Source organism: Dipodomys merriami, unplaced genomic scaffold (genome assembly GCF_024711535.1).
Source record: "Dipodomys merriami isolate MVZ:Mamm:240054 unplaced genomic scaffold, mDipMer1.0.p SCAF_6, whole genome shotgun sequence".
NCBI classification, from domain to species: Eukaryota; Metazoa; Chordata; class Mammalia; order Rodentia; family Heteromyidae; genus Dipodomys; species Dipodomys merriami.
The window spans coordinates 10,401,160-10,462,107 of NW_027206179.1; the positions used below are offsets into that span (position 1 = coordinate 10,401,160).

A 60,948-nucleotide genomic window follows, 5' to 3' on the forward strand; every position below is an offset into this window, starting at 1 on the left:
GCGGGGAAGTCACTGAGGGCGGGCGCCCCAGGAATCCTTTGTTGGGTGATCAACCCCGCCGGGAGGCTTGGGTCAGCGACTCGCCAGCCTGGAAAACACCCCATCCCGGACTCGGGACCCCCGCGCCCCCGCCCCACCGCCGGGCCCCCGAGTTCCGCGGCTGTTTTCACCTCCAAAGAAACTTTCCCGGACCTTTCGACTGCGGCGACGCTCCAACCAACCGCCCCGCGCCCGCCCCTGCCTGTCTGTCGCCCCGCCCAGCTCCGCCCCCCGGCATGCTAATAAAAGCCCTACCCGATGCACCGATTGGCTGTCTCTCTCCCCTGGGCCGTGACCATGCAGATGAGGGTCGGCGCGCCCGTCTGTGATTGGCTGGAAAAGCATCTGAGCCGCGTGGGAGGTGGGTAGGGAAAGCTGCGGGTGGTGCGTCAAGTTCGGCTGCGCTCGGACCCGCTCGGGACCAATCTGAAGCGCGTGTGGGCGGAGCTCCTTAAGCGCCAGTAGGCGCGACGCGGGCTGCTCCTCCTCCCGGGCCCAAAAGCGAGACTCCCCGCCCCGGCCAGATCCGGGCAACTGTGGATCCGGGGCGGGCCCCGCCCCTGTTGCTATGGGGACGGCCTTTGGTTACCATGGAAGGAGTGAAGCTCCTAAGCGGTTGTATCCCGCGGTAGGGCAAGACGGACCAGTTCTTATCATCCTGCAAAAAGCAAAAGCTGTGTGTGTGTGAGACCTCATTTATTCCCTCGGAACCTCTGCTCTCGGTCCACCCTTGACTTTTCTGCCTGTTCAATGGATCCATTATAAAACTGATGTTCAGGTCCCAGAAGCTGGGATGCTGCGACGCATGTGGGCCAGGCTGGAGCAGGAATCAGGAGCTGGGAAGCTGGCGATGCATTTGGAAAAGGACATTGGGAAATTAAAAAGTCTGCATGGACTTGGTAGACATCGGGGACACGAGGCCCTGCGGCCCTGTACCTGAATACGGCCTGGACGCCTTTCTGTCCACAGCTGCTCCCTGCGGTCTCCCCAGGCTGAAGACTCCACTTGCCTCTCAATGAATTACCTTCTCCTTCCTTGGTGCTTCTGGGCCTTTGCTGCTGCTTCCACCTGGAATATTCTTTCCTGTCTTTGGCCACGGTTGGGTATCAGCTCAATGTCTCCTGCATCCTGGGCACCTGGCTGAGGGACAGAACTCGTCACCATAAAGCAAGCTCCGGAGTCAGCCTAGGTGCCTGTGCATGGAAAAGTGAGCAAGACACTGTGGTGTATCTGCATACGGAGAATTATTCAGAATTAAAAGAGAAAATAATCAGGTCCTTTGCAGGGAAATGGATGGAAAGGGATCGTCGTGTTCAGTGAAATAATCCAGACTGGAAAAAAGACAAGTAAAAGGTCTGGGAATGTGGCTCGGTGGTAGAGTGCTTGCCTGACATGCATGAGGCCCTGGGTTCGATTCCTCAGCACCACATACACAGAAAAAGCAGGAAGTGGCGCTGTGGCTCAAATGGTAGAGTGCTAACCTTGAGCAAAAGCAGCTCAGGGACAGTGCACAGACCCTGAAGTTCAAGCGCGGGGGGGGGGGGGGGGGGGGGGGGGGGGGGGGGGGGAAGAAAAGAAGAAATATCTATCCATGGTTTAATCTCAGTGACGTACTTCCTCCAACACTGACCCTTTTCAACTTGCCAGCACTTCCTTCTGTGCCATCTACCCACTACTTGGGGATGGAGTTCCATCAAGCCTCCAGCATAAGAACCTTCTCCTCCCTTCCCACCCAGCCCTGCACTCTCACTTTGCTTTTTTTCTGCTCAAGGCTGGTGCTCTACCACTTGAGCCACAGCTCTACTTATGGATTTTTTTTTTCAAGTTAATTGGAGATAAGAGTCTCACGATCGGGCTGGGAAGGTGGCTCAGTGGTAGAGCGCTTGCCTTGCATGCATGAGGCCCTGGGTTCGATTCCTCAGCACCACATAAGCAGAAAAAAAAGCCGGAAGTGGTGCTATGACTCAAGTGGTAGAGTGCTAGCCTTGAGCTGAAGAGCTGAGGGACAGCGCCCAGGCCCAGAGTTCAGGCCCCACAACTGGACCCCCCCCCAAAAAAAAAAAACAACTTGGGGCTGGGAAGGTGGCTCAGTGGTAGAGTACATGAGGCCCTGGGTTTGATTCCTCAGCACCACATACACAGAAAAAGCTGGAAGTGGGTGCTGTGGCTCAAGTGGTAGAGTGCTAGCCTTGAGCTGAAGAGCTCAGAACAGTGCCCAGGCCCAGAGTTCAAGCTCCACAACCAGCAAAAGAAAAAAAAAAAAAAAAAGAGTCTCATGGACTTTCCTGCCCAGGCTGGCTTTGAACCATATCTTCAGATCTCAGCTGCCTGAGTAGCTAGGATTACTGGTGTGAGCCACTGGTGCCCTGCTTCTGGATAGCTATGTCTTGTCCCCAACCCTTTTCTTTTCCTTCTCTGTTATCTGCTCACCACCAGGCAGGCAGCCTCTGACACATGCTGCAGCCATTTAGCAGGTGTTGAAAAGGTGCTTTGGCTGGCTTCATGAATAAATTAGAACCAGGAGCAAAGCTTCGCATTGCTGCCTCCATAGTGTTCGTCTCCCCGCTTGGTGAGCCATTTTCTCTGCAGTCACTTTGCTATCACCTTGGAATCCTAGGAGGGCAAGGCAGATGACAACACTTGGGTTTTCTTTTAAATACTTGTAGAAAGGGATTTTCATTCAACACATCAGATTATGAGGACAATGCACCTGTATACAGACACATCTTTATGATAAAGAGACAAAAAGCTTCTTCTGGGGGGTGAACAACAGTTCTGAGGCCTGACCACCTCCCAGGCACATGACATTTCTACAGACCAGGGAGGACAATGATTTGGGCTTCTCCCAAATCCTTCTCCAAATAAAGATTGACCTGTGACCTACCAGCCAAGCTTTGAGCGGGTCTATTTAATAATTATGCATTTCTCCTCCTTCCTGTCCCCAGCTCTTTGTTTTTTATCACTTATTAATTTATTTTTGGTCCATTGTGGGGCTTGAATTCCTGGCCGGGGCGCTGTCCCTCAGCTTTCTCACTCAAGGCGAGCGCTCTACCACTTTAAGCCACAGTGCCACTTCTGGTATTCTGGTGGTTCATTGGAGGTAAGAGTCCTATGGACTCTGGCTGGCTTTCAACCAGGATTCTGAGATCTCAGCCTCCTGAGTAGCTAGGATTATAGGTGTGAGCCACCAGTACCCGGATGTCTGTCTACCGAAACATACAGCTCATGTTTGTACCCTGAAGTTAAATTGCAGGTCCAACTGCCCCTGGCTCCACTATGTAATCAATCTTTCTCTGCCCTTCATGCTCTGTGTGTGTGTGTGTGTGTGTGTGTGTGTGTGTGTGTGTGTGTGTGTGTGTGTGTGTGTGGTGTGTGTGTGGTGTGTGGTGTGTGTGTGTGTGTGTGTGTGCGCGCGCGCGCGCATATGTACTGAGGCTTGAACTCAGGGCCTGGGCACTGTCCCTAAGCTTCTTTTGCCCAAGGCTAGTGTTTACCACTTGAGCTGCAGCGCCACTTCTGGCCTTTTCTTTTCTTTTTTTCTTGCCTTCTTTCTTTCTTTCTTTCTTTTTTTTTTTTTTTTTTTTTTTTTTTTTTTGTCGGTCCTGGGTCCTGATCTCTGGGCCTAGGCGGTGTCCCTCAGCTAGTCAGCTCAAGGCGAGCGCTCTACCGCTTGAGCCACAGCACCATTTCCAGTTTTCTAGTGGCTTATTGGAGATAAGAGTCTCATGGACTTTTCTGCCCGGGCTGGCTTTGAACCGTGATCCTCAGATCTCAGCCTCCTGAGTAGCTAGGATGAAAGGCGTGAGCCACTGGTGCCCGGCACTTCTGGTCTTTTCTGATTATGTGGTACTGAGGAATTGAACCCAGAGCTTCATGCATGCTAGGCAAGCACTCTACCACTGAGCCACCTTCCCAGGCCAAAGCTGCTTTTTTTAAAAACCTTTTTTTTCCTCTCAGGGCTAGCACTCTACCACTTGCTCCAGAGCTCTACTTCTGGCTTTTTGGTGGTTAATTAGCAATAAGAGTCTCACAGAGTTGTGTTCCCATCCTAGCTTTGAACTGCAATCTCCAGATATCAGCATCTAGTAGCTAGGATTACAGATATGAGCCACTGGTGCCGGCTTTATTTGGTATAGAGGGGCAGTGGCCAGATCTGCTATATGGAGCTCATCAAGTTTAGGCCTGGAGTCTTAAAGTCCAGATTCATTGTGAGTCACTGTGTGCACATTCATTAAATAATCTCCTGAGTCAACAGTAAATTCCTCTACACTGCTTCCACTGTCCAGACATCTGCTTTGCAGAGGTGTGCAAATTCCTGAAAGGAGCAAATAAAGACAGGAGTTAATGATGGACCATTCAATGCTTCCCTTCTAGGAACAGACCCAGGAGCTCTGGAAGTCAACAGAGTGTGATCTGAAATACTCAGAACATCAAAAATAACAAATAAATGATCTAATAGTGAACGGATCCATGAAATGGACTATGTTTGTACAAGAAAATATTAGTCAGCCAGGAACAAGATGAGGCTGTACCCCATGCTATGTCACCAAGTACCCTGGAGGCCAGCTGTGCTCAGTGAGGGACGCAGAAACAAAAGGTCCCATCGTGTGTGGCACCATTAACAGGAAGCGTCTAGAATAATGGGATCCAGTGACAGGAAGTGGGTTTTTTGGGTGATGGAATGTTCTGGAACTTATTATGGCAATGGCTGCATGACTTGTAAATTGTACCCACTCAATTGTAAACTCTGGATGCATTGTACAGCATGTGACACAATCTCAGCCTGTTTCCCAAGATGCCGCCCAGGGTTGAGAAACAGGACTTTACCCTGGAATCGGCACACGCCCAGATTCCAGACCTTTCTCTGTTGTTCCACAGACAGTGATCGCCCACGTGTCCCAAACCTCTCACCACCCAGTTCAAAACCAGCAAGGTGAATACTTGGGGAGGCTGAGGCTGAAGGGTTCCAGGCCAGCCTGGGTTAGATGGGGAGACGTCATCTCAAAAGACAAATGAGGGGCTGGGAAGGTGTCTCAGTGGTAGAGTGCTTGCCTCGCATGCATGAGGCCCTGGGTTCCATTCCTCAGCACCACATAAGCAGAAAAAGCTGGGCTCAAGTGGTAGAGCGCTAGCCTTGAGCTGAAGAGCTGAGGGACCGCGCCCAAGCCCAGAGTTCAGGCCCCACAACCACCACCAACGACAAAAAAGACAAGTGAGCAAACAACAAAAATACCAAGCTAGAAGCCTGGAGCCAGTGACTCAGGAGCCTGAGATCAGTGGATTGTTTCAAAGTCAACCATGGATGGGAAAGTCCTTGAGATTCTCATCTCTAATTAACCACCCAAAAGCTGGAAGTGGCGCTGTGGCTCAACGTGGTAGAGCGTTATTCCTGAGCAAAAGAGCTCAGAGTCAGTGCCTAGGCCCTGAGTTCAAGCCCCATGATGGACTAAACAGAAAATAACAATAACAACAAAAACCCTTTCGGGCCCCAGGACTGGCACCAAAGAAAAAAGAAACAACCTTCCTAATTTTTTCTGCTCCCCAGGCCTGTTAGAGCAAACCCCAAAGGCTGGGACGTCTGTGGGGTCCGGGGGAGGTGCAGGCGTGGGCCTGTCCCCAGCGGTTGCCGGTGGCTCCTGCTGTCCGCCTCGGTTAGCGCCCCACCACAGCCCTGCATCCAAATTTCCCCTTTTCCTAAGGACACGTGTCCCAGTGGGCCAGGCCCAGGCCTGATGAGGTCATCTTAGCCAGTTCTATCTTCAACCGCCCTGTTGCCAAATAAGGTCACTTTCTGAGGTCTCTCCTGGGAGCTGGGACAGGAGACTCAGCCTTGGGGATCACAGAGCCCCCCAGAACCAATGCAAGTACAATACACAGTGTTCCTTGGGATAGGACTATATCTCCAGAAAAAGAAAATGTCTTCCTCTTTGTGTGTGTGTTTGTGTGTGTGCATGCACGCGCTTGTACTAGTCCTGGGGCTTGAACTCAGGGCCTGGGCACTGTCCCTGAGCTTTTGCTCAAAGCTAGCACTCTACCACTTGAGCCATAGCGCCACTTCTGGCTTTTTCTGTGTATGTGGTGCTGAGGAATCGAACACAGGGCTTCATGTATGCTAGGCAAGCACTCTACCACCGAGCCACATGTCTAGCCCCAGTGACTTTCAATTCTATTCTACAAAGAGGGAAACTGAGGCCCGGGCCCTGTTGGAGATGACTTCCCCCCCCCTCTGTGGAGCCTCAGGACCCCTCCACCTCCATGCCTGGACCTGTGCCCAAGAGAACAAAGTCAGCTCCCATCCCTGAGGCTGGACAGAAGCCACGGGACATCGGATCCCTGGCCAGGGGAGGGGAGACGCGGGCCGGGCGCGACTTAGGACGCGCTGGAGACTTCTGAAGTTTCCAGGATCTTTGCTGCTGACCCCTGGACCTGTCTGGGCAGCCCAAGGGCGGGCAGGCACGCCTCCTTCCTGGCTCTCTCAGATCTTCACCCCCTAAATCCATCTCTTCTCTGATCTTCACCCCCTAACTCTGCTCCATCCCCGCCCCCCGGCCTTGCTGGGCATGTGGTCCTTTGCAGTGGTTTCTATGAATGTAGAATAGATCATTTCCACCATCCCCCCCATTGAACTTTTATCTGCCTGTCTCCTCAGGGCCGGAGATGGGAGGTCCTGCCCGAGCTCCATCCTGCCTTGGGGGTGAGCGAGGTGGTGGTGTCAGATGCAGAGGCTTGCTTTGATCCTGTGTGACCCAGGCCCAGGATGATGGGATGTGGGAGTGCATGCAGAGTCCTGGCATAACTCCCCAGTAATCTCGGGGTGACAGTTCTGCTCCTCCCACTGCCCTCCCCTCCACACTGTTTCTCTGGCTGACTTCCAATCCAGGGAGGCTGCATGGAGGAGGTGACCCTGGATACAAGTGGACTCTTCCTGCTTTCCCCACGACCTGAACTCTAAAACCCCAGAAGCACACAGGCTAGCAACTCATGCCTGTAATCCCAGCCAATCAGGAGACTGGTTTGAAGTAGTTTCAGGCAGGTAAAGTCTGTAAGACTCTTATCTCCCATTAGTGGGGGGGGGAGCACCAGTCGCTCACGCCTATATTCCTAGCTCCTCAGGAGGCTGAGATCTGAGGATCCCAGTTCAAAGCCAGCCAGCAGGAGAGTTGGTGAGACTCTTATCTCCAATGAACCACCAGAAAACTGGAAGTGGTGCTGTGGCTCAAGTGGTAGAGCGCTAGCCTTGAGCGGAAAAAGCTCACAGTCAGTGCCTAGGTCCTGAGTTCAAGCCCCAGGACCAGTACACACACACACACACACACACACACACGCACACACACACACACAGATACACACACGCACACACAGACACACACACACACACCACCACCCCACACACACAGACACACACACACAGACAGACACACAGACACAGACACACACCACACAGATACACACACAGATACACACACACACTCACACACAGACACACACAGACACACACAGACACACACACACACACAGATACACACACACACACACAGACACACACAGACACACACACTCACACACAGACACACACACACTCACACACAGACACACACAGACACACACACTCACACACACAGATACACACACACAGATACACACACACCACACACACAGATACACACACACAGATACACACACACAGATACACACACACAGATACACACACACAGATACACACACACACACCACACACACACAGATACACACAGATACACACACACACAAAATACTACAACCCCACTGGACAGCAGTCTGGAGGTTCCTCAAAAAACTAAACCTATGGGGCTGGGAAGGTGGCTCAGTGGTAGAGCGCTTGCCTTGCATGCATGAGGCCCTGGGTTCGATTCCTCAGCACCACATACAAAGAAAAAGACAGAAGTGGCGCTCTGGCTCAAGTGGTAGAGTGCTAGCCTTGAGCTGAAGAGCTGAGGGACCAGAGTTCAGGCCCCATGACTGGCAAAAAAAAAAAAAAAAAAGACAAAAAAACTAAACCCAGACCTTCCCACAAGCCAGCTATTCCACTCCTGGGCGTCTGCCCTCATAGGCCAGGACATGATAAAGACACCTGCACATCCATGTTCATTGCCACACTATTCACAATAACCAAGATACAGAAACAGCCCAGATGCCCCACAATAGATGAGCGGATCCAAAATAGGTGGTTCCTATATCCAATGAACCCTTACACAGCCATTAGAAAAACAAAATAATGTTATTTGCAGGGAAATGGATGGAACTAGAACAAATAGTGTTAAGTAAGGTAAGCCTTACTCAGAGATGAGCGGCACATGTTCTCTCTGATATGCAGAAGTTTGATCTAAAATACACTGGGATATGACAAATTACACAGGATTCTAGATAAACACAGTGAGACCCAAAGAGCATAGTCTTAGGAGAGAATCACAAATGCACAATGCCTAAGAGCCTCTCCATATTTACTTATTTCTACTGGTAATAATTAGCTAGAGTACACGCTATAAAATAATATAGACACTTCATTCCACTTTTCCACATTCTTATTTCCTAGTTTAGATTACCTTTGCATGTGACTGTCTGACATAACTGTTGTTCCCAGGACATATGTTTTATCTCCCATTTCCCATTTTTCTATACATGTTACACTTTTATATCCCCAACGATTGCACGCATCAACACGGAATCTAACAGGAGTTTCTGTTCAATGGGAATAGATATTCTTTATTTTTAGAATATCTGTGTTGGAAGAGAGTTCTCATGATGTTGACATCACTTGTAATGAGGTCTTAATCTGCTTTTTCCATTTTTAAATTTTTTTTCCATATTTAAAGCGAATGTACTCCGTTTCAGAAATGCCAGTAAAAATCTCTCCATATTTATACAAAATAATATGCATGCTGAAGCCAACTTCAAGATATAGAACCAACAGAGCTGGGAATGTGGCTTTTAGTGGTAGAGTGCTTGCCTACCTCGCATGCATGAGGCCCTGGGTTCGATGCCTTAGTACCACATACATAGAAAAGGCTGGAAGTGGTGCTGGGGCTCAAGTACTAGCTTTGAGCAAAAGAAGCTCAGGGACAGTGCCCAGGCCCTGAGTTCAAGCCCCACAACCGACAAGGAAAAAAAATAATTGAAATCAAAGGACCACAATACCCAAAACCACCCTTCCTGGTGAATCTTCTGGGTTTGCGCCTAGATCAGCTGAGGAGATAGATAGAGAGCTGCAGAGATAACCCAGCAAGTCACCCCGCAGGGGCCCTGCCTTCTCCCACGAGTAAGCAGCTAGCTCCTAAAGAGCCAAGGTCAACCCTCAGTGTGCCCAGGTCAGCTAGAGGCCTGTGCCCTTGCCTCCAGCTGTGGAACACACATCTGGGGACAAGCTCGGTGGGCTCGGGAGAGAATACAAAGCTTTGGCTAAGCGCAAAGCTGCCTCAAGGGGAGGAAGGAAGGAACAGGTTTCTAATTGTCTCTTATCCCTTTATCTCCCCACAGAGATCAACCTCATCTCCAGTCCTTTTTTTTTTTTTTTTTTTGTCGGTCGTGGGGCTTGAACTCTGGGCCTGGGCGCTGCCCCTCAGCTCTTCAGCTCAAGGCCAGCGCTCTACCACTTGAGCCCCAGCGCCACTTCCCATTTTCTAGTGGTTCATTGAAGAGTCTCACAGACTTTCCTGTCCCTGCCGGCTTTGAACTGTGATCCTCCTCAGATCTCAGCCTCCTGAATAGGTTGGATTACCGGTGTGAGCCACCAGTGCCCAGCTGGCGGGCCTCTTTTTTTTTTTTTTGGGGGTCCGGTTGTGGGGCCTGAACTCTGGGCCTGGGCGCTGTCCCTCAGCTCTTCAGCTCAAGGCTAGTGCTCTACCACTTGAGCCAGAGTGCCACTTCCGGCTTTTTTCTTTTTGCTTATGTGGTGCTGAGGAATCGAACCCAGGGCCTCATGCATGCAAGGCAAGCGCTCTACCACTGAGCCACCTTCCCAGCCCACGGGCCTCTTATCTCCAATAAACTACTCTAAAAAAGCCAGAACTGCCAGGCGCTTGTGGCTCACGCCTGTCATCCTAGCTACTCAGGAGGCTGAGATCTGAGGATCGCGGTTCAAAGCCAGCCCGGGCAGGAAAGACCGTGAGACTCCTATCTCCAATAAACCACCAGAAAACCGGAAGTGGCGCTGTAGCTCAAGTGGTAGAGCGCTCGCCTTGAGCTGAAGAGCTGAGGGACAGCGCCCAGGCCCAGAGTTCAGGCCCCACGACCGACAAAAAAAAAAAAAAAGAGCCAGAACTGGCTCAGGTGGTAGAGTGCTAGCCTTGAGCACAAAGAGGCTTAGGGACAGCGCCCGGGCCCTAAGTTCAAGCCCCAGGGTGGGGTGGGGGGTGTCTCCTAGACTTCCCAGGCCGGCTTTGAACTCTGATCGTCAGATCTCAGCCTCCAGGGTGCAGTTCTGTAGAGTCATACCCACTGCTACCCAGTGTGCGGAAGACAGAGGCTCCAGTACAATCAGCAGACGGGGCTGGGCCAGGTGCTGGTGGCTCAAACCTGTCATCCCAGCTACAGCTGAGCTCTGAGGAAAGTGGCTGGAAGCCAGCCTGGGGCAGAAAAGTCTTCCAGAGAGTGTTAAAAACCGGATGTGGAGCTGTGGCTCAACTTGGTGAAAGGGCAAGAGAGTTCAGGGACAGCACCCAGGTCCTGAGTCCCAGCCCCTGACCACCACCACCACCACCAGGCGTGTGCGGGGCTGAGTTCGGGGATTCCGCGGCCGCCCCGCAGGAGGCCGGGCCGGGCGGGGCTGCCTGTAACCCCAGCACTGCGGAAGAGGCAGCCGAGGCGGGACGATCGTGCGGGCGCGGAGCGCGTGAGCCCCGGGCCGGCCGGGCCGCCCCAGCCCGCTCCCCGGCCCCGGCCCACGCCCCGGGCCGGGCCAGCAACTGGCCTCCGCCACGTGGGGCGCCTGGCCCCGTCGGCGCTCGTTAAACGCCGGCTGGTGTTGCCCCGCCGGGCCCCATCATTATCCTAATTACTAATTAATTAGCGCTCGTGCATCCGCCCCGACCCCAGCGGGACCCACGCGGGGGGGCGCGGGCTGGCGTGTCGGCCGGCCCGGCGGCGGCAGGCACCGTGACCGCGTCTCTCCGGGACGTCCCGTCAACCAACCTTCCGGCGGGGGGGGGTCCCCGCGCACCCCCGGCGTACCGAGCGGGCGCTAGGGCCGCGCGGACGCCCCGTGTGTGGGGGAGGCCGGGCTAACCCTCGAGTCCCCGCCCTCCTCTTTGATGATTGGCTGCCTGGCCCCGGCGCGCTGATCTGATTGGTGGAGCCGACCGCCGCTCCCGGGGATTGCCCCGCCCGGCCAGCCAACCTCCCCGCCCGCGGGTCCGGCGGCCGCAGAGGTGATCGCGGGCCGCGGCGGGGACGGCGGCGGGGACGGCGGGGTCCGCGCGGGGCTCGGCGGCGCGGCGCGAGCTCCGGGAGGGCCCGGCGGGCGCGGCTGCGGGCCCGGCGTCGGCGCGCCGCCCGTGCCGCCCGCTGCCATGGGCCCCGGGCCGCCGGCGGGGCCGCGGGGCGCCGCGGGGCCGCCGCTGTCGGCGGTGGCGCGGCTGAGCTTCGCCGTGGGCCACTTCCTGAACGACCTGAGCGCCGCCATGTGGTTCGCGTACCTGCTGCTCTACCTGCACGCCGTGCGCGCCTACAGCTCGCGCGGCGCCGGCGCGCTGCTGCTGCTGGGCCAGGCCGCCGACGGGCTCTGCACGCCGCTCGTGGGCTGCGAGGCCGCGCGCATGCGCGCGCGCTGCGCCCGCTACGGCCCGCGCCGCGCCTGGCACCTGGCGGGTGAGTGCGGGGGGGGGACCGCGTCTGGCACCTGGCGGGTGAGTGCGGGGGGGCGCCGCGCCTGGCACCTGGCGGGTGAGTGCGGGGGGGGGACCGCGTCTGGCACCTGGCGGGTGAGTGCGGGGGGGGGTCGTGCCTGGCGGGTGAGTGCGGGGGGGGGGGCCTGGCACCTGGCGGGTGAGTGCGGGGGGGGGACCGCGCCTGGCACCTGGCGGGTGAGTGCGGGGGGGGGGGTCGCGCCTGGCACCTGGCGGGTGAGTGCGGGGGGGGGCGCCGCGCCTGGCACCTGGCGGGTGAGTGCGGGGGGGGGGGCCTGGCACCTGGCGGGTGAGTGCGGGGGGGGCGCCGCGCCTGGCACCTGGCGGGTGAGTGCGGGGGGGGGGGCCTGGCACCTGGCGGGTGAGTGCGGGGGGGGGGGACCGCGTCTGGCACCTGGCGGGTGAGTGCGGGGGGGGGCGCCGCGCCTGGCGGGTGAGTGCGGGGGGGGGCGCCGCGCCTGGCACCTGGCGGGTGAGTGCGGGGGGGGGTCGTGCCTGGCACCTGGCGGGTGAGTGCGGGGGGGGGGGCCGCGCCTGGCACCTGGCGGGTGAGTGCGGGGGGGGGGGCCGCGCCTGGCACCTGGCGGGTGAGTGCGGGGGGGGGGACCGCGCCTGGCACCTGGCGGGTGAGTGCGGGGGGGGTCGTGCCTGGCGGGTGAGTGCGGGGGGGGGGCCTGGCACCTGGCGGGTGAGTGCGGGGGGCGGCGCAACCCCGACGCGGGCTGCGCTCCTCACCGTGGGACGGCCCCCTTGGTGGGGTCTGACCGACATTCACACCCAGGCCCCGTGCGGGTCTCCTCCCCCGTCCGCCCGTCCGTCCGTCCGTCCCTCTGCAGCGCCCTCCTGACCCCGTCCCACCGCCATCGGAGCCCCGGGCGGCCTCAGGGCCGACACCTCCTCCCCGGCCGGGGTCCCCTGCCTGCCCCCCTCCCCGCCGGCCGCGCCCCAGTCCGTCTGTCTGTCCCACAGCCGGCCTCCCCCGTCGGGCTGGGCCCTCTTCCTCGGTGACAGCCCGGGGTGCCGGCTTCATCCGCCTGTCCAGCGCCTCCTGTCTGTCTGTCTGTCCACCCGTTGACCGTCCCAGGCAGTGCTGCGGGGGGGGGGGTGCCTCGAGACTTATCTGCTGTCCCTCCCCGGGGTGGAGTCCTGGAGGGGTGCGGGCTGGCCCCTCTGATAAGCCCGGGAGAGGAGCCGGCCCTGGGGGACGGGGCGTGCTCTGACCCACGCCTGAGTGGTACTTTCTGCAAGATTGTAGTGAACCTTGAGACCTGTGGGTGACCGTGGTGGACTGCCTGGAGGCCCCGGGGCTGGACCCGGGTCACCTCACTATGGCAGCCCTGTGGGAGGAGGAAACAGAGGTGGCCAAGCTGCCCTTCCTCTGAACTGATGCCCGGGTGAAGGGCAGAGCCCCGTGTAGGCTGGAGAGTCCCAACGCACCAGGGAATTCCTGCGCAGGGTGGAGGAGAGCCGCAGGGGATCCCCCTTCCCCCCACCTTCCTTCCCCTCCTCAGCCAGCCAGGAGAAGGGATCCCTGGCCAAGGACACTGCATGTGCAAAGGCCCTGAGGTCTGGCATGTGACCAGTGCAGAGCCCCCTGGCTCCTGTCATGAGGGGGAGGTCTGAAGTCTGGGGAGGCTCCCACTGACCCCAGAGGCGGCAGCTGGGGCACCAGAAGAAGTGGAGGCCACAGGGGTGCAGGCCTGTGTTTGTATAAAACCCCTGGTAAATGGCTCTAAGGCCCAGCCTATACCCCTTCCCAGCTCTCAGTTGAGAAAGGGAGACAGGGAAGTATCTCCTAATAGTTGATAAGGACATGAGTAACAGTCGCCCTGGCACTGGTGCCCACTTCTCTATTTCACTCCTGAGTCTGGGTGGGTGGAGATGGGTGGGGGGGAGTGGGGGGCATTGGGGGACAGGGACATTAGCTTTGGGGTTTTGACAGGTGAGTAGGAGTGTGTAGGCGGGAGGGGCAGCAGAGAGAGGGTATGTAACGGCTGAGTCAGGAAGTGGCCCAGAGTTGAGGAGGGCTCCCGCCAGCCTTGAAGGTCAGTCCTCCTCCTGCCAATCCCGGGAGGCAGGAGGCCAAGTCGCTTGCCCCAGGACCCCAAGCCAGACCTTCTGATGCCAGCCTGGGGGAGCCAGCCCAGTTTTCCTCCCTGGAGTTCACAGTCTAGTGCCCCCCCCCCCCCCCCCCGCCTCTGGGAACTGACCGTTTCCGCTTCCATTTGGCTCAGAGGAGGACGGGCTGTAGGCTGACTCCATTTCCATGCCTGAGGAAGGAGGCACTGGCCGTGGGCTCAGAGCTCTGCGCTTGGCCTCCATCTCCTCATCTGGTGCACCGTGGTCACAGCACCACTTTGAGCTCTGAGTTGAGGCTCCGTGTTTATTATTCAACCCATCCTCCGGAGTCTGGATGGGTCCGGGGATCCCTGGGGTGCAGAGGGGACTTGAGAGAACCCGTGCCCACCTGTGGAGTTGAGCTCTGGTGGGGAAGATGGGGAGAGGCCGGAGGGGCCACTTTGCTGTGATGGGAGGGAGGAGCCATCCAGGCGGAGGACACAGCACGTGTAAAGGTCCTGAGGTACACTGGAGGAGGGGAGGGGGCGGGGGCTGCGGTTCCTGGGGAGGCTTGGTCACCTCAGTTCCCTGGGAGGCGCCATTTTATGAGCGAAGGACGGATGGATTGGCCAGGGCCACCTGGACCCTTGCTGCCTGGCTGTCCCCACAGGGTGACTGTCCTCCCCCCCACACCCTCATGGATGTCACCAGAACACGGGTGGGGCGTGGTTAAGGTCCCCATGCGGGAGCAGCTGGGCCTTGTGCTCATTACAGTATGGGGCCTGGGGCGGGGAGGGGGGCAATACCTGCTGCGCCCCACGTGTGTGTGTGTGGGAGCCCTGGGCTGGCGCGGGGAGGCCGGGATGTGACGCAGCGTGGCGTGGCCCCATCCCCCCCCCCCCCCCCGCCCCCACAGGCACCATCTGCGTCCTGCTGTCCTTCCCGTTCATCTTCAGCCCGTGCCTGGGCTGCGGGGAGCGCACGCCCGAGTGGGTGGCCCTGCTCTACTACGCGCCCTTCATCGTGGTCTTCCAGTTCGGCTGGGCCGCCACGCAGGTCGCCCACCTGAGCCTCATCCCCGTGCTGGCCACCAGCGACCACGAGAAGGTGGAGCTCACCGCCCTCAGGTACCCCAGGGCCCCCAGCCGGAGCAGGGAGGGAAGGGTGCATCTGTCAGCTACTGCTGCGTAACATGTCACACACACACGGGTGTGAACAGCCTCTGTCCTCGAGCGGCCGTCCGTCATGACTGGGCTGAGTCTCGTGGAAACACCTCCCCCCCCCAGCCTCCCCCCTTCCTTTTTCTTTCTGTGATCCTCCTGCCTCAAGCCTCCAGAGTGGAGGGATGACAGATGGGCCGAGGGAGTTGAGGGAGTTGAGGCTCGTGTGGAAAGTCACCTGATTAGGCCCGGCCTGCCCAGGATGACGGCTCCGCCCCACCCTGTGGCATTGCAGATCCCTTTCTTGTCCCGGAGGTGACGTGCGGGCTGTGTGGCTCTCCGCGGAGGGCAGAGTTCGGTTTTAATGGGGGGGTGCTGACGCTGGCTGTGCCCCCCACTTCCTCATTCCAGAAGAGGAACTGGCTTGCAGCTTGATTTGTGGCGCAGGGGACGCGGCCCAGGGCTTCCCTGCACCGTGAACGCCCTGCCACAGAGCCCGAAAGCCAGGCTTGGGCACAACTCAGTGCCGCGGGCCCCGCGCCTCCTCCCAGCCCTGCCTTTCGGCTCCCTGTGAGCCTCCCCGGCTCACCACCGCCATTGCCCAGGGTGCTTCTCTTCTGCAGGAGAGAGGCCTAGACGGTTCTAGACCCTGGATTCCTGGGCTGGTGGGAGCTCAGGCATCTGGGAACAGAATCCCAGAGTCGGGGCCCTTCCAGCAAGCGCTTGGTTCACGTGTGGGGGGACTCAGTGACTAGGTCTGCACTTGGCCCTAGGCAGGTGAACAGGTTCTGTGGGGGTGAGCCCTGTGTCGGCCTGGGCCACCGGTGGCCGCACTTGTCGACAGCTAGGGGTCCTGACTTCCATGGTGGGGGGCAGGGGGGAGGGGTCCCTGCACCTGCTGAGACCCGACCCACCCTCTCCCAGGTACGCCTTCACCGTGGTGGCCAACATCGCCGTCTTTGGCGCTGCCTGGCTGCTCCTCCACCTGCAGGCCCCTGCCCGGGACGTGGATGTGGGTGACCAGCTGGGGGCCCAGGATGTGCCCGTGTTCCGGGTGAGCTGGGGGTAACCTAGGCAGGCCGCGCGGGAGACCCTGAGCCCGTGGCACTGCCTCGGACCCCTGACCCCTCTCCTGCCGTCCCCCAGAACCTGGCCCTGCTGGTGGTGGGCGTGGGCGCCGCCTTCTCACTGCTCTTCCACCTGGGCACCAGGGAGGGGCGCCCGCGGAGGGCGGAGGAGCCCGACGAGCGCAGCCCTCTGCTGGCCCCCACAGCCCGGCCCTTGCTGCTCTGGAAGCACTGGCTGCAGGAGCCAGCTTTCTACCAGGTAGGATGTGGGGATGGAGGGGGGGCTGGGGGGGCCACCCCCCTTCCCGCCAGGCCTACTCCTCAGCCAATCAGTGGCACACACAACCCATGTGACCTTGCTACCCCCAGGGCAGACATTAGCAATCCATCTTCCATCCCACACCCATGGGAGACATCACCAGTTGATCAAGTCCCTCATTCCTATTGGTCCCTGCTGTGCAGTCACAGCTAAGGAGATGGGGTCTCTGGGAGTTCTCATGGGGCCCCAGTGCCCCCTGCTGGTGGGTTGCAGAGAGGCCTCTGCTGACCCTTCCTTAGCTGTCCCTCTGCTGATCTACCCACAGGTGGGCGTGCTGTACATGAGCACCAGGCTCATCGTGAACCTGTCTCAGACCTACGTGGCCATGTACCTCACCTACTCCCTGCACCTGCCCAAGGTGAGCTGGCCGGGGCCCCCGGGTTGGTGGGATGGCGGGTTGGGCCCCGGCATGGCCACCCCATGGGCCCCGTGTGGATCGCTGGTGCTGTGGCCCCTACAGAAGTTCATCGCCACCATTCCCCTGGTGATGTACCTCAGCGGCTTCTGCTCCTCCTTCCTCATGAAGCCAATCAACAAGTACATGGGGCGGAACGTGAGTGGACAAACACCCGGGACTTGGTGTGTGTGGGGGGACCCCAAAGGCGCAGATGGGGGGCTCTGGGGTCTCCGCCTCCCACCCTCCATGCCCCATGCCTATTAAAGCTTGGCAGTGTGACAAGTCCTTTATCTCGCTCCGTGGCTGTCCAACTCCAGTCCCTCCGGGGCGGGCTGATGGCGGGCGCAGTGACTGACCACCAGAGGGGGCTAGTGCCAGGACCGGCGTGGGCCTGACTCCTCCACTTCCTTCCCCTGCAGCTGACTTACTTCGCCGGCCTCCTGGTGATCCTGGCCTTCGCCGCCTGGGTGGCGCTGGTGGACGCGCTGGGCGTGGCCGTGTACGCGGCGGCGGTGCTGCTGGGCGCCGGCTCTGCCACCATCCTCGTCACCTCGCTGGCCATGACAGCCGACCTCATCGGCCCCCATACGGTAGGACTGCTGACAGGCCTCCCGGAGGCCAGGGAACCCGACCCACGGGCTGGGCACTGACCCGCCCCCCTGACCTTCGTCCCCCAGGACAGTGGAGCCTTTGTGTATGGTGCCATGAGCTTCTCAGACAAGGTGGCCAACGGGCTGGCGGTCATGGCTGTGCAGAGCCTGCATCCCTGTCCGTGAGTCCTTCACTCACCCCTTCTTCCTTTCCCTGCAGGCCTGTGTCCTGCAGGCCTGTGGGGGGAGGAGGGGAGGGGGAGGGATAAAGGGCAGTTCACACATTCACACTGGATGTGGTTTGGGCCCGGGTTGTCAAGGCGGTCACCACGGGTGCGTGGGTCAGGCTAGAGGAGGGTGCAGCCCGCCAGGCCCGCGGAACTCAAGATGGGGTGCAGGTTGGCACTTCTGCCGGCTTAGGACCGGACTGGGCTGTGTTGGTCCCAACCTCAAGGGACTGGGGGCAGTGAGGTGGGCCCGCGGCACAGGCAAAGGCCCTGGGGCAGGAGTGAGTGGCCCGTTGGAGGAACGAAGGGACTCTATAGAAGAGACAAGGGACCGGCAGCCCCGGGGACCCCCCCCGGGCTCCCGGGCGGCCCCTGGCGGCTGCTCTTGGAGGCGGCAGGCGGACTTGGGGGTCGGGCAGGGGCGGCAGCCCACCCGTGCCCCCTGCGCCCCCAGCTCGGAGCTGTGCTGCGCGGCCTGCGTGGGCTTCTACCGCTGGGTGATGGCGGCGGTGACGGGCGGCGTGGGCGCGGCGGCCGCGCTGGCGCTCTGCAGCCTCTTCGTCTGGCCCATCGGCCTCCGGACGCGTGAGTGGGGCCCGCGCGGGGGGCGGGGCCCGGGGCGGGGCCCGGGGCGGGGCGGGGCCCGCGCGGGGGCGGGGCGGGGGCGGGGCCCGGGGCGGGGTGGCGGGGCCCGGGGCGGCGGTGGGGGCGGGGCCCGGGGCGGGGTGGCGGGGCCCGGGGCGGGGTGGCGGGGCCCGGGGCGGGGTGGCGGGGCCCGGGGCGGGGCCCGGGGCGGGGTGGCGGGGCGGGGCCCGGGGTGGCGGGGCGGGGCCCGGGGTGGCGGGGCGGGGCCCGGGGCGGCGGGGCGGGGCCCGGGGCGGCGGGGCGGGGCCCGGGGCGGCGGGGCGGGGCCCGGGGCGGCGGGGCGGGGCCCGGGGCGGCGGGGCGGGGCCCGGGGCGGCGGGGCGGGGCCCGGGGCGGCGGGGCGGGGCCCGGGGCGGCGGGGCGGGGCGGCGGGGCGGGGCGCGGGGCGGGGCGGGGCGCGGGGCGGGGCGGGGCCCGGGGCGGGGCGGGGCGGGGCCCGGGGCGGGGCGGGGCCCGGGGCGGGGCGGGGCCCGGGGCGGCGGGCCGGGGCCCCCGCACTCACCGCGCTCCGCCTTCCAGGGGACCCCGGAGACCGGCCCTGACCGCGCCCGGACCGGCTCGCACGCGCCCGCCCTCCCGCCCTCCCGCCCGCGGCCGGAGGCGCCGGGGAGCCGGGCTGGCGACAGCAGGAGCTTTATCGGAACGCGGGCGCGTGCGCGTGCGCATGGGGGGACCGCGGCGGCGGCGTCGCGCAGCAGGGCTCCAGGCCCCAGGTCCGCGGGGCCCGCGAGGCGTAGCGCGGCCGCTGGGCCGCCGACAGGCACGGCACGTAGTCCCACGTCCCACGCGGCTCCTCCCCGAATCGGTTCCGGTTCACAACTGGGGGGCGGGGCGGGGCGAGGCCCGGGTCACCGCGGGGTCCCGGCCCCGCCCCCACAGGTGGCCCGCCCCGCCCCCGCCGGCCCAGCTGACTCGGGGCGGGGCGGCTCGGGCTCACCATAGTCTTTGCCGCGCAGGAGCCTGTCCCTCCACAGCGCGCTCCCCCAGCGGGTGTTCGGGCTCTTGTACTGGGCGGGGAGCACGGGGTCGTACCACGCGGCGTCCCGCACGTGCTGAGTGTAGGCTGCGGAGGCGGCGCTGGTCAGGGCGGGGCGCCGCGTGGAGGCGGGGCCTACCCTGAGTGGCCTGGGGGCCCTGGGGGCGGGGCTTCTCCCGGGGTGGGCGGGGCACCTATGGAGGCGGGACCTATCCTGAGAATGGACTGGGTGCTCCATGGGCGGGGCACCGAGTAGAAGGCGGGGCCTCTCCCGAGGGTGGGCGGGGCAGCTCGTGGAGGCGGGGCCTCTCCCAAGGGTGGGCGGGGCAGCTCGTGGAGGCGGGGCCTCTCCCGAGGGTGGGCGGGGCAGCTCGTGGGGGCGGGGCCTCTCCCGAGGGTGGGCGGGGCAGCTCGTGGGGGCGGGGCCTCTCCCCGGGAGCAGCCTGGCCTTGGGGGCGACCCTGGGAGCAGGGGGCGCTCACCGGGGGGCAGGCCCCGCTGGCGGTGGTCGAAGCACCCGTGCCAGCGGGCGTAGGCCTCGCGGTAGGGGCTGTCCAGGGCCCGGGGCAGGTTGTACCAGGCTTCGCGGGGGTCCGAGTTGGTCAGGCCGGTGTACAACAGCTGGCCGGCGGCGTCGCGTCCCATGGGCGAGTACTTCCAGCGCGTCCCGTGTTTGATGGCCGGTGTCCAGCGAGGCCCCTCCATGAACAGGTAGTCATCGCTGAGGGGGGCCGAGGGTGAGCGGGCGGCTCTGGCCGGCCCCAGCCTCAGCTTGCCGGAATCCAGAACGGGAGCCTCCCTGAGCTTGTCCCATCCAACCCCTTTAACCCGGGGAGACCTCTGACAGAGGGGCCGGGTGCGGCCTGGTCAGGAAGACCCCCTGCCTGGGAGTGCCCCAGGACGCTGCGCTAGAGCGGGGTGGGTGCTGGCAGACTCAGGTTAAATGATATGACGTGTCTGCATCTGAGTGCCGGGCTGAAGGCAGAACCTGGCCTAGGCTGAGGTCAGGAAGAGCCTGTAGAGGTGGTAAACAGCATGTGCAAAGGTCCCGGGGCAGTGTAGATGGTTAAACAGAATCTGCAGTGAACGCGGGCCAAACACACTTCAGGGTTCCTGAAATCTGGGGCAAGGCCCTGGATGAATCCCAGCACACCGAATGAACTTCCCACAAAAAGACTTTCCTGCCAGGCATGGTAGTGTGGCCTCTAACCTCAATCCTCAGGAGGACTGAGCGTTCCTGGCTAGCCCCAGCTCCATAGCAAAGTTGTCTCCAAATGAACCTGCACCTGGTTGTTCCTCTTTGTAGTGTTTTCTGCCACCTCCCAGAGCAGCCAGGTGGGGCTGCCTTTTCCACCTGGCTTTGGATTGGTCTGAGCTTAAGAGGGAGGGTCCCTTGCCGGGCACTGGTGGCTCACACCTGTAATCCTAGCTCCTCAGGAGGCCGAGATCTGAGGATCTCAGTTCAAAGCCAGCCTGGGCAGGAAAGTCCATGAGATTCATCTCCAATAAACCACTAGAAAACCAGAAGTGTGTGGCTCATTGCGGTAGAGCGCTCGCCTTGAGCTGAAGAGCGCAGGGACAGCGCCCAGACTGAGTTCAAGGCCCACGACTGACCAAAAAAAAAGAGGAAGGGTCCCCATCATCCAGGCTGGTTTGGAACTGACCCACCTCAGCATCCCAAGGGCTGAGATCACAGTATGTGGGGTCCCGTTCCCCCATGCCCAGCTTCTCATTTTTGAGCTGGTGCTGGACTTGGACTCTGGGCCTTAAGCACTCTGCTTTTTTGCCAGTGGTTTACCACTTTTGAGCCATACCACCCTCATGGCTATAAGTCTGGACTTCTCTGAACCAGCCAGGTCTGAGTAGCCCAGATGGCAGGCTGGATCCCTGGTGAGGGGGGGATTTTCTTGGGGCCTGGGGAACTGAGAACAGGGCTGTCAGTGGCTCCAGACCACAGGGTGGCGCTCGAGCTCGGCTCACTGCCGGGGGCCCACCCAGCAGGAAGCCACGCAGAGCCCCGGTGTGCTGGCGGGGACCCACCTGTGGCGAGGGGCCGGGAAGTCAGCTTCAAGGGTGCCCAAGGGGACGTAGGGCCGGGCAGCCTCCCGCCTCAGGGTCTGCATGTCTGCCTCTGCATCCCAAGGCTCCGGGAAGGGAGGTACTAGGGCCACTGTTGACAGGAACAAAGGCCACCCACTCCGGTGTCCTGGCAACGGCGGGTGGTCAGCCCTGGGCCCCGCCCTGCCTTTGTCCTCCCCCTCCCCAGCTGTGGGGAGCCGCTCCAATGGCTAGGGGGCATTTGGGCCCTCTCGCCCCTCCCTGACGCTCTCAGCAGTAATGGGGAGCACGCAGGGCGCCGCACCCCCACGTGGGAACATCACACACCCAGGCACAGGAACGGGCTCGAGACACACACACAAAGGGCCACACCGGGCTCTGGATGGGAAACGTCCAGAACGGGACCTGCACAGGAAGTGGGCGTGAGGGGTGGGGTGACAGGGAGGGGTCGGCGGCAGCGCTCGGGATGAGCTTCCTTTTGGTGATCAGGGGAAGTTCTGGAAGTTCGGATTGTTATAAAACTGAATATACTAACTCCACTGAACCGGTTTGCTTTTTGGCAGTATATTGTTATGCATATTACCACAAGAAAATGTAAACACAACCACCAGGGCTCCCGTGCCCGCCCTTCCGCTTCCCCCAGGCAGCCAGGTCCCACCTAGGGGCCCCAGTCCTGCCCTGCCTGTGTCCCAGGCTCTGTCCTGCCCCAGGGCCTTGGCATGGGCTGCGGGCTTTGTCCTTCAGCTGCCTGTCCCACAGACTAAGCCGCAGGCACGGGGTGGCCTGGCGGCCACGTCCCTCCCTCGCACTTAGCAGCCCCTAATCTTCTCTGCTCCCCTTCCTCGCTACCACTACTCACCAACCAGACCCTCACCAGCACTTGCAGTCCCTCCTTCCCTCATGCCCCCCGCCACGTGCCCCTCCCCACCCCTTCCTCTACACCAACAGCTACCTTCCACGACCAGCACACCACCAGGTGTCCTTCCGTGAGATGCTCTGGGCAGTGCCAGGTCAGCCTGGCACTCTACCCAAGAGCCCTTCTACACCTGTCACCTCTGCCACCCCAGCGCAAGGACCCAGCTCAGCGCCCACAGGACGAGGCTCCTGCAGGGCCCCCGCAGCGGGGCACCTCGCCCTGCCCGGCACCTCGCTGCGCCCCGCGTCCTTTGCCATCGAGCTGGCAGAGCGGGGCAGGGCTGGGGGACACAGCTGGGCTTTTCATTTTTTTGTGCTCAAAGTTGGCACTCGACCCCTTGAGCCAGAGCTCCAACTTCTGGCTTTTTGGTGGTCCATTAGACATGAGTCTCATAGACTTAACCTGCCCAGGCTGACTTCGAACCTTCATCCTTATATAACTGAGCCTCTGGAATGGCTGAGATTATTTGTGAGCCACCCGCGCTGGCTGGGCTTTCCTTAGTAAGAAGGAACCTCAGAGAGGCGTAAGGAGTTGCACGCAGCCATCCCTGCGACCAGCACGCCGTGGCAGGTCAGGGGTCACTGTGACCCAAGGCGGCCACCCAGTCCTGCCCGTGCCTCCAAAACTCCAGGACTGGCAACAAAACACAAACAGACGTGAGGGAGTCACAAATACATATATACACATGCGCACAGGCGCTGGCCAGCAGGCCCCGCCCCGGCAGGAGGGGCTGAGGATGGGGCACCGCTGGCTGCTTGGGGGGGGGGGGGGGGGGTTAAGAAGACACAGGATCTGAGGTCAGGGAAGCCCCGGAAGGCTTCCAGAGGGCGAGCGCCCTTCCCACGGCAGGCGGCCAGGTGGAGACAGGCAGGGGGAGGGAGGATGGACACACCTGGTGCCCTGGTTGCTCGCGGCCCCGTGCCCATGGCGGACGCAGTCACACGGGCAGGGGAAGCAGAGAGGCGAACGCAGGACGCACGATGGCCAGGACTCGGCGAGTTTCGCGATGACAGGTCCACCACCAGGTGTGGGGGCAGCAGGCACCGGGGCCGCCTGGCAGGTGGAGCCATGGCGCTGCAGATGCCCTGGGTCCATGGCCCCTGGCTGGTGGCAGCTGACCCATGGTCTCAGGCCAGCATGGTGTCCAGCTGTCTGTCCGACATAGCCACGGGCAGCGGTGGCAGTGGCCCGGGTTCCAGGCAGCACCGGACAGCGCCGTGGGTCCCTGGCGTCCACTGTGCCGAGTGCTGATGCTGGCGCGGGCCAAGGCCCGGGGGACACTGGGGGTTCGGCTCTCCAAGAAGGTGACACCAGGGCCCGCTGCGGAGGGTTCCGTGTCCCCGCCCCAGACACTGGTGGACATGGCTCACAATCAGGCATTTAATGAGACTCTTCGGGGGTCTCCAGGCCCAGCGCCCGCCCGGCCGCCCGCCGTCTCCTCCAGGGACCGTGCGGGGCGGGGACGCGGGTCCATGCAAGCTGGCAGGCGGTCTCCACAGGGACGCGCTCCGCCCGTGGGCCTATCGGATCCGGGTGAAGAGGTTGAGCACCGACACAGACTCCTGTGGACACGGGGCTGGTGAGCAGCGGCGGGGCGGCGGGGCCAGGCCGCGCGTGGGGCTGGGGCAGGCCGTGCCTTACCTTTGTCGATCGCGTTTTGCTAAAGACGTTCCAGAACCTCAGGGTCTCGTCGCCAGCCCCGGTGACGATGGCCTCCCCGTCAGGGGACATTGCCTGCGGAGAGAACAGGACAGCTGCAGGCAGCGCTGGGGGCAGAGTGGGGGGCACAGGCGGGAGGCGGTGGGGCGCGGTCACTTCGGAGGTGGCAGCTGCGTGCCCGCGGGGAAGCAAGCCCAGGGCCACACAGGCTCTGGGGGGAGCAGAATGGGGTGCCTGGCTAGCAGGGCTCACGGCCTGTGGGGGACACATCACTTCTCCCCCCAATGTCAGTGGAGGGGTGCTGCGATCGGGTGGAGGTGTGAGCGTGCCCTGCCCCCAGGCAGCGGCCACTCACCAGGTAGAGGACGCGGTACGAGTGGCCGGTGAGCTTGGCCACCTGGGTGAGGGACGGGTACTTCCACACGAGGATCTGGTTCTGTGAGTAGCCGTGCGTGCTCACCTGCGGACGGGGCTGGTCAGGTTGGCTGCGGGGCGGGGACACATGGACACACATACACACACACAGCGCGGCGGGGCGCCCGGCTCCCCGGCTTGGCGCTCACCAGCTCGTTGGCGTGCTTGGACCAGGCGAGGTTGCACACTTGGGAGCCAGTGTCGATGCACTGCAGCGGCTGGCCCGTGAGAGTGTTCCAGAAGCGGATGCAGCGGTCAGCCGTGCCGCCGCCCGACGCCAGAAGGCCGTGCTGGTGCGGGGACCAGGCGATGGCTTTCACGGCGGCCAGGTGCTCGGTGTACTGCTGCACCGGGCTCAGGCTCGAGTGGTTCCAGACCAGGAGCTGCGGGCACAGGCAGTGAGGCCCCGGCCCCAGCCTCCCCAGCCCCCCATCCCCCCGCCGAGCTGCAGGGCCGGGCTGCCCAGTGCACCCCACCATGCCCAGCCTGCGGGGATGTCCCCGGGCTCAGGCCCTACCTTGTTGTCGTTGCCCCCCGAGGCGAGGAGCTGGTGGTCGGTGGACCACTTTAGGCCACAGACCTCCTGGCGGTGGCCCTGCAGCCGCCGCTCCGACTGCAGGGGTGGGGTGCGGATGTCCCTCTGCAGGATCATGCGGTCGCGGCTGCCCGACGACAGCTGCTCGGCGTTCCAGGCCAAGGCCCCTGCAGCAAGAGGCGGGAGGCGGGAGGCAGGTGAGCGAGGTCAGGGCCGGGCCCACCGTGCAGCCCGCCGCACCACGCCAGACTCCTTACCAACGCGTGCTGTGTGGCCCTCCAGCATGGACAGCTTCTTCCCGGCCGCCGCGTCCCAGATCTGCACAAAGCCCTTGTGCGTGCCCACGGCCACCAGGTTCCCCTGAGGGTGACAGAGGCCAGGCATGAGGCTCCGGTGCCACCCAGTACCCAGCAAGGGGGGCAGCGCCCCGCTGACGCCCCGGGGCCTCCTCACCATCTAGGATGTGAGCAGGTAGCGGTACCGTCCGCCCCCCGACTGTGCGGCCTGTGGGCTGCAACCCTGCCGTAGACTGTGGCACCCCACAACGAGCAGCCCTATGCTCAAGCTGGGGGGTGAGCACCCCGGGAAGGGCTCCAGATGGCACGCTGGGTTCCCCGGCACTCACCCGCTCAGACCAGCCCACTGACGTCACCGAGTCCCCTTCCACGGAGAGGTCACAGAGCCGGGTCACCTGGGGGCAGAGGGCACGTGAGACATGTCCCCATCCCATTACTTGGCACCAAGGGGCCACAGGTACCATCTGGCGCCCCGCGATTCTTGGGGGGACAGTTGGGATGACACAGGTCAGCAAGGAGAGAAGAATGAAGGAGTGGGGGGACAGGGGTACTGGGGTGAGGAGTCCCTCACTTTATCTCAGAGGCCAGGTGTTGAGGGGTGGCCCCTGCCAAGTTGGGCCTCAGCCAGGCGTGGGTGGCCACAGGGAGGGACATGTGGGGCATGCCACCATGGCTGGCAGCCTGGGCTGGAACACAGCAGACGCCGAGCGCCCCCAGAGGCAGCGGGGGGGCTGCCATGCCCCACCCAGCCCTGGGGCCCCAGAAAAGCTGACCCCTCCCCGCCAGGGCCCACCTGGCTGGTGCAGGCACTCCACAGGTAGACGCAGGTGCCCAGCCCCACGCTGAGCACGTTGAGGGACGACCAGTCCACCAGGTTCAGGTAGAAGTCGTCCTGCAGCTCGGGCGCGTCCAGCACCTTGAAGGGGATCTTGGAGATCTTGCGCGTGGGTTTCCGTGGGGAGCGCAGCAGCTTCTGACTGTGGAGCAGAGGCCTGCGGCTTTCTGCCCATGCGCGGAAGCATCGCCCCACCCTGCCTGGGGCCCAGCCCTGCTTCTCTGCTCATCATCACCTCATCCCAAATCTGCAGCTTGCCGTCCTGGGCTTCCGCCACCCCGTTCTTCCGGGGCTGCTGTCTGGGGGTCCTTGGGCCACTGGGTGGGCTTCTCCACTGCCTGCACCGGGGCCCCACCCACCGAGGGCCCCGACTCACCTCTTGTTACTGACGGGGGATAAGGAGTAGGGGGACACGTCGTTGCCGTCATCGGGGCTAGAGCGCTTGGCGCTGAGGGAGTACTGGGGACAGAGGACACCTGCTAAGGGGATGCCAGGGCTTGGGGGCTTCACACCCAACCCAGAGCACCCGAAGGCATGGATCGGGGGGAGACTGAGCAGGGACCGCCCAGGCCTTTGCCCATGGGCTTCCCCAGCAACTGTGGTTCTGGCCCTGGCCACGTGGGCTGGTGTCAGGGCCACGCCTGACGGGGACCCGCGCAGCAGAGGACAGGGCCCACGCGCGGCTCACCGTGAACAGGCCTTTCCTCTCGGGAGTGGACGGCTGCAGCCGTCGGTCCTCCGTCTGTGGGTCCTGCACCTTCTCGATGCCGGCGCCCAGCAGCTCGTTCTTCAAGAGGGCTGAGTAGGCCAGGCCGTCTGTGGGCGACAGCGCGTGAGCCGGGTGGGCGGGACCGTGGGGCCGGGGCGTGGGGTGGCAGCTCAGGCGGCAGCTTACCCTTGCCGTTGTCCGAGGTGGCGTCCTTGGCTTTCCGGTTCTGGCTGGGAGATTTGTCATTTTCCTGCAGGGGAGGAAGTGCGGGGGTAAGGCTCCGAGGGGCGACGGCCCCCCAGGCACCCCGGTCTGCCTGCTACGTGCTGTGGGCCGCCCCTCACATTGATCCTGTGGAAGTTCACGCTCCAGTTGGCGCCGGCGCGCGAGGGGATGAAGCGGTCCCCGTGCTTGCTGGGGGAGGACACCGGGGAGTTGGCTGGCGTCAGGGTCCTCCGCACCTCCGACACCTGGAAGGGGAGGCGCTGGCTTCAGCCCCTGGGGCCTGTCCAGGAAACAGCAGGGCGGGGGGCGGGGGGCGGGAACGGAGCCCATGGCCTGGGCAGGGGAGGTGGCAGGACCTCACCACCCCTGCTGCCCTCCTTCCTACCGGTGTGGACGCAGGCAGGGCCTGATCCTAGCTCAGTGTAGGTTACGCCCGGTCACGGTGGGACCCCCCACCATGCAGACTCACACAGGGCATGTCCTTCCCACCCCCCACTCCACACAGACTCACACAGGGCATCCCCCCCCCCCCGACTCTGCACAGACTCACACAGGGCATCCCCCCCCCCCGACTCTGCACAGACTCACACAGGGCATCCCCCCCCCCCGCCCCGACTCCACACAGACTCACACAGGGCATCCCCCCCCCCCCGACTCCGCACAGACTCACACAGGGCATCCCCCCCCCCCCCGACTCTGCACAGACTCACACAGGGCATCCCCCCCCCCCCCCGACTCTGCACAGACTCACACAGGGCATGGTGTTCTCATTCTGGATGACGATCTGGCGTAGCAGCCTCCGCTCATAGTCCTGGTCCATGGCCGGGCGGGGCGGGGCGGGACTCCAGCCAGGGCAGCCTGGGAGGAAGGGCAGGGGTCAGTGAGGTGACCGTGGGGACAAACTAGCTGCTGACCTCCAGGGCTGGGAGGGCAGGTGACACTGGAGGGGGACAAGTGGCAGCACTGTGGCTCCAAGCCACAGCCCCTGGCCCACGTGTGCCCTACAAGTGCGGGGCCAGCGCGCCTCATCTCACACCTGACGGCCGAGGGCCAGGGCCTTGCAGTCAGCCCAGCGGGGTGGGGCGAGGGGGGGGGCCTGCGTGCGTGCGTGCGTGCGTGGGAGGCCGGGAAGTGCCACCAGTGGGGGAAGAACACCGGAGAGAGAGGAGCACTGGCCTGGGAGCCAGGCAGGGTGGGCGGTGCTCAGGGATGGTGCTCAGGTGCCACCAAACGTAGCACAGGGCCACAGCAGACACCTTCAGAATGAGTGCCCGTGGCTCCCGTGTCCACTAAATAGAGGTGCAGGGCAGACACCACCCCACTCCCAACGTGGGAATAACTGCTGTTGCCTGGAGGCCCTGAGAACACACTGGTTCTCAAGACCCCTGCTGCCCTCCTGCCTACACACCCTGAATCTGCAGCGGCCTCTGGTGCATCCTGGCTGTGCGCTCCAGCCGCTGGAGTGACCCCCACTCACTGAGCTCCATACTGACACTGGAGAAATGTTTGCTGGGCACCGGTGGCTCACGCCTGGCATCCTGGCTACTCAGGAGGCTGAGATCTGAGGACTGTGGTTTGAAGCCAGTCCAGGCAGAAAGTCCCCACAAGACTCTTATCTCCAATGAAACTTTCAAAAGCCGTAAGTGGCTCTGTGGCTCAAGTGGTAGAGCACCAGCCTTGAGCAAAAAGAGGCTTGGGGACAGCGCCCAGGCCCCGAGTTCAGGCCCCACAACCAACAACAAAAGGCCACTGTTTCATGGCCCTCTCTCTCCTGGAGCTGTTTGAGAACAGCCCTAGGTCGCACCAGCGTGGCTCTCCCCGGTCCTCGCCTGTCCACCGCCTTGGAACAACGTGGTACCTGAGGAGCTGCGCAGACCCACGGCCCCTCCTCACCCCAGATGGCCTCTGCCAAGTGCCAGGGCCACGGCTGGAGCGGGGCTGGGCCCCAACCAGGCAGAGGTGAGGGCGAGACCCGCAGGACGGCAGCCACGGCTGGCAGCCCCTCGCGTGGCGTCGCTGTGAGCACCGGCACGGAGGAGGAAGCGGGCTCCTGGCTGGGAGAGCGTGCTCCCCGACGGCGGCTGTGGCAGGTCCCCCAAGCCTGCACCCACTCCCGTGTCCCCGAGTCCCGAGTGTGCGCGCTGGGGGGATGCTGCCAGGATAACACCCCGCTTCTGGTTTACTGGGCTGCGGCCGCAGGCGGTGCCGACAGCCAGGCCCCCTCTCACTTCGCAGGATGCACCCTACCCACACCAGCCTAGGCCCCAGGGCACCCCAAGGGCACGGCGATGCCTGTTCTGGCAGACACCACGTCGGGGGCAGCGTCCCGACAGACCGTATCGAGAGCTCAGGGCCAGTGGTAAATGCCCACCTGGCCACACGCCTGAGTACCTGCTGGGCAGCAGAGCAAGATTCACTACCAGAAAGTTCCTTCCTCCTCCCAGGGCGCGCTCCTGGCCTGCTGCCAGCGGGATCAGCTCAGGTGCTGGAAGGCCCTGGCGCAGAGCTGCTGGGGGAGCCACGCTCACTGACCACGGCCTCGCGGCCTGACGGCGGCGGAGAACGAAGGGTCTCTCAGGTGACACTTGTGGGAGGAAACCAGGGCGCATGCCCAGGTCAGAAGCAGCTCCAGGGCCAAGCAAGACACTGCAACCGCGAGCCCAGCGCACAGGAGGCTGAGCCCCAGCTCGCGGACCCCACAACCAACGCCAGGGAGTGGGGCTCCTTTAGAAGCTGGGGCAGGAGCATCATCACAGAGACGGGGGTCCCCATGGGGGCCCCCAGCCGTTACCACAGGCACCGTCCCAGAGGGACTTCAGTGAGGCCGCAGGGAGGGTGCACAGGCTCTCCTTCCTGCATCCTTTGGAGGCACCCCTAAATAACCACCCCGCCTGCTCCCCCCCCCCGCCCCCTGCACCGACACAGGACCAGGCCTTCTCAGTCTGGAATATGTCTGTAATGCAAATTTCGGTCCTGGACTAGAGATGTGGCTTAAGAGGCAGAGCACCTGCCACATGCGAGGCTCCCCAGTTCAACCAAAACAGAAGGAAAAAAAAAGGGGTGTGCGTGCTATATGAGCTGAATGGTTCGCGTGCCACCCTGGCCCTCAAGAGGCAGGAAGCAGGCCAGTCATGGGTTCTAGCCCAACTGAGCCATATATGAAGACTCTGGCTTAAAACCAAACAGGATGAGGGCTGGGAAGGTGGCTCAGTGGTAGTGTTTGCCTCGCATGCATGAGGCCCTGGGTTCGATTCCTCATAAGCAGAAAAAGCAGGAAGTGGCGCTGTGGCTCAAGTGGTAGAATGCTCACCTTGAGCTGAAGAGCTGAGGGACAGCGCCCAGGCCGAGTTCAAGCTCTATGACCACCACCAACAAAGCATGTTGATAAGGCACCGAAACTTGCTTATTTCATATGGTGAGTAGAGTTCCGGGTCCTCAAGTGGTATTTGCATGTCACATCACACCCCCTCCCATGTAATTTTTTTGGTGCTGGTCCTGAGGCTTGAACTTAGGGCCTTAGCACTGTCCCTGCGCTTTTGTGCTCAAGGCTAATACTCTACCACTTGAGCCACAGCTCCACTTCCAGCTTGTGGTTAATTGAAGAGAAGACATTCAAACTGAGACCCTCAGATCTCAGCCTAGGTCTCACATCCCAGTAGCTAGAATTACAGGTGTAAGCCACTGGTACCTAGCCTCCCATCATATGCTTTTTTTTACTTCTTTTTTGGTAGGTAGGTCACAGGGCTTGAACTCTGGGCCTGGGCGCTGTCCCTCAGCTCTTCAGCTCAAGGTAAATGCTCTACCACTTGAGCCATGGCACCACTTCTGGGTTCCTAATGGTTAATTGGAGATGAGTCTCACAGACTTTCCTGCCCAGGCTGGCTTCCATCCGTGATCCTGAGATCTCGGCCTCCTGAGTGGCTAGGATGACAGGTGGGAGCCACAGTAGCTGGCTCCACATACATTTTAATTGTCTTTGGGTGGTACATAGGGTAGACCCCGGGGCCTGACACACACAGGCAAGCACACACCACGAAGCTTCCAGCTCCGACGCAGTCTTTTTTGTGAATCTAGGACTGGATGACTGAAGGGTGTGGGGTTCCCACAGTCTAACTGGTATAATCTACAACTGGGAGCGGGCACCCATCTGCCTCTGAGGAGTTGGGCCCCAGACTTTGACCCGGGGCGGCTAAGAGCCAGGAGTGTGGCCAGTCTGCGGTGATCCTCCGCAGCACGCCGGCTGCAGGTGCAACACAAGGTACGAAGGACTGCGAGGCACAGCAAGCATCAACATGCAAAATAAACCCACCCTTGCTGCCCACAGGACACGAGGCCAAACTGGCCAAAGGCCTAACCAGTGGTTCTCAGCAGGGCCCGGGCAGGGGCAGAACACTTTCCTGCAGGGATGCAGCGTGGTTGCTGCAGGCTGGGGATGGGATGGACACATGGTACACCCCAGTTCTACTGGGGCTGCTGAGACAATCTGGCAACTGCTTTCCAAAGCAGAGCTGTGAGCCCTTTTTGGCACAGGTTTGGTGTTTCTACCTCTCGGGAGGGGAAGCGGCTGCGGGCACGAAGGGCAGACACCCCTGTGGCAGCTCGCAGGAGCGGAGCATGGCAGAGGAGGCCCGGGAGCCCTGCCGGCCCGCGGGGATCTGCAGGGAGAGCGGGGCATGGGGACAGGGTCAGCTCTGGGGAGGCGACAGGGCGTGATGGGGGAGGAAGGAGGCCGTTCATTTTACTTGAGCTCTGTCAGAGCCATTTTAGTGGTTCACACAAACCCCAGGACAGCGAGGGCCAGCAGGCCAAGGAGCCTGCGCTGTTCTGCTCCCCAAACTTAACAATGATCACAGAGACCCCACAACACTAGGGGGCTGAGTGCCAGCAGGACGCAGCCTTAGGAATGGCCCGGGGCGGCTGCTCGCTGTGGGGTCTGCCACTGCCTACGGGCTCTGGGGTTACCCCAAGGTCCCCAGAGTATTCACCACCACAGCCACACCTTCTGGACACACGCTCACGAGCTTCACCTGCTCCCTTGGGGGTGGGTACCCCATGGTCACTCGGCACAGCTGGGTGAGGACCCCTGCACACCCCACCTCATGAGTCAGGCCACTGAGGTGGCTCAGCAGGCCTGGCATCTGGCATGCCCGCCAACCATGGCCGCTGTTCTGGGCCCTTCCTGGCCCCAGGGTTCAGGTCCCCATTTCTATGTGCTCCCCCTCACTAGACACAACCCCAGGCGATGCTGGCCGTGTGTGCAAGGGCCTGTCCCTGTCACTCTGAGGGTTGGGGGTGGAGGGCTGGGCCTTCACTCTGCAGAGATGGGCGGGGGGGGGCGGGGGAGGACCCTGTTCCAGGGCGAGACTTTCCACCTCTAGGGGTCTCAGGCCAAGCCCCCGGATGTGGGCCAGAAGCCCTGTAACACACGAGGCCAGGCCCTTGCAGCTTGGGAATGGAGTCGGGGAGGCGTCCAGGTGCCGCCTGAACCCCCAGAAGCACAGTGCCCTGTTCCTCAGGCTCTGGGCACACTTCCTCTTCATCACTGCTCATCCTGAAAAACTGGTCCCTGCCGCGCAGGGTCTCGGCTTCGAGAAACAAGAGGAAATGACACATGGCAGCGCAGGCCTGCGGTGACTCACCGGGGGCAGCTGGGGCCTTGTGGTGGCCCTGAGATGGCTTAGGCCTGGGCGCCCCGATTCTGTGTGGGCATCCTGGGACCTCCCTGGCCTCCCCGCTCCATGCCGAGGCCTCTGGGACAAACCCCACATTCCAGACATTGCCAGGTGATGGGGGGGGTGGCGGGAGCCACACGGGTCCTGCAGCACTGTGTGGCCCGGGCAGCTCGGGTGAGGCAGAGCAAGCGCTCAGCTTTACTCGGCTCCTTCCCCTGTGTGGCCCTTGCCACAGGCCTGCAAGCAGACCAGGACCCAGCGCAGGACAGGGACGGGGAGGCCGCGCCGGGGAGCGACAGACCCCGGCTCTCCAGAGCGGGTGGGGGTGTGGTCTGGTTCTACCTGGGACCATCGGTCCAATTACGGACGAGGTGACTAATGGCTGTGGACAGACTCTCAGGAGCCTCGTGCTGTGAGGACACCAGGTGTGGGTCCTCCAGGGACAGGGGAGGGGTCACTCTGGTGGCCCTGGCCTGTGGGCCATCCCCAGCTATTCCCCCAGGGCCTAGGGGGTTGGTGCCAGATAAGGAGGGTCCAACAGAAAATGGGGAGTTACCCAACTTGCTGCACACATGGGATCTTGGGGTGTGGTTCTAGGCTAGGCAAGCACACTTCCACTGAACCACACCCCCGGGCCTTTACTATATTAGCTTTTGTCAGTCATCAGCCTTGAACTCAGGGCCTGGGCGCTGTCCCTGAGCTCTTCAGCTCAAGGTGAGCGCTCTAGCACTTGAGCCACAGCGCCATTTCCAGTTCTCTGGTGGTTCATTGAAGATGAACGTCTCACAGACTTTCCTGGCCCAGGCTGGCTTTGAATCGCCATCCTCAGATCTGAGCCTCCTGAGTAGCTAGGATGACAGGTTTGAGCCCCTGGCACGTTGCTTTTACATTTTGTTTCTACACATCTTAAGTGCCTCTCCTTCCCAGCATTGGCACACGTCCGTGTGGATTTGGGGGGACCTTCCCATCTTGCTCTCCCACCTGTGCTACCAGCCCCCCCCCCACATGCTCAGTAGGGTATCCGGCCCATGCCTCCCGCAGAGCCACAGCCCCACCACACCACTGACTCCATCCTGCCCCTCCCTCCCGCGGGAGTGTCCACAGCGTGCTCAGGTGCATGGTAGAGGGACCAGGGCTGGGTTTGAACCCACATTGCCTCTCCCTGGAGGCCACCTTGTATGTACTCTGTGTCTCTTGGCTCAAAGTCCAGAGGTGATGCGAGCCTGATGCCCACGATCTCCCTGCCGGGGGCTCCCATCTACAGATCATCTTGGGACAGAACGGCTGCTCTAACCCCAGGCACTGACCCCAACCTTAGGGAGACCCTAAGTTTCTGTCCCCAGCCTGCACCAGCGGCCTTGTTTGACTGGGTGCCTTGGGGTCGGAAGCAGCCCGCACAGACACAGCCACACCGGCAGGGGGCGCTCACCAGCATGGACGGGCCTCAGAAAGATGGGCCAACGGGGAGGCCCTGGCATGGCAGGGACTGGGCCACCCTGGCACCACGGAGCACAGGGGGCACAGGGGGGACCTAGCACACTCACCACCGGACTCCCCACCCAGCCATGGGGGGGCTGAGTAGCACCCCTAGTGGCCACACACCCAGGCCGGGCACTCCCCAGCCTCAATACCCACATGTCCCTGATGTGGCCAGCGTGGGTACGGGAGATGGGGCTGACTGACCACCACCAAGGCGATGGCACCCTTGCACCCTTCCAAGCAGTGTGCGGGTGTCGGTGCGTGTGTTCGGGGAACAGCGCCTCGCTCAGGCCCCGCCCTGGGGGACCAGCCCCACACTGCGGTCCAGGCACGCCTCCAGAGCCAGCAGCGGCCGAGGGGGGGGGCAAGGCCAGCAGGGGCAGGTGATCGCCTGCAAGCCACAGGAATGGACACTCCCCGGTCCTCAAATACAGCAGGACGTGGAGAGGAGGGTTGGGGTGATGATGGTGGTGAGGAAGGACAGACTTCTGTTGGGGGAGGCGGGAGGCAGCGAGCAGCAGGGGCTGAGCAGCAGTCAAGGGCCTTTACATCCCCCGACAGGGTCCTGGCTCAGAAACCTGTGCCTGACTGCCCCAGTGGCTGGGCTCATCACAGGCAAGGCAGAAGCAGCTCAGTGTGCAGAGAGAAACACGCACACCGCACACGGTCCACTCCCATGCTGGAGTACTATGCAGCCAGGAACAGGAAGAGGCTGTGACCTAGGCTACAGCGTAAAGGGAAGCTGAGGCCACTGTGGTCAGTGAGAGAAGACACCAAAGGCCCCGGCGCATCTGCCCCACTGATAGAAAATGCCCAGAACAGGTGTATCTAGAGACAGGAGGTGCATTCACTGAGGCCAGGTGCCGGGGAAGGGACGGTGTGACTGCTCATGGGGACAGGGCTTCCTTTGGGTGATAGCTCTGGAAGTGGGTAATGGTCAGAGCAACATAACTTGGTGATTACAGGTATGGCCAGGGGCAGTGGCTCACACCTGTAATCCCAGCTACTCAGGAGGCAGAGATTGGAGAATCCCAGTTTAGACCAGCCAGGGCAAAAGGTTTACAAGACCCTCTCTAGACTAACGGCTGGACACAGGGGTGAGTGCCCATCATCCCAGCAATGTGGAAGCCATAAATGGGACTGAGGTCTAGGCTGGCCAAGGAGGGGGTAGGAGGTGGGGATAAGACCTGTCTGAAAAATAACTAAAGCACAAAGGGCTGAAATGTAACTCAGGTGGTAAAGCACCTGCCCCAGCATGTAAGGCCCTGAGTTCAAACTTCAGTACCACCAAAACAAACAAAAAATCTGAACTGTACTTTATTTTTTTTTGGGGGGGGGGGAGGTCAGTCCTGGGGCTTGAACTCAGGGCCTGGGCACTGTCCCTGAGCCACTCTGAGCTCAAGGCTAGCACTCTACCACTTGAGCCACAGCACCACTTCCAGCTTTTTCTGTGTATGTGGTACTGAAGAATCAAACCCAGGGCTTCATGCACGCCAGGCGAGCACTCTACCACTAAGCCCCCTGAACTGTACACTGTTTTTTTGTGTGGCCGTGAGATTCAATCTGTCTAAAGCTGTTGGCAAGTAAAACCTAGAAACTAAGTTGAAGACGTGAGGGGAGCAAGGTGGAAGCTTTGTGGGGGGCTGCTGCTCGTGCAGAGCTGAACCAGCAGGTGCCGCTGGGCTGGGGAAGAGGCGGAGGCTCTCTGGGCCGTAGCCCCACCATGGTACAGCCTGGAAAGGTGCTGACCTTGGTCTCCCAGGCAGACGCTGCTGCCAGAGTGATGAGCAGAAGGTCCCTGGCAGCCACAGGGAAGAGCCAAATACTCCCCTTCGTCCGTCTGTCTGTCCCCAGTAGAGGGCCTGATGCATCCTGTCCCTCGTCCCTCAGGTGCACGTGATGGGGAGTGCTACGGGGCACTGGGTGGCATTAGTCACTGTGGGGTGCAGGTGGCTGGGTGGGCACCCTTGCCGGCCCTCAGAATGGTCTAGAGCAGCTCCCCTGCTCCTGGGCACCGTGGGTACCAGGCTGGGTTGTTGGTCGCTGGGCATCCTGAGTCCTACAGCGTGCTGGGCAGTGTCCCTGGCCTCCACCCACTGCAGGCCAGAGTTCCCCTGCTGTGACAAGGCATGGCCTTGGGTGCCCTGAGGGCAGAATTAGCCCAACTCTAGGACAAAGGCCTTACCGGGTGGTATGGCATGGTCAGTTCTTAAAAGAATAAGTCCCTCCATCCCCGAGTCCCCAGCACTGACCCCAAACACAATGACTTTGTATTGTGTCCCTCCCCATGACCAGCCAACCCACCCTGAAGCCCTGAGGACTGAAAACACACCCGCCAGGAGCCCCGGCACCCTTACCAGCTCCAGACAGTTCTGGTGAGAGATGGATGTGCCAGGAACACCCTCCGGCCCACCAGGAAGCCCTGCCAGCCTTTTCCTTTGTCTGTTTTTGAACCCTGACCTCCAGATCCTCCTGCCTCAGCCTCCTGAGGGCTGAGACGCCAGGCACATGCCCGGGCATAATGCTCTTTTTTCATCTGCTCTGCAGTGCCCCGATCTCTACACCCAAACAAACCCAGCCCCAGGCAGGGCGGGTCTGACTCCCCGGAGCACAACAACATGGGGAGACACCGCAAAGGGACAAGCCTCTACGCCAGCGCTGGAAGACTAGAACCCCAACTTGGGAGGGAGAAGCAGAGGCATTCCTGCAGCCCCTGCAGCATGGCGCCTGCCCTTTGCCCTCCTTCGCCCACTGCAGGGCCTGGCACACCTGCTTCCCCGCTTCCACTTCTCAGCCCAGAGAGAAGCAACAGACCAGTATGAACAACACACAGCACCCTGGGGGGGGGGGGAAGGAGGCCACCACCTCCACCAGGAAAACCACACACAAATGGACAGAGGTCCTAGGCACAAGTCCTAGGCACTGTTGGGGGGAGGCATCATCAGACTCCACAGAGACTAAGCCCTGATTCCAAAAGCATCCTGGCATCTCCCCTTAATTCTTCATTAAGCAAATGACTCTCATTCACTCAGAGCACAGGCAGAAGAAGTTGGGGAGGGGGCTGCGGCCTCACCAGCTAGAGGTATGAGGTCATCACATGAAGGATGGGGGTTTCTGCTTCCAACACAGACAGGTGCCCCGAACCAAGAAAGGAGTTTTAGGTGGAGAAAACCGGAAGCAAAATCATTTCTTAAGCACTGGGTTAGGGACAGTGGGGGAGCAGGAGGGAGGGGGTCACCACCGGCACATTTCACATGCAGGAGCGCTAAGGTTTGTGTCTGGAACACAGCCAGGATGGAGGTTCCGATCTGAAGGGCAGGGGATTGGGTACTTCACAGACCCTCTCAGGTTTGGGTGGGTCACCGAACAGATGGAAGAGCTGGATACTGGGGGTGGGGTGGCTGAAGTGGGCTGACATAGCCAGAACAGTGGGGAAGCAGAAATCAGAGGTGCCCAAAGGAATGGGGGGGGGGAGAGACAGATGTTCATTCATTCATATCTTGGGGAGGGTCACGGTGTGACTTTGAGCATCCTGGCCAGGCCAAGTCCATACCCAGGAGTCCAGATGTTTCTGATCTCTGGGGCTCAGATGATATTTTCTTGGGGACACTCGGGTCTAGGGGTGCAATGTAAGTGGGGGGGGACAGGGTCTGGGCAGGGAGCGTTGGAATTTGGAAGTCCACTTTACAGGGGACTTGACAGACCGGAGAGAGCAGTGACGGGGGGGGGGGGGGGCGATGGGCAGCCGGGTCCACACCTTTGGGGGAGGGGAGCGGCCAGGAGGGGTCCCCCGGCTTTTCTTTAGGGAGGGGTGTGACTTTTTTTTTTAAAGGATGCTGGGTGCTGGTAACGGAGGAAGGGGTCTGCGGGGGTGGGGGTTCAGGGGTGAGGGGTTATATTGGGCCTGACCTGGGGGGGGGACGTTCGAATTCGGGGGGGGGTCAGGACGGGAGATGCTGAGGTCACCGGGCCTGGCGCAGCCTGGGGGTGCGGGGTGACATCCAGAGGGACCGGCTGCTCCGGGAGGGGCTGGGCCGGGGGCGGGGGTCCCGGCGCGGCGGCCGGCCGCCGCCTCGGGCCCCGGGGGGCGGGTCCCACCATCCCCGGCCGCCTCACCTGGCTCGCTCCCGTCGCCCGCGGGCTCCCGCCGGCCCCGCCTCTCCCGGCGCCGCGCCGCACCTGCCTCGGGCCGCCGCAGTTTCACCAGAGCCGGCAGCCGCCGCCACTGACGGGATCCCGGGAATCCGCGGCTCCTAATATGGCGGCGCTTCGCTAGTCCGCGGCTTCCCGGCTCCCTCCTTCGGCCGCGCGCGCCCGGACCGCCGGACGAGCGCGTTCCCGAGCGCCGGCCACGCCCCCACGCCGGCACGCTGGGTGCCGCGGCTCGGCTCGGCCCCGCCCCCTCGCGCGCCCCAGGCTGCTCCCGCCCCGCCCACTCCCCGCTGGTGCGCCTGCGCGCGTGGAGCATCTCGGGAGGACGTGACGCCTCCGAGGATTCGAATCAATACAGGAAGAGCGGCACCACGCGTTGCCAAGGGCAACCGCGGGCGGAAGGGGGACTGGAGGAGGGCGCTGGCTGCGGGAAGAATGGGGAAAAGAGCGCTGCGGGTTGGAGGGAGTGGCTGCTGTTCACTGGAGGACTGTCGCGTGGAGCTGCACACACACGCACGCACTCACACCCCGCCCGAGGGTGGACCCACAGGGTAGACCCGGACCAGTCACACCGGGTGTGATAAACACAGACGGAATCGCACGCTAACTCTGCTGCTGAGCCATTCATTCATTCCCTCCTGCAATCATTCCACCTCCAAGCGCTCCAGACGCCGCGAGGAACAAATCAGATTAAAGATCCCTGCTTAAAGATGAGTGGGAAAGTTTGGACGGGGGATGTAATAGGGCAGCGGGTTTAAAAAAGAAAAAAAAAAAGAGTCTATGAAAATGGCCTGTCATCCTAGCGACTCTGGAGGCTGCTCTCTGAGAATCAGGGTTTGAAGCCAGGGGCAGCAATTCATTAGCAGAAAGCCAAAAGTGGAGCTGCTGTTCAAGGGGTAGGGGGCTAGCCTTGAACAACAACAACAAAGCTCAGGGACAGCACCCAGGCCCTGAGTTCAAGCACCAGGACCTCTTACCCCCCCCCAAAAAAAAAATAAATTATGTGACTAGACATTCTGGAGGATATGCAAAAATACCCTGCTCACACAAGCCATTCAACTTCTTTAGCATTTACAGAAATTCAAATTCAAAACACAAGGAGATACTGGCTCAAACCTTGTAGGATGACTTTGATTCAAAACCAATCAGAATGAATAGAAAAAAACAAGGGTGGGGATGATGAGTGTGGACAAAGATGTGGGGGAAAATACAACTGTCCTAGGCAGCTGTAAAACACTGTGGATTTTGAGAAAAAGTCTGGCAGTTCCTCAAAAAGTTAAATATAGAACTACCGTATGACACAGCTGTATTACACTAGGTATCCACCCGCCTGAGAGAAATAAACACAGACAGACATGCCCAGAAAAATTCCTCCACTGTGCAACTGGCTGAAGGAGTCCAAAAACACAAATAACTCAAACACCCAGTTACGGATGAATGGGTAAAGCTTTGTTCATACAATAGAACTTTATTTCACAATATAAAGGAATGAGGCTCTGATAACAGGCCTCAACATAGATGTACCTTGAGGACATTGCTTTCAGAAAGCCAGGTGTAAAAGGCTGAGAACTGTAGGAAGCCATTAGTGAATCCATTGAGATAGGACTAGGTAGTAGCTACTATCTTTAACGGTGACAATAAAGAATATGTTAGGCTGGTTACTGGTGGCTCACACCTGTAATCCTAGTTACTCAGGAGACTGAGATCTGAGGATTGCAGTTCAAAGCCAGCTGAGGCAGGAAAGTCTGTGAGACTTTAATTTCCAGTTAACCTCCAGAAAACTGGAAGTGGAGCTGTGGCTCAAAGTGATCGACTGCTAGCCTTGAGCAAAAGAAGCTCAGAAACGGTGCCCAGGCCATGAGTTGAAGAGCGCAGGGACAGAGTTCAAGCCCTATGACTGACAATAAATAAATGAATAATAAATACTTTGTGAAGTAGTCCTATGCTAGGTCTTTCTGATTTTTGTTTTGTTGTTTTGTTTTGCAGTACTGGGAATGGAGCCCAAGGCCCCGCCATGTGGGGCCACACCCCCCCCCCCTTTTTTTTTTTTTGGTCGGTGGTGGGGCTTGACTTCTGGCCTTGGGTGTGATCTCTCAGCATTTCAGCTCAAGGTGAGGGCTCTACCACTTAAGCTACAGCTCCACTTCTGGTTTTCTAGTGGTTTATTGGAGATAAGGATCTCACAGACTTTCCTGCCTGGGCTGGCTTTGAACTGTGATCCTCAGATCTCAGCCTCCTGAGTAGCTAGGATTACAAGCATGAGCCACCCCATTTTTAGATCTGATTTCTCTTCTCCTCAGGCCAGATATCTGACTCAGTAAATATGTTTGTAATGTAATAGTGGGTGCCCTCTACTACAAACCAAGATAACCAATATTGCACATGTGATCTGGACAACTGCTTTAAAACAACAAAACATTAATAAACAAACAACAGCAACAAAAAACACCTGCTCTTAGGCATAGTGGCCACACCTGTAACCACAGCTGTTCCAGAAGCTGAAGCAGGAGGATCGAGAGTTCTAAATCAGTCTGGACTTCACAGAATGTGACCCAGTTTGAAGCTACAATAAATAGAAACAAGAAAAAAAAATAGAAAACTCACTGGGACCTGTGGCATACACCAGTAATTCTAGCTACTAAGGCAAGGCGATGGAGATTGGTAGGACTTGAGTTGGAGGCCAGTCTGGGCAAAAAGCTTGAGAGACCTCATCTTAATCAAGAAGCTAGGTATAGCCGGGCGCCGGTGGCTCACACCTGTAATTCTAGCTATTCAGGAGGCTGAGATCTGAGGATCACAGTTCAAAACCAGTCCAGGCAGGAAAGTCTATGAAACTTTTATTTCCAATAAACCACCAGAAAACCAGAAGTGGCACTGTAGCTCAAGTGGTAGAGTGCTTGCCTTGAACTGAAGAGCTGAGGGACAGCGCCCAGGCCAGAGTTCAAGCCCCATGACCGACAAAAAAAAAAAAAAAGAAAAAAAAAAGCTAGGTGTAGTAGCACACATCTATCATCCCAGCTATGTCACAAGTATAAATAGGAGGATCACAGTTCATTCAGGCTGATCTAAGCAAAATGGGAGACCTTAGCTGAAAAAGAACTAAAGCAAAAAGTGCTGGAGATATGACTCCAATGGAGGAGCACCTGCTTAATAAGAATGAGGTCCTGAGTTCAAAACCCAGTACAGGCAAAACACTTAAATCAGTCATGAGATTGGAATATGCAGGTCACTAGCTTCATCAGCTCCTGGAAGAAGCAGAAAGGGTGCTTCCTGGAGCTTCTAGGATGTGTGTCTGTCCATACCTCCATTCCAGACTTGGAGCCTTTGAGGCCTCATTGAAAGTAGAGGACCCCGGAAAAGCCATGACCCAAGTGCCTGTCATTGGCACCATTTCTCTCCGGCTATCAGTGTCTCACAGGTCAGCTGGCCACATGCCAAGTCCTCAGACTTTCTCCAGCCTTGGTTTGGTTGTGGCTTCCAGTATCTGCTTCCTGCACCCCTAGGCTTATCTGCTCCCCCAGAGCATCCTGGGGCATGATCCCACCAGACACTCTGCCCTGTGACTTTCAGAGGCCGCACAAGAAAAACTGAAAACATCACCCAAAGCCAGGAACATGGCTGAGTCTCTGGCACTTGGCCAAGGATTGCTACAAAGCTGGTTATCTGCGGTTTAACTTTCAAATACCTAAAGAGGCAAAGACAAGGAGAAAAGTCAATCAGTCTGGGCCCTAGTGGCTCACACGCCTGCAATCCTAGTTACTCAGGAGGCTGAGATCTGAAGAACAAAGTTTAAAGCCAGCTAGGCAGGAAAGTCTGAGAGATGTTTCTCTCCAATAAACTACTTATAAAAAGCCAGAAGTGACACTGTGGCTGAAGTGGTAGAGCGCTAGCCTTGAGCACAAAGAGGCTCAGGGACAGCGCCCAGGCCCAGAGTTCAAGCCCGTTGACCAACAACAACAAAAAGAAATGAGAAGCCAGAGGCTGGATGTGTTTTGGTTCCTATGATAGTGGAAGGTACACAGGCTCTGAGTGAATGCATGAATGAATGAATGAAGCATTAAACCAGAAATTAATTTTTTAATTTTGGCTTGTAGGGCTATGAACTCAGGACCTAGAAGCTACCCCTGAATTCTTTTTTTTTTTTTTTTTTTAAATTCAGGTAAGGGGTAGGTTTATTCAGTAGACCTGCTGGGACCAGGCAAGGTTGGCACTCCACGCAGCTGGCAAAGGCCTGGGAAAGAGAGAGAGCTGGGAAAGAGAGGAAAGAGCTAGAAAAGAGCAGAGAGAGCAGAGAGGAACAGAGAGAGCTAGAAAAGAGCAGAGAGAGAGCAGAGAGGAACAGAGAGAGAGCTGCCCCTGAATTCTTTTACTAAAGGCTAGTGCTCTACCACTTTGAGCCACAGTGCCACTTCCAGTTTTCTGGTGGTTAATTGGAGATAAAGAGTCCTACAGCTTTTCCTGCCCAGGCTGGCTTTGAACCATGATCCTCAGATCTCAGCCTCCTGAGTAGCTAGGATTACAGGTGTGAGCTCCTGGTGCCCAGACAGAAACTGATTTTTTCAAAAAGATTCTAACCAGGGCTGGGAAGGTGGCTCAGTGGTACGGTGCTTGCCTTGCATGCCTGAGGCCCTGGGTTCCATTCCTCAGCACCACATAATCAGAAAGAAAAAAGCCGGAAGTGGCACTGTGGCTCAAGTGGTAGAGTGCTAGCCTTGAGCTGAAGAGCTGAAGGACAGCACCCAGGCCCAGAGTTCAGGCCTCACGACCAGACCCCCCCCCCCAAAAAAAAAAAAAAAGATTCTAACCAGAGTAGCTAGGATTAGGGGTATGAGCCACTGGCGCCCCACTTTAATTTTTTGATGATACTGGCTGTTAGGTTTTTAAAAATAGGTAGCTGAGTAAGAACAGCACCATGCACGTGGTATTCAGGTAAGGGGTAGGTTTGTTCATCGTTCTGGCTGGCACCAGGGCATCTTGGCCCTCCACCTGGAGGTGGGGAAAGGCCTGGGAAAGAGCTGGGAAAGAGCTAGAAAAGAGCTAGAAAAAAGAGCTAGAAAAAGAGAGCTTCTGGGCCTGGGCTAGGCCTTATTTAGGGTATGGGTGGAGAAAGGGGTGGCCACATCAAATTCAGATGTGACCTCAGCGGATGCAGATGTGACCTCTTCCAGGTGTGCCAGTTGCCTAGGTAACGCAGGTACTGGGTGGAGACTTTGCTGCGAGGAGGGTGGAGTCGGCTTGCCATCCAGGAGCGGATCTTACCCTGGGGTTTGACCTCATATCCCTAGCCCTGATGATTCATTTTGTGAAGGAAAAAAAAAGGCAATTCCTTCAAGGTTCTGGATAGCTCTTCCTCCGAAGCAAAGTCCCTCTCCCCAACACTTTTCTAGTTTTATTATTTTATTTTTGTCTATCAAGTCATTACTCAAAGGTCACAATCTCAAAACTAAAAACGGTACCCCCAAGCCACGAGTGTGAACCCCAGAGTGTGAACCCCAGTCCCTTAAAAAATAACAGCAAAAAGAAATCATCCCGCTCCTCCTCTACGTACTGACACATCATCTTTCCCATCCAAAGGACTTTGGCTTACTTATTTCATTTACTTTCTGTCTTCCTCAGGGAATGAGACTAGAGGCTTACGAAGGTAAAAGCAGCACCCGGCTGTCTAGTCCTGAGCGCCCATTCATTACTTAGGAAGCGAACGAACGAATGAAAGAACGACTTCTCATTTTCCTTTTTAAAATCACCCTCCCCGGGTCTTCGCCCAGGCCATTGGCCACGCCCCTCGAGCCCGGCCACGCCCCGGACGCGCTGCGCATGCTCCGTTATGAGGCGCTCCAGCCCTGCGCTCCCAGCCTTCCCCCGCTCGCATCCGGGCTCCTCACGGAATGGGCACAAACCATTTGCACTTGTACCTGGGGGGGGAACCGGAGTGGCTCTGCTTCTCCTTCCGGAGGAAGGGCGGAAGCGACCCTTCTCTCAGGGGGTGTACTGCTCTTCTGATACCGCGGGGCGTTCTTCTCGTGTCCCCCGTGCGGCCTGCGACTTCGGGGGCTTCCTTCGCCCACGGAGCCTTTCACCGCCCCCCCTCCACCCCGTGGCGGCGTCGGCGGCGCCCTGCCCGGTCACGTGGGCGACAAGATGGCGGCCCCCAGAGCGCGCCGCGAGCGTCCGGGCCGGTGAAGCCCGCCACCCTGCTTCTCCGGGGCCCGTGTGGACCGGGGTCTAGCGGCGGGCCTTCTCCGCGGCTGCTCCGCCGATCCTTCGCTGGTGAGCCCTGGGGGGCAGGGGACGTCGGGGAGGGGCCCAGCAGCGAGAGGTCACGTGAGAGGGGCTCCGAGGTGCCCACGTCCTGCGCTGGGGGGGCGGCGGTGTGGTTCTGGGGACCCCCCTCCCCCGGGGATCCTGAGAGTCTCCCCCTCCCCCAGGGATCCTGAGAGTCTCCCCCTCCCCCGGGGATCCTGAGAGTCTCCCCCTCCCCCGGGGATCCTGAGAGTCTCCCCCTCCCCCGGGGATCCTGAGAGTCTCCCCCTCCCCCGGGGATCCTGAGAGTCTCCCCCTCCCCCGGGGATCCTGAGAGTCTCCCCCCTCCCCCGGGGATCCTGAGAGTCTCCCCCTCCCCCGGGGATCCTGAGAGTTTCCCCCCTCCCCCGGGGATCCTGAGAGTTTCCCCCCTCCCCCGGGGATCCTGAGAGTTTCCCCCTCCCCCGGGGATCCTGAGAGTTTTCCCCCTCCCCCGGGGATCCTGAGAGTTTTCCCCCTCCCCCGGGGACCCTGAGAGTTTTCCCCCTCCCCCGGGGATCCTGAGAGTCTCCCCCTCCCCCGGGGATCCTGAGAGTCTCCCCCTCCCCCAGGGATCCTGAGAGTCTCCCCCCTCCCCCAGGGATCCTGAGAGTCTCCCCCTCCCCCAGGGATCCTGAGAGTTTCCCCCTCCCCCAGGGATCCTGAGAGTTTCCCCCCTCCCCCAGGGATCCTGAGAGTTTCCCCCCTCCCCCAGGGATCCTGAGAGTCTCCCCCTCCCCCAGGGATCCTGAGAGTCTCCCCCTCCCCCAGGGATCCTGAGAGTTTCCCCCTCCCCCAGGGATCCTGAGTTCCCCCCTCCCCCAGGGATCCTGAGAATTTCCCCCCTCCCCCAGGGATCCTGAGTTTCCCCCCTCCCCCGAGGGATCCGTTTCGGGGAGCCCCTTTTCTGGGCAGGTTGAAGTCTAGTGACGAGACTCTAGAAGGCGACGGGGTCCCCAGTGGCCAAGGGTCCCCTTCTTCCGGGTTGATTCATCCGGTTTGCGTTTTATTCTAGTTTGGTCGGTCGTGGGGCTTGAACTCGGGGCCAAGGCGCTGTCCCTTGAGCTCTTTGAGGGCTCAAGGCTTAGCCCCTCTACCCCTTTGAGCCACAGAGCCCCACTGCTGGTGTTTTCAGTGGTTCATTGGAGATAAGGGTCTCATGGACTTTCCTCACCCGGGCTGGCTTTGAATCTCGATCCTCAGATCTCAGCCTCCTGAGTAACAAGGATTATAGGTGTGAACCATCATCACCCGACCTGTGTCTGCATGCTAGACCTTAACAGGGCAAGCAACCTCCCCCCTTCTCAGTTGGTCGGGGCTGATTTACTGAGCCCCAGGTCCTCACCCTTCCGCCACTGCCCATCCCAAACGGATGTGAAGTGTGAATTTCAGAGCAACAGGTAGCTGGATGAGCTGAGCAGAGAGAGGGATGTCTCATTGGCTGGCCTTGAACTCAAAAAGTCTTTATTCCTAGGACTTCTTAGTACTGGGATTACAGGTGACTTTCAACTTAAAGACATTTTTACCCCAGCTCAAGGTTTACTCAAGAACCCCCCACAACCTCTTCACCCTTCTCAGTGTTCTGTACCTAGGGACAGTCCTAGCCATAGATTATTCTCTTCTTTTGGGGAGTTTGGTACTCTAGGGGCCAGGCGCTGGTTGCTCAAGCCTGTAATCCTAGCTACTCAGGAGGCTGAGATCTTGAGGATCGAGGTTCAAAGCCAGCCCAGGCAGGAAAGTCTGTGAGACTCTGATCCTCCAATAAACCACTCAGAAAACTGGAATTGGCACTGTGGCTCAAGTGGTAGAGCGCTAGCCTTAAGCTGAAGAGCTGAAGGACAGGGCCCAGGCCCAGAGTTCAAGCCCTACAACCACCACCAACAACAAAAAAAGATTTCTGGGATGAGAAGCCAGCCGGAGCCTTTCTGACCTGTTTTGAGGGACGCTCAAGAGCAGGAAATACAGGTTCCCATCTGCCCTTAGAGACAGAGCTTTGGATAGAACTAGGAGGTCGGACCTTCCTGCTGGGTTAGCCCTTCCATCTCACACATGCCTGTAGGCTCTGATGAGCTCTTTTCTAAGGTGTAGCACTCCTTTAATTGATGGTCACTGTGCCAAAGCAGCCATCCGTCCCTTGCATCCCTCATTAACCCTACTGACGCCATTAGAGAGGGCCTCAGGCATGCTACAGCCTGCTAGTTATGACTGTGAAGAACCTGCGAGTTCCTCTATTTGTCAAGAAGTTGGAGACACACGCATCATCTTTGAGGCGGGTGTGGTAGCATCTATTTATAATCTCAGCATTCAGGAGCACTCAGAATAAGACCCTGTCTTAAATAAGGAGATTAAAAAAGGAAAAAACCCTAAAACTTGTCAAGAGCTGGGCTGTTTGGATTGCTATGTGCAGGTTGGTCCTAAATATGCCTTTGCTTTTGCTACATAGTCCAAGCACGTGTGTCTCAGGGCCATGGTAAGCTTTAAGAGACCTGATGTGTGTAGTAAGAGCTATGGAAATGCTAGCTGCTATGGTTGTTAGGGTGTTTTCCTTTAGTGTTGTTTTTTTTTTTTAAATTTCTCAAGGCTGGTGCTCTACCAGTTGAACCACACCTCTACTTCCTGGCTTGTTGCTGATTAATTGGAGGTAAGAGTCTCACTGACTTTTTTTTCTTGCCTGGGCTGGTTTTGAGCTGCAGTTTTCTGATCTCAGCCTCCTGACTAGGGTTACCACTGATGCCCAGCATTGTTAGGGTTCTTGTTTTTATTGTGGACCTACTGTGTGCACAATCTTGTGCTGAGTGCCGGGAATACAGCAGGGACCAAGATACAGTCCTTGCCTTCAGGGTTTTATTCTAGCCAGGGTTAAGACTAGCCATAAGTACTAATTCAGTAAATATGCAATACAACTTAGAGGCAGAAGGTGATAATGCAGACTATGATAGGGGAGGCTTCTTGGAGGAGGTAATGGTTGAGACCCAGGGAAGGTAGCATGTGCAAATGTCCTGGGGCCTTAGCTTCTGCTAGTTTTCCCCTGTATGTCAGCAATGGCCTCCGCTGTTCTGCTCAATCAATCCCCGGGGCAGCTGAAGGTGAGCAGTCCAGTAGAAGCCATCACTGATGCACAGAGAAAGAGCTGCTATAGAGACTGAGGCCCAGAAAATGGACTTGACTTTAGGGAAGTTGCACCGCAAGCCAGCAGGTAGGGCTGGGCTCTTCGCCTGCTGAGCTTGCCTCTAATCCAGGCTTTCATTTTTCTGCTCTAGATTCTTGCCACCAGATAAGAACCAGGCCGGAGAGAGCCTGTGGGCGGAGGCAGGTGCCATGGTGACCGAGCAGGAGGTGGATTCGATCGGCCAGAGGCTGGTGGACCCCTTGCAGCCCCTGCAGGCCCGCTTCCGGGCGCTCTTCACGCTGCGGGGGCTCCGGGGCCCGAGTGCCATCGCCTGGATCAGCCGCGCCTTCAAGGACGAGTCTGCCCTGCTCAAGCACGAGCTGGCCTACTGCCTGGGCCAGATGCAGGACACCCGCGCCATCCCCGTGCTGGTGGACGTGCTGCGAGACACCCGCCAGGAGCCCATGGTGCGCCACGAGGCCGGTGAGGGTCACAGGCTCTCCCGGGGACAGCCTGGGAGAGGGGCGTCCCAGCTTTGTTAACCGCAACTCCCAGCCACCTGTCAGCGAGTGGTGTGGCTGTTTGCCACCAAAACTTTGTGTAACCACAGAGATTGCACATCAGGGACTCCTGATGCTCCCATTTTGTGTAGAGTTGTGCCTCTTTGTGGGGCCCTAGTTGGCCTGGAACTTGTGACCCTTCTGCTGCCACTTCCCAAGTGTTATGGACCACAGATCTGTGCCACATCTGGGTGGGTTTTGGGGTGTTTTTTTTCTTTAAAATTCGCTGTTTCATCTGGGCTCTGATAGCCCATACCTGTAATCCAAGACACTCAGGAGGCTGAGATCTGGAGGATTATGGTTTGAGGCCAGCCTGGCTAGAAAAGTCCGAGACGCCATCTCCAACTAACTAGCCCAAAACTGAGCTAGATGCATGGTTCAAGTGGAAAAGCAGCAGTCACAACAAGCAAGCTGATCAAGTGCACGGCCCTGAGTTCAAACCCCAGCACAACAGAAAAAAGAAAATTTGTAAAAAACGCTGTTCACATTTCCATCAGTAGATGGTGGCCACAGAGATTGCCGACAGTCAGCCTTCCGCATCCCTGACATAAACCAATGTTCACTGCTGACAGATACGAGCGGAGCTGGGCTCTAGTGGCACATGTCTGTAATCCCAGCTACTCAGGAGGTTGAGAATGGTAGGATTAGGTAGTTCTAGGCCAGTGCAGTCAGAAAAGTTGATGAGACTCTCTTCTCGACCCATAGCTGCAAGCAATAGAGCATGCATCTATTGCAGAGTAATGGGAGGCTAAAATTAGGAGGCTCGCCGTGTCAGGCCGGCCCGCATGGAAAAGTCCGAGAGACTCCATCTCTCCTAGGAGGGAAGCATGCAAACCTGCGAGTAAGCAGGTCATGGCTGAGGCCCTGGCTTGGGTAGGAATCAAGACCCTATCCTAAATATAACCAGTGAGAAACAGGGCTGAAACCATGGCTCAGCAGCATCATGCCAGTCACTAGCAAGTGCAAAAGCTCTGGGTTCAAACCCCACTACCCCCCCAAAAAAGAAAAACTTGAGTGTGTGCTACCTGAACAGGCAGAGTTGCTGGGAGGGGTGACAGTTGATTGACAGCCCCAAAGAGGTTCTATTTCCTGACTCACTAACCAACCAGGGTGCTCCGGCTTGTTCTCAGGGGAGGCTCTAGGGGCCATCGGGAACCCCGAAGTCTTGGAACTCTTGAAGCAATATTCCACGGACCCTGTGGTTGAGGTAAGGAGGCCCTGGCCCCACCTCCTCCCTGCCCTTCCCCAGGCCGACCTTGTCCAGCTTTAGAACCATCTCTGGTTGCCAGGGCAACCCCTTGGCCAAGGGCACTCCATGGTGAGCAACCAGCCAGCAAGATTTCAACAAGATCTGCTGGCCTTAGGGGGCCCTGGGAGCCAGCCCCCCCTCCCATCTCCCACCCCACCACCTCACCTCCGCCCCTGGATTTCTTCAAGCTTCCCTGTACCTTTCAGCATGTTGAAATAGCTGTAGGCCTGTGCAACTAGCCGTACCATTTAATTCCAGAACGTTCTCCTCACCTCAGAAAGAATCCCTACCCCCATGAGCAGTTATTTCAGTTCTCCCTCTACTTCCTGTCTCTGGACCCACCCGTCCTGGATGTTTCCTGACGATGGAGACACACACACACACACACACACACACCACACACACACACACCACACACACATACCACACACACACCACACACACACACCACACACACATATACCCCCACACACACACATATACCCCCCCCCCACACACACCACACACAACCACACACACACCACACACACACCACACACACACACATATACCACACACACCACACACACACACACACCACACACACACATACCCACACACACACACACCACACACACACATACCACACACACACACACACACACACGCGCGCCTTTGGCAGCTGCTTCCCTCACTTAGCACAGTGGCTCAGGGTCCCTCCATGTTGGAACTTGGGTCACAGCCAAGACTTGTTCATGGCTGAGAAATACTCCATTGTGTGGCTGACCAGGCTGTGTATCCATTTGTGGGCATTTTTGAGTTGTTTCTACGTTTTTGGCCCTTATGAGTCAGGGTGCTGCGGGCTTGTGTGTGTGTGCGCGCGCACGCGTGCATATGCGTGCATGCATCTTTGTGTTCACTTATCCTCTGCCTTTCCTGTCCGCTTCTTGTTCCTGTCAGTCTCTCCTAGCAACCACAGGCAGGTGGGAAGGCACGGGCCATGCTTAAGTACTTAGGGCCTCTCTTTGGGCTGGAGGACAAAATCCTAAGTGTAAGGTTTACTAAGTAGGTAGGTTTCATTAGGTAGCCGATGAAGAGAACAACGCCACAACGTATTCAGGCAGGAAAAGAAGTTTATTTACGAACTGCTGCCCCCACTGGTGTTCGGTGGAGAAGTATGGCCAAGGGGGGACCCCCCCCATGACCCCCCAGGACTAGGCCAGGGATGGGAAGAGGTGTGGCCACACGATCCCCACGTGACCTCGGGGCCTGGGAGCCTCCTACAGTCAGAGGGCATGTGACCAGGGGCGGCCCGGATGTGACCTAGCAGGAGGGGAAGGTGACTGCTTCCAGGTGTGCCAGTTACCCAAGGAACAGATACTGGGTGGAAACTTAGCCCAGAGGTAGGGAGGTGTCTGCCCAGGGCCTGCGAGGCGGGGCAGACCTTACACTGAGTACCCCTGCCACCCCCAGACCCTCTCCCCCTCCTCCCCTCCCTCCGCTGCCCGCTGCGGCCCCCGCTGCCCACTGCCCCCCCTCCCCCGCTGACCTCCCCTCCACCCCTGCCGCCTGCCCATCTGCCCCCCTGCCCCCCGCCTCTCCCCCCCTGCCCCCCGCCTCTGCCCCCCGCCTCTCACCCCTGCCCCCCGCCTCTGCCCCCCACCTCTCCCACCCTGCCCTGCCCCCCGCCTCTCCCCCCCTGCCCTGACCCCCGCCTCTCCCCCCCTGCCCTGCCCCCCGCCTCTCCCCCCCTGCCCTGCCCCCCGCCTCTCCCCCCTGCCCTGACCCCCGCCTCTCCCCCCCTGCCCTGCCCCCCGCCTCTCCCCCCCTGCCCCCCCCCGCCTCTCCCCCCTGACCCCCGCCTCTGCCCCCCGCCTCTCCCCCCCTGCCCCCCCCGCCTCTCCCCCCTGACCCCCGCCTCTGCCCCCCGCCTCTCCACCCCTGCACTGCGGTCCCTCCCCAGGACCTTTGCCCTGGCTGTTCCCCCCCTTCTCCTGGGTTGGGGGGGCAGCTCACCGAGGGGCCCTCCCCTGCCCATCCCTCTCTGGCCGCGTCCACCCCTGGTCTGCGTCCTCGCTCGATGACCCCCACCCTCCCCCGTGCTGCCCGGCCCCTCTTCCCGCAGGTGGCCGAGACGTGCCAGCTGGCCGTGCGGCGGCTGGAGTGGCTTCGGCAGCACCCCGGGGCGCAGGCGCCGGCGGGGCCCTACCTCTCGGTGGACCCAGCGCCCCCTGCGGAGGAGCGGGACGTGGGGCGCCTGCGCGAGGTGCTGCTGGACGAGGCGCGGCCACTCTTCGACCGCTACCGCGCCATGTTCGCGCTGCGCAACGTGGGCGGCGAGGAGGCGGCGCTGGCGCTGGCTGAGGGTGAGGGGGCGGGGCCCAGGGGATGGGCGGGGCCCGGGGCGGCGAGGGGGCGGGGCCCAGGGGATGGGCGGGGCCGGGGCGGCGAGGAGGCAGCGCTGGCGCTGGCCGAGGGTGAGGGGGCGGGGCCCGGGGCGGCGAGGGGGCGGGGCTGACGCTGGTCGAGGGTGAGGGGGCGGGGCTGGCGCTGGCCGAGGGTGAGGGGGCGGGGCCCAGGGGAGGGGCGGGGCCCCACCGTCCGCCCTGACCCCGCGCCCTGTCCATCCGTCCGCCCCGCAGGCCTGCATTGCGGCAGCGCCCTGTTCCGGCACGAGGTGGGCTACGTCCTGGGGCAGCTGCAGCACGAGGCCGCCGTGCCCGGCCTGGCCGCCGCGCTGGCCCGCCGCGCCGAGAGCCCCATGGTGCGGCACGAGTGCGCCGAGGCCCTGGGCGCCATCGCCCGCCCCGCCTGCCTGGCCGCGCTGCGGGCCCACGCGGCCGACCCCGAGCGCGTGGTGCGGGAGAGCTGCGAGGTGGCGCTGGACATGTACGACCACGAGAACGCCGCCGCCTTCCAGTACGCCGACGGCCTGGAGCGCCTGCGCGCGCAGCCCTAGCCGGCCCCGCCCCCGGCCCCGCCCCCGGCGGAAAGGGCCAAGGTAACAGTCTGCCAGCCTCTCAGCCCACCCCTGTGGGCAAAGCAGACCACAGGACCCACCCCAATGCAACATTAAATTATTTTTGCCAAGTGACAGTAGCCTGTGTGTGTGTGAGCGTGCACACGCGCGGGCGTGGGGCTGGTGACCTTCCACCCCCTGCCTTTCCCCATAACTTCACGGGAGATAGCCAGCTCCCACTGGAGACTCAGAAAGGGGTTCAGTGGTACAGCTAAGAGCACCGGCTGTGGGACTCATCTGTACCCCATAGTCACTGCCTTGCTTGTCCCTGAGTGGGTGGGGGTGCGGCCTGGGGAGCAAGATGATGCCAGCCCCCTGCAAGTCCTGCGGGGATTCCAGCACCCCGTGGAGGGTGACCAAGACCTCAGTTACAGATCCATCTTGCAGCTCTCCATCCCTGTCCTCTGTACCTGCCCCGTGCTCCTGCTGCAGCCCCTCCCAGAGTAGCAATTGCAGCAACAACACTTAGGTTGAACTGTGTTCCCCAAAGCATATGCTTCATCCTGTTCTCTCCCCCCCCACACCTGGGAACAGGACTTCTTGGTAAATCAGGGTTTAGAGGTGTTACGGGACAGGAAAAAAGCTTGGTGTGGTGGTCCAAGGGGAACGAGGCCAGCTGGGTGTCTGACACCCTGTGCAGGAAGGAAATGAAGGAAAGAGCTCACACTGGTGGTTCACACCTGTAATCCCAACTACGCAGGAGGCTGAGATCTGAGGATCTTGGTTCAAAGCCAACCCAGGCAATAAAATCTGTGAGATCTTCAATTAACCACCAAGAGAGCCTGAAGATGATCCCAGGGACAGAGCCCCAGGACCAGCAAAAAAAAAAAAAAAACCAGGGGTCATTGCTGGGATTTGAACTCAGGTCTTTCTGGCCACTGGCTCTACTGCCTCCAGAGGCCCACAGCAGTAACAGAAACCCTGCCATTCCACGTGCTCACACTGAATGCATCCCATTTTCCTCTTAGAATTTCTCCCACCTGGATTTCCCTCCTCCTTGGCCCTGACCTTGCCCAGCCCTCCCTGCGGCCACCAGAGGGCGCCCGTGAACATCACATCCAGTCCCTCTGCCTACAGACAAGGGTCGCACCTCCCTGAGTTAACCTACAGGGTCCTGTGTCCTAGTCATCCCCTCCCTGCCTCCTCCTTCCTCTTGGCTCCTCCCGGCCCTGCAACTCACCAGGCTAGATTCTGCCCTAGGGCCTTGGCTCAGTCTGTGCCCTCTGTCTGGGTGCTTTTCTTCCTGATACTCCCAGCTAGCTCTCTTCCTACCTTTTTTTTTTCTCCTGGATCTTGAATTCAGGATCTGGGCTCTGTCCCTGAGCCTCTTGGTGCTCAAGGCTAGTGCTCTAGCACTTGGGTCACAGTGCCACTTCCAGCTTTTTCTAGATAGGTTATTGGAGATAAGAGTCTCACAGACTTTCCTGCCCGGGCTGGCTTTGAACCTTGATCCTCAGTTCTCAGCCTCTGATCTGGGATTGCAGGCATGAGCCCTCAGTGCCTGGCTAGCTCCCTACTTGGAATTGGCCTTTCCCCATGACTCCACACTGTTCAAGGTTGTTTCCTGGCTTTTCAACTGGGGCCTCCGCTCTTCGAAGGCAGGTGGTGTGTTCCTACAGACTCTGAGACTGCCCAGTCATTGTAAATGCTCAACCAATAGGAGGTGACCAAAATGAATGAAAGGAGGCAGCCATGGGAAAATCTCAAGATGGGGGGACCTTGCATGTGCTAAGGTCCTGTGGTCAAGTCTAGTATAGCTGCAGCCAAGGGAAGGAGGAGGCTGGTGGGCGGAAGTGATTTTCAGTGAGATTAATCCAGGCAGATGGTGGCCTAGGGGGAGCCGACCAATCCTCTTAGCCCAAAGCCCTTTAATACTTCCGTTGTGTCGGTCACCTCTGGCCTTTCCTGCTGCCGGTGATCGCCATGCCGGACGAGGAGGAGGCGGAGGGTTGGAGCCTGGCGCCACCGATGTATGAGGAGTACCGGCCTCCCCCGCTTGACGCCATCCAGCTTCCCCGGTACGTGCTGTACCTGATGATGGCCACGTTCTTGGTGGTGGTAGTGGCTTATGCCATCGTTGGCCACCTCATCAAAGACCTTGCCCACGACCTGGCTGGTGAGCCGCTCCCTGCTGCCAATCTGCCTTGGGCTGGGGTGCCCTGGGGGTGTTGGGGTGTCCCCTCCTAGCTAGGGAGGGGATAGGATGGATGGGGGCGGGGAAGGGGGTCCTCAGAAGTTGCCCTTGCACAGATTGGGCCTTTGGTCCGAAGCCGGACCAGGAGGACGCCCCCCGGGAGCTGCGTGCCAGCCTGGCAGGTGAGGATCTGGAAGAGCTAGACCTGCAGCTGGCCCTGGCCTGGCGAGGAGAGGAGGAGGCTGGCGGGGGTGGGGAAGGCGTCCGAACGCAAGGCCCTGCCCTGGATCCCCGCCGCCCCTCCATCACCTTCAAGGAACCGGAAGTACAAAGCTCATTCTGGAGGCTGCACTGAGCCGGGCAGGGAGCTGGGCCGGACCCGGTGCCTGGCCAGGCCTGTGCTGCCAGGGGGATGGGCTCACTTAGTGGACCAAAGGTTTCAATGGATACTTAGGGGCCGGCTGTTCCCGCCACCCCACACCCCATAGCCCCCCGCCACACAGAGCCAAAGCCAATGAGTGACAATCTGTAAACTTTTTAAAAAGAGATTAAAAGAATTACTTGGACCATATTCACCGAAGTTGACACCCTATGTCAAGTTTCTCCAAGCTGGGTGCCATGGCTCACGCCTGTCATCCTGGCTACTCCAGAGGCTGAGATCTGCGGATCACAGTTCAAAGCCAGTGTGGGCACAAAAGGCTAGGGAAACATCTCCAATTAGCCAGCAAAAAGCTGGAAGTGGAGCTGTGGCTCAAGTGGTAGATCGCTAGCCTTGGTCGGAAAAAGCTAAGGGACAGCACCAGGTGCTGAGTTCAAACCCTACCCGGTACCAACACACACACACACCCTCATATTGCTTAGGATTCCATTCAACAGATGGAAACACTGACTTTCCAATCCTGAAACGGTCTCAGAGCCGCAGGGACGAGTCACTGGCAGCCCATCAGGATGCTCTCCTTTAGCCGCACTGACGTTTGAACTCAGCGCCTCAGGCGTGTTTGCCAAGCGGTGTTCTACCACTTGGGGCATGGCCCTTGCCCAGGATGGCTTACTGTGGAAGGCAGAGGCTCCCACATGGGCCTTGCCCTTCCTCACCCTGCAGTGTGCCCCTCCCCCAATCTCCAAATGACCTCTGACCCCCATCTCAGCTTTGGAGTGCGTCTTGGAATCCTGATTCCCCAACAAGGCTGATCGCTGCATGGCGGGTTAAATCAAGGCCTGCAGCTTGTCCTGATTCTGCTGAGCGGCATGTGGCCATGGCTGGAACCCGGAACCCCTGGGTGTGCCAGCACCTGAGCCCTTCCTTCTGTCACGGGCCTGTGCCGTGGGCCGGGGTGGGGCCTTGCCCCTTTGCCCAGGCAGGGCTCCTATCTGATCAACGTGAAGGACCAAGGTTAAGGGCAGGACAGGAAGGAAGACGGGGCGCCCCTGGCACCCCGTTCCTCAGCCGCAGTGGGGCATCCGGATGTGGAGACGGTGTGGGGCTCCTGGCCTCCGCCCGCCTCTGTGCACACGGGCTGGTGCGGGCGGCACACGGGGGTCTGTCCCGCCTCTGACTCTGAGTGTGCAAGGCAGGCGTTGGCCAGATGTCTGTGGGGGTGGGGGCGCCCAGAGAAACAGCTAGTGTGTGTGAAATCACTGAGCCCGGCAGAGGCCCCGTGCAAGGCCGCAGAGGGGACTATGGGGGCCGTACGCGTCAGATCACACCTGCGTGCCCACGCACGGGCAGAGGGGCCGTGGGGCCAGTGCTTTGGTTTGGGGGGGAGGGGAGGAGGAGTGAGCACTAAGTCCATCTCCGTCTGGACCAGGCAGAAGGGACCTCCTGGGCCTTGAGGTTGCTGGTCCCCAGGGCGGAGTGCAGGGAAAGATGACACCCTGAGTTAAAGTTATACCAGGTATAGACTCTGCCCTCCCCAGGGGAGCGACATGCACAGGACCCTGGGTCGGCCAAGGGCAGAAGGTCCGGGGCAACCAGGGAGGCCCCGCCCCAACCAGGCCACACCCCCGTGGCTGTCCCCGCCCCCTAGCCCCGCCCCCGCCGTATACAGGCAGGCCGACCTGCGCGAGGCCCCTCCCACCTCCCCAGGCCCCGCCCCCGCGGTGTCCGGGCCACCCCGCGCCCCGCCCCTTTCCACTCGGGCCCTGCCACGCCCAGGCCACGCCCTCCGCCTCCAGAGCAGCCTTCGCTAGGCCCCGCCCCGAGTTGGCCCCGCCCAGGCCCCGCCCCCACCGTGTCCAGGCCCGGCCAGGGGCAGCTCTCTGCAGGTGGACGCCGATCTGGACGCCATGCGCACCCTGGCGACACTCCTCGTCCTCGGCACTCTCCTCCTGTCGCCTGCCGACGCCCAGCAGGGTAGGCCTCGGGTCAAGGGGTACGGTCGGCCTTGAACTGTCCATCTCATTTCCCGTGAGGGGAAACTGAGGCCTTCACACAGCCTCCCGCCCAGGTCGCCCGCTCCCCCCTCCCAGGCCTCCTCCCTTCTCCCCGACTCACAATCCCTGTCTCCTCTACATGCCCCCTCCTGGAGCCCCCTGAGCCCCTTCCTCACCACCACCCCGCTGCTTTCCGAGATTCCCCCCAGCCCTGAGCCCTAGCCCCCTCCTTCTCTAAAAACCCCACCCCACCAGGCCCCCCCTCCTGAGCACCCCAGGGCCCTGCTCCCCCTCTGCCCCACCACCGCCCCTGTCCTCTTCAGTCTCTGAACCCCCTCCCCACTCCCCCTTTCCCCACAGCCACAGAGCGACGCTTGAAGCCATGGCTCACTGGGCTGGCTGCCGTGGTGGGGTTCCTGTTCATCGTCTTCGTGCTCATGCTGGCCAACCGCTTCTGGTGCTCCAAAACCAGGTGGGGACCCCCCCAGACCCCACCCCTGTGCCTAAAGCCTCCCCCTCCCCCGCCCCCGGTGGCGGCTCTGTCCAAATGCTGCCCTTGCCTCTCATCATACCCACTCCGTTCTCCCTTCAGTCTCTGGCTCACCCCATTTACCTGCTCCTCCTTGGACCCAACCCCGACTCTGCCTGTCCCTGCCCAGGCAGCCAGGGAGCCCACGCCCTCCTGGGCTTGCTGGGAAACCAAGGCAGACGCTATGCCCACCTCCAGCTCCTCCCCCAGACTCACACCCTGGTCTCCATCTCTGCAGAGCTGGGGATGAAGAGGAGCAAGTTATGAGAGCAGAATCCAGGCAGAACCCAGATCTGAGGTACTGTCGGGGGTTCACCCCTGGGGTGGGGGACAGGTGTGCACAGATGACTGTCCTCCCTTCTATACCTCAGCAAATTCCTGCCCCTGGACCTTTGCACATACTCTTCCCTCTCAAGAGAACTCGTTTCCCTTCACTCCCTGCTCAGGAGTTTGACCTCTAAGAGGCTCCTAATGACCAGCAACCTTCCTTCCATGTGCCCTGGTCCTACCTCTTGTCTGCCCCTCACCAAATCACCACGAATCATGGCATAGACAGCAGCTCCTGGAGGGCAGGAACTTACCTTTGACCTTGTCTGTCATACACAGCTCAGGGCCTGGTATGCTGCAGACACAGAATTGGTGTGGACAAGTCTGTGGCATGGGTGCAGTGGGACCTCCAGGCGTGGGTCTCTTCAGGAGCTCTCGCTTCTTCTGGTCATGACAGTTTGGAGAGGGGGCTGGGGACTGGGAGGGGGCAGAGTCCAATGAGCCGAGGCTTGGGGCAGCTGGCCAGGCCAGGCTGACTGAGGGGCTCAGCTGAGCACGATGGCTTTAGGGGAGAAGTACAGACCCAGTGTTCACCCTGTCTGTGACCTGACTCCATCTGGTGAACGGGATTCTGATCCTCAGGAGGCAGGAAAGGATCTCGATTCTCCCGTTCTCCTGAGCTTTCCCCCAGCCTGGCCAATTCCTTCACTCCCATCGTTCTGTTCTCTACCCACTCACCCATCCATCATCCATCTACCACCATCCACCCACACATCCACCTACCCTTCCACCCACCATCCATCCACCCACCTACCCATCCATCCATCCTTCCACCATCCATCCAACCATTTATCAACCATCTATTCATCCATCTACCCATCCGCCCACCCATCCCTCCACCATCCATCCACCTACCCATCCACCCATTTACACACACACACACACACACACACACACACACACACACACACACATCCATCCATCCATCCATCATCCAACCATCCATGCAATGGGCCAGGGATCCTTCTGCTTCACCCTGCAAGGTGGCGCCATGAGCAGGGCTGGGGAGCACAGCGGCGCTCCTCCCGGGACAGCCATCAAGTGTAAGGGCTTGTTTCTTATGAGATCTGCTGTCTCTGTACCCTACAGTCAAGAAGACAAGAAGGAGAAGCGAGAGGAGAAAAAGGCCCAGAAGAAAGGCGAGAGCAACTTAGCATTGGAGCTGGGGGAGATAGAGCCTCCAGAAACGGAGAAAGAGAAGAAGACAGTCCTGTGAAGACACCCGCTGCCTGTCCACGCGGGCGCCCGTCCGTGCCTCCTCTGTGCCCTGTAAGCAGCACCCTGGGCCTGGCTTCTAAATACAGTGTCTAACGAGAGGTCTCTGGGGGACTCATGTGGTGGTGTGGGGTCCCCCTTCCCCACCTCGGTCCTGCTCACGAGGCCTTTTCTACCCAGATCCTCAGTGCCTCTGCCCAAGGGGAAACTTCCAGTCCTGCAAGTTGATGACTCCTCACTTATTTCTACCAGATGTCTCATTCCCCCCACACACACACACACAGCCTGGTTTCCATTGGCCAGAGCCGGCCTTCTCTGGGCACCCTGAGTACCAAAGCCCCTCAAAAAGAATAGCTAGTGAGCTTGTGGCTCACGCCTGTCATCCTAGCTACTCAGGAGGCTGAGATCTAGAGGATCACAGTTCAAAGCCAGCCTGGGCAGGAAAGTCCGTGAGACTCTCATCTCCAATGACCCACCAGGAACCGGAAGTGGCGCTGTGGCTCAAGAGGTAGAGCGCCAGCCTCGAGCTGAAGAGCTGAGGGACAGCGCCCAGGCCCCGAGTTCAAACCCCACGGCCGACAAAGCGCTGGGCTGGGGGGGGGGGTGACGGAGGCTTCCGCAGCCCTGGTGATAACACTCGGCTGTGATCTTGATTGTGTTCCCCGAGTGAGTCTTGAACTTTGATCCCGGTCTCCCGGGAAATCCTGGGGCCCTCAGCGTCCCCCCCCCCATTGCTGGGGGACACGTGAACCCCGCGTCCCAAGATAGGCGACTTTCTCCTGTCAGGCTTCTGTTCCCTATTTCTCACGCTTCCGCGCCCTAACCTTTGCCCTGGGGCGTGGGTTGGGGTACAGGTTCCCCAATGGCTTATTAGTCATAGCCGGCCTGGGTGCAGTTCCGACATCGTCCACCAGGGGGCGGAGGAAACGCCAAGTAACTCTCCATGGGGGGGGGCTGGACAGTGGGGCGCCCCAAGGCAGGACTGGGATTGGGATAGGGGAGCATTTCAGGGTCACGCCTGTGCCGTTTGGAGGTCACCTCCTATGGTCGCTGGGAAGGTGCATTCTTTCCTGGCTTTGGCTGAGAAATCAATTCTCTCTCCCTTCCTCCCCCTCCCCCTTTCTCCCTTCCCCCCTCTCTCCTTCTCCCCTTCTCCCCTCCGCCTCCTCCCCACCCCCACCTCTTTGGTTCTGTCCCTGAGCTTTTTCACTCACGACTGTTGCTCTATCACTTGAGTCACAGCTCCACTTCTGGCTTTTGGCTGGTTTATTGAAGATGAGTCTCATGGACTTTCCTGCCCCAGCTGGCTTTGAACCCTGATTCTCAGATCTCAGCCTCCTGAGTAGCTAGCATTATTGGTGGGAGCCACCAGCGCCTGGCTCAAGAACTTTTTTGTGGGATGCTGTGTGGTGCTGGGAAGGTGGTTCGCCCTCTCTGAGCCTCAGATCGGTCCCTCCTCTTCAAGGATGTGGAGACCAGAGTTCTGACCCCCAGGAACAAGACTGTGGTCAACATTGAAGGAGGAGCCATGGCTGGGTCTCTTGGGAGGCCAGGACCCCGGGGAAGGGAAGCTCACCTTCCACTTCCCGGAGCCCCACCATACCCAGCCTGGGCAGCCCAACGTCCTCCCTGGACCTGAGACCCAAGCCTGTCTGGATGGGGCCTCCATTCCCTTCCTCAGCTCCTCCGGCCTCCGAAGGCGCAGGCCCAGCGCTGTGAGGCTTTGGCAGGAGGGGGTGCGGCCAGAGAAGTGGACCCCAACCTTCCAGCCTGGCTGCTGCCTGGCCCCGACTCTGTTCGCACCGATCTGCCATGAATTCTCTGCTGACCGGTCTGGGGGTCTTGCTGGCCGCCCCTTCTGTCACTGA

The 60,948-nt window shown here is 60.1% G+C and overlaps 7 protein-coding genes across 10 annotated transcripts in view; 4 read left to right on the forward strand and 3 right to left on the reverse strand.

Moving 5' to 3' along the window:
• The window catches only part of Hmg20b (high mobility group 20B), a 5,857-nt gene extending 5,617 nt beyond the window's left edge, over positions 1-240 (reverse strand). The window contains exon 1 of the mRNA XM_070002462.1: positions 171-240. The gene's annotated coding sequence lies outside the window, so the exon portion shown is untranslated. The remainder of the gene's footprint in view (positions 1-170) is intronic.
• An 11,327-nt stretch (positions 241-11,567) lies between these two features.
• Positions 11,568-18,989, forward strand: Mfsd12 (major facilitator superfamily domain containing 12). The gene is made up of 10 exons (XM_070002461.1): positions 11,568-11,880; positions 14,893-15,103; positions 16,061-16,190; positions 16,283-16,462; positions 16,788-16,880; positions 16,983-17,075; positions 17,339-17,509; positions 17,597-17,691; positions 18,191-18,321; positions 18,901-18,989. Exons 1-10 carry the CDS (start codon positions 11,583-11,585, stop codon positions 18,921-18,923), a joined length of 1,425 nt encoding a protein of 474 aa, XP_069858562.1. The 5' UTR covers positions 11,568-11,582; the 3' UTR covers positions 18,924-18,989.
• Positions 18,990-18,998: 9 nt separating this feature from the next.
• On the reverse strand, positions 18,999-21,902 carry Tektip1 (tektin bundle interacting protein 1). The gene is made up of 4 exons (XM_070002463.1): positions 21,398-21,902; positions 19,840-20,078; positions 19,319-19,444; positions 18,999-19,200 (listed from the first exon to the last, which is right to left on the reverse strand). The coding sequence occupies exons 1-4, from the start codon at positions 21,478-21,480 to the stop codon at positions 19,016-19,018; spliced, it is 633 nt and encodes a 210-aa protein (XP_069858564.1). The 5' UTR covers positions 21,481-21,902; the 3' UTR covers positions 18,999-19,015.
• Positions 21,903-22,991: 1,089 nt separating this feature from the next.
• Fzr1 (fizzy and cell division cycle 20 related 1) lies at positions 22,992-38,469 on the reverse strand. Of its 2 annotated transcripts, none has more exons than XM_070002459.1 (14): positions 38,272-38,469; positions 27,756-27,862; positions 27,124-27,249; positions 26,966-27,029; positions 26,759-26,886; positions 26,447-26,529; positions 26,029-26,212; positions 25,565-25,630; positions 25,197-25,299; positions 24,922-25,106; positions 24,554-24,787; positions 24,346-24,450; positions 23,973-24,065; positions 22,992-23,893 (listed from the first exon to the last, which is right to left on the reverse strand). In XM_070002459.1, exons 2-14 carry the CDS (start codon positions 27,822-27,824, stop codon positions 23,852-23,854), a joined length of 1,482 nt encoding a protein of 493 aa, XP_069858560.1. In that variant the 5' UTR covers positions 27,825-27,862; positions 38,272-38,469; the 3' UTR covers positions 22,992-23,851. The 2 variants fall into 2 exon arrangements, with proteins under 2 accessions (XP_069858560.1, XP_069858559.1); XM_070002458.1 differs by having other exon boundaries at positions 26,029-26,227.
• A 5,962-nt stretch (positions 38,470-44,431) lies between these two features.
• Dohh (deoxyhypusine hydroxylase) lies at positions 44,432-52,577 on the forward strand. 2 transcript variants are annotated; one of them, XM_070001893.1, is made up of 6 exons: positions 44,432-44,574; positions 47,167-47,227; positions 47,847-48,178; positions 49,386-49,462; positions 51,609-51,849; positions 52,126-52,577. In XM_070001893.1, the coding sequence occupies exons 3-6, from the start codon at positions 47,905-47,907 to the stop codon at positions 52,440-52,442; spliced, it is 909 nt and encodes a 302-aa protein (XP_069857994.1). In that variant the 5' UTR covers positions 44,432-44,574; positions 47,167-47,227; positions 47,847-47,904; the 3' UTR covers positions 52,443-52,577. The 2 variants fall into 2 exon arrangements, with proteins under 2 accessions (XP_069857994.1, XP_069857993.1); XM_070001892.1 differs by lacking the exon at positions 47,167-47,227.
• Positions 52,578-54,360: 1,783 nt separating this feature from the next.
• On the forward strand, positions 54,361-55,147 carry Smim44 (small integral membrane protein 44). The gene is made up of 2 exons (XM_070001894.1): positions 54,361-54,618; positions 54,753-55,147. The coding sequence occupies exons 1-2, from the start codon at positions 54,426-54,428 to the stop codon at positions 54,989-54,991; spliced, it is 432 nt and encodes a 143-aa protein (XP_069857995.1). The 5' UTR covers positions 54,361-54,425; the 3' UTR covers positions 54,992-55,147.
• Positions 55,148-56,863: 1,716 nt separating this feature from the next.
• Positions 56,864-59,181, forward strand: Smim24 (small integral membrane protein 24). 2 transcript variants are annotated; one of them, XM_070001895.1, is made up of 4 exons: positions 56,871-56,989; positions 57,370-57,481; positions 57,777-57,836; positions 58,955-59,181. In XM_070001895.1, the coding sequence occupies exons 1-4, from the start codon at positions 56,923-56,925 to the stop codon at positions 59,079-59,081; spliced, it is 366 nt and encodes a 121-aa protein (XP_069857996.1). In that variant the 5' UTR covers positions 56,871-56,922; the 3' UTR covers positions 59,082-59,181. The 2 variants fall into 2 exon arrangements, with proteins under 2 accessions (XP_069857997.1, XP_069857996.1); XM_070001896.1 differs by lacking the exon at positions 57,777-57,836 and having other exon boundaries at positions 56,864-56,989.
• Positions 59,182-60,948: the final 1,767 nt, after the last annotated feature.

What these genes read in the sequence shown, in the direction of transcription:
- Mfsd12 (XM_070002461.1), top strand. Translation starts at nt 11,583, where the DNA reads ATGGGCCCCGGGCCGCCGGCGGGGCCGCGGGGCGCCGCGGGGCCGCCG. An exon ending in AGGAGCCAGCTTTCTACCAG is followed by an intron (nt 16,463 to 16,787) that starts GTAGGATGTGGG and finishes ATCTACCCACAG; the next exon opens with GTGGGCGTGCTGTACATGAG. An exon ending in CAGAGCCTGCATCCCTGTCC is followed by an intron (nt 17,692 to 18,190) that starts GTGAGTCCTTCA and finishes CTGCGCCCCCAG; the next exon opens with CTCGGAGCTGTGCTGCGCGG.
- Tektip1 (XM_070002463.1), bottom strand. Translation starts at nt 21,480, where the DNA reads ATGCAGACCCTGAGGCGGGAGGCTGCCCGGCCCTACGTCCCCTTGGGC. An exon ending in TTCCCGGCCCCTCGCCACAG is followed by an intron (nt 20,079 to 21,397) that starts GTGGGTCCCCGC and finishes GGCCCCCCTCAG; the next exon opens with CGATGACTACCTGTTCATGG. An exon ending in CCAGCGGGGCCTGCCCCCCG is followed by an intron (nt 19,445 to 19,839) that starts GTGAGCGCCCCC and finishes CCGCCTCCGCAG; the next exon opens with CCTACACTCAGCACGTGCGG.
- Fzr1 (XM_070002458.1), bottom strand. Translation starts at nt 27,824, where the DNA reads ATGGACCAGGACTATGAGCGGAGGCTGCTACGCCAGATCGTCATCCAG. An exon ending in CGGGGGGCAACGACAACAAG is followed by an intron (nt 24,788 to 24,921) that starts GTAGGGCCTGAG and finishes CTGTGCCCGCAG; the next exon opens with CTCCTGGTCTGGAACCACTC. An exon ending in CCAAGCACGCCAACGAGCTG is followed by an intron (nt 24,451 to 24,553) that starts GTGAGCGCCAAG and finishes CCCCGTCCGCAG; the next exon opens with GTGAGCACGCACGGCTACTC.
- Dohh (XM_070001893.1), top strand. Translation starts at nt 47,905, where the DNA reads ATGGTGACCGAGCAGGAGGTGGATTCGATCGGCCAGAGGCTGGTGGAC. An exon ending in CATGGTGCGCCACGAGGCCG is followed by an intron (nt 48,179 to 49,385) that starts GTGAGGGTCACA and finishes GCTTGTTCTCAG; the next exon opens with GGGAGGCTCTAGGGGCCATC. An exon ending in GGCGCTGGCGCTGGCTGAGG is followed by an intron (nt 51,850 to 52,125) that starts GTGAGGGGGCGG and finishes TCCGCCCCGCAG; the next exon opens with GCCTGCATTGCGGCAGCGCC.
- Smim44 (XM_070001894.1), top strand. Translation starts at nt 54,426, where the DNA reads ATGCCGGACGAGGAGGAGGCGGAGGGTTGGAGCCTGGCGCCACCGATG. An exon ending in CCTTGCCCACGACCTGGCTG is followed by an intron (nt 54,619 to 54,752) that starts GTGAGCCGCTCC and finishes GCCCTTGCACAG; the next exon opens with ATTGGGCCTTTGGTCCGAAG.
- Smim24 (XM_070001895.1), top strand. Translation starts at nt 56,923, where the DNA reads ATGCGCACCCTGGCGACACTCCTCGTCCTCGGCACTCTCCTCCTGTCG. An exon ending in GCCTGCCGACGCCCAGCAGG is followed by an intron (nt 56,990 to 57,369) that starts GTAGGCCTCGGG and finishes CTTTCCCCACAG; the next exon opens with CCACAGAGCGACGCTTGAAG. An exon ending in TTCTGGTGCTCCAAAACCAG is followed by an intron (nt 57,482 to 57,776) that starts GTGGGGACCCCC and finishes CCATCTCTGCAG; the next exon opens with AGCTGGGGATGAAGAGGAGC.